At 43.0% G+C, this 72089-nt stretch overlaps 1 protein-coding gene across 3 annotated transcripts; it reads left to right on the forward strand.

The window, feature by feature from the left end:
* Positions 1 to 3901: 3901 nt before the first annotated feature.
* On the forward strand, positions 3902 to 30718 carry TFAP2B (transcription factor AP-2 beta; the record flags this gene model as incomplete). 3 transcript variants are annotated; one of them, XM_081246931.1, is made up of 8 exons in its annotated part: positions 3902 to 3982; positions 8316 to 8774; positions 13539 to 13599; positions 21063 to 21282; positions 22831 to 22949; positions 25077 to 25218; positions 28103 to 28362; positions 30696 to 30718. In XM_081246931.1, 8 exons carry the CDS (start codon positions 3902 to 3904, stop codon positions 30716 to 30718), a joined length of 1365 nt encoding a protein of 454 aa, XP_081103057.1. The 3 variants fall into 3 exon arrangements, with proteins under 3 accessions (XP_081103057.1, XP_081103055.1, XP_081103056.1); XM_081246929.1 differs by lacking the exon at positions 30696 to 30718 and adding an exon at positions 7112 to 7138 and having other exon boundaries at positions 28103 to 28964; XM_081246930.1 differs by lacking the exon at positions 30696 to 30718 and having other exon boundaries at positions 28103 to 28964.
* Positions 30719 to 72089: the final 41371 nt, after the last annotated feature.

Consider the following 72089-nt stretch of genomic DNA (forward strand, 5'->3'; position numbering starts at 1 on the left):
TGAGTTGATGAGGGGAAATTAAATTGTTTTACAAAGTGACAGTATGGAATAGATTCCTTTCATACTGTGTTGTCGTAACGAATTCTCACATATATTCCCATCGTATAGCTCAGTACCCTGGCTGTTAAATAGCTTACACGACCGCCCATAATGAGAGGGGTCGGGGTCCTGACTTATCACAATAATTCTAAGTCTTGGTGTTTACCATTTTATTATTTGTGTGTCTTGGGAAGATGGAAAAGGGAAACCCAGGCGCACCGTGTATTGTGTAAAAGAAAAGGCAGTCCATCAGGCAGCCGCAGAGGGAGAGAGCTTATGAAGCCTTAAATCACAGGTGCCAAGGTGAGGAATAGGGGGAGGAAGGAAGGAAGTCTGAGAACTTTAGACAATTCTTAATTAGATTTTTAGAAGAAAGAAGAAGTGAGACAGAGAGTGCCAACAGCTGACTTTGATTTAATATAATGATATTTTTCGGTGAAATTAAAAAAAAAAATTTAGAAACTTACTCGGAAAACCGCCAGCAGAGGGCTCCATGCTAGGTGCATTCACCTCCATTAGTGGCTCCTACATTTATCGGAAAATAGTCCCTCTATCCGAGGCTGAGAAAAGTGGGGGGGGGGTATTACTAACTCGCCTCTCTGCTACTATAAGTGAAATAATATATATAAATATAAGTGAAATAAATATAAGTGAGAGGGGAAAATACGAATATAACTACTTGGGATGTCTCCAGTGCGCTTCTATTTAGGCAAGCGTGTGCCACCCCTGAAAAAACAAAAACAAAACAAAAAAATGGGCATAGGGCAAGACGAAATGGAAAATGAAATGATGATGAAAATACATATTTTGCTCGTTTATCTTCCCTTCAAAACCAAAGGGGTTTTTGCCTTTGCCTTTATTTTGTTTTGCATTTATTGAGTCCTTGCGGAAATCTTTCCTTACCTCACGTTGATTGGAAGGTTAAAGCGAAATGCAACAGAAAGTTAAGAGCGAGAGAAGCTGGCTCAAGTTAGGAAATTTTTCTTAGTAGAGAATGAGATTTTATTTGTACATTTTTTGAGGCACTTGAACTTTATAGATGCTTAAACAATCATTTCAAAAATTAGTAGATATGATAAAAATTGAGCTTTTAAAATTCTCTTAAGCAATGAAAGGTTTTCAAGAACCGGAAGATATCGCTGGAGAAAAAAAAAAAAAAATCTAGCGGCCGTGCAGGATTTGCTTACACAAAATCCCGACAGAGGGCGCTGTTGCCCGTTCAATGACTTACGGAAGGTTCCCTAAGAAAAATTTCCCTTGCAATTTCTAGGATTTTTTGAATAAGGCCCACGTTGAAAAATTGACTCGGACTTTAATTGTACTTATGTATTTTTTTGGGTATCTCTTTATATGTATGTATATTTTTAAATTTATGCTTCATTCTTAATAAACCAGATTTCAGTTTTTCTGAAGAGTTTACATAAATGTTAACCAAATATTTCCAGACGTTTCTAATTTTAAAAATATCTATTTTACCATAAAATAAAATTACATATGAAAATTTGAAATTATATCTATGTATATATGGCTATATAAATAGTTACACTAAAACATATATATTTTTAAGTAGTTTTTTAATATAAAATATCCCTCTGAGGTTTTCTTTTAGTTTCAAGTTTTAGAGTTTATTTATTATAGACTAAGCAATGATATACCAAAAAGAGATAAAAAAGGTGTTAAAAGCATTCAGAGGAAAAAAATTAAGATTTTCTCCAAGTGCTTTTTATTTGGGTTGGAATGATCTTTAGGTAAAAAAGATAAAGGGGTTATTGGTTTGAAAAGGAAAAGACAGTTATTCCCATTAACAAATTTCTGTCTAGAGAATCTGAATTTCCAAGTCTATAATATTTATCTTGCAAAATATTGATCTGGGACTGATTTTAGTTCTGGAAAGGGAGGGTAAAAGCCATTTCAAATCCCACCACACAACAAAATTAGGAAGAATGCCTCCCCATGTCCAGACTAGCTCTGGGGGCAAAGAAGGAAATCTTCGCTCAAGCTCCTCGTGGAAAATCTGTACAGATTTTGTATACTTTAAGCTGTTAATGTTTAACATAGAGGAAAGGAGAAAGGAAGGAAAAAGGAAGAAAGGAAGGGAGTCAGGGAGGGAGGGAGGGAGGAAGGAAAACGGAATGGAGGAAAAAGGAAGGAGGGGGAGGGAGGGAGGGAAAGGCAAAACATAAAAATTAAACAGGAAATGAAGAAAGGGTTTATTTCTGAAGTTCCTTCTGAAGCACCTTCTTCGAGTTCCTTTCATTTGGCTTATCTTTGAAAACCTTAAATTAAAAATCTGCAGAATTTTTCATTCTGCACGATATGAAGCATCTTCCTGGTTTTTATCGAATCGATATCCACCGTGGTTGGCCGGAGCCCTCTCTTCCGAGCGCACAGCAGCGCTCAGCAGTCCTGAGATTTACAGACAATCGCCCTTTGCAGATTCACTCTTATCAGGTTTAATAACTTCCACCCCAAATTGCCCTGGTCCCTCCTCATTCCCTCCTGTCATTTATTTTCTGCCCCAGGGGCAGAGAGCCTTCACTGGACTTCCCTTCTGGCTGTGGGAATCCTTCCGCACCCTGGAAGGAAGTAGAAAAAAAGGGGGGTGGGTGGGAAAAGGGGCCAGTGAGGTGAGTATTCACTTTGTGATGAAATTCGGAAACACTGTGCCTTAAAGGGTGCCCATTTTCGAAGTTTGGTTAACTTTGTTCTTGTTGATGTTTATGTTTTCCTTTTCTTGGGGGGGGGAAGCTATACAAATCACCTTACCAAGAAAAAATACACTCAAAACAAACAAAAAGCCCGCACACCGTATAGTATTTTTCAATATCTCCTTGAAAAACATTCTGCTTAAACCTTCCAGAGGTTCAGGTGACCATTTCTTGACTGTCCATGATTAAAACCACTTAAAAGTTATAGACAGCAGATGCAGATATAAAATGTCCCATGCCTCTGCAAAGAAGGCTTGAAATTAACATTGTGTGATTGTGCACGTATGTTGCTCCCTACATCTGAAAAAAGAAAGAAAAGAAAAAAACCTTCATAAAATGGAGACTTCAGCCAAGAAAAGAATGGCACATGGAATCCACTGAAAATACAGACAAACAACCCTTAAACAATAAGCAGTACAAACTGAGGTGCTTCATACAGTATTTAAGGTTTCAAATTTGTTGGGCAGAATGGCAGGAAAATATGAGAAATGGTCACTGTGGTGAGCCGGGTTTTTTGTTCTACAGTGACTAAAATACAGTGAAAAAAAAGAAAAAGTTGTGTAGCCATCAACACAGAGAGATCACCCTTAAAATTCCCAAATCCAGCTTTCAAAACCCTCCTGCTGAACAAACAAGAAGAGGAGCTTTTGTGTTTAAAAATCTCAGTAATCTTCCCCCTTTAAAAATCTGCATAGAAAATGGGGGACTGTTGGCATCCTGGTTTCTCCTTATGAACTGTAAAGACTTTAGTCGGTGGCTACAATGATTCATCATTTTCAATATAGAGGTTTTTAAATGTCTGTATTTATATTAATCACACTGACCGACTCTCTCTCCTTTAAATGCATGTTTAGAGTCTGTAGGCTCTGTGTGACCCAGGGGTGCTTATATAACTAAATGTGGGTGTCTGGGTATAAGTACGTGTTTATGATTTTTATAAATATATGTCTGTGGGTTGCATCTAACTCCTGTGTGTGTAATAATGTTTTTCTCTCAGCTGAGGCTTACTTCTCCAGCCTATTGTTTGAGACAACAGATATAAGTTGAGATGGGAGAGGAGCGTCGGATTTGGTGTGTATCCCCCATTTCCAATTATAGATGGATCATTACAGACAGCGGAGTCCTGAGAAGCCAGACATCTGCTCCTCACATGAATGCACTCACCTCCTAGAGACCCGGCTGCCATCATGCTCTGGAAGCTCGTGGAGAATGTCAAGTACGAAGATATCTATGAGGTGAGCCGACACCCCCGGTTGCACCTTAGAGCTTTGCAGATAGAGAATTTGAGCTTCTTGACAGCCCCAACTCATCTATATTTTTAAGCTATTTGCTCGTAGATTTCCGGTCGGTTTTCTCAGCTTTCTCCAACTTTTAGAAAAGCTGGCTTGGGGAAACTTCGCTATTCTGAAAAAGGACTTTAAGGTGGAAATCTGACGACTTTAACTTAGGGGATTTCTCTTTTTTTTGTTATTTTATTTTTCTTTCTTCGTCGCCCCCCCCCTTTAGTATCTGATGGGGAGCAGTGTGCTAGTGAATGTGGGCAGAGAAAATAGAGACTGATAAAGGCAGAGGCTCTCCACGTTTTGAGTGTGGGAGAGAATTAGGTTTTCAAGACTACTTCGTAACAGATTCGAGCTTTTAATTTTTATTTTCAATAACATTTTTGAAATCGATAACCAACGGATCCCAGTAGAGGACGAACATATAGAAGGAGGGAGGTCGACGGATAGACGGACAGATGGATAGATGGATGTAGAGAGAGCACAAGCCAAGGAGCCGTAACAGACAATTTTTTAATTTTCTTTTTTTCTCGTGTTTTGCTTCTTTGAGAGTCGGGGCGTCCAAACCACCCCATGTCTTAGCATTTTTAACGAAAATTTCTGCCCGGGTCGAGTGCGCACCATTCTTTACCGCTGAGGACAGGGAGACGCGGGTGGAGATGCTGCCCGAAGCCAGGCGGGAGCCTGCCTCCACGCGGGCGGGGCGCGCCGGCCGTGCGCTCGGGTCTCGGGCGCCGACGGAGCGGCGGGGCTGCGGGGCTGCGCGTGGGCCGGGCTGCCGGGCGGAGAGGGGACGGCGGCCCAGGACCGCGGAACTTCGCTCCGAGCTCACCAGCCTGGGAGTCCCCGAATTAGGCGTGAGGGGAAGCGGGGAAGCGAAGACTCCGAGGAGACGTCGGGGGAGGGAAGCGGGAAAGAAAAACTTGGCGGAAGGCGAAGAGAAAGGGGCAGAGGAGTAAGGGACGGGGAAGGTAGAAGCTGGCGAGCGGGCAGCGGTCGGAGGTCGGAAGGAGGGGAAGTCGGAGAGGGGAGGGAACACGAGAAGCCAAGTCTCGAGCGATCGGCGCGGGAAGCGCTCGGTCGGGCGAAGCGGTCGCGATGGGACGCCAAGAGGATCCCCACCCCGCGGGGGACACGCCATCCCGCCGGCTCCGGGACGACTCCTGAAAGCCGGGCAGGGAGCCGCCGTGCGTACGCTAGGAACGGGCTCCTCCCGACGCCGCCGGCCCAGCCCCGCGACCCAGACTGCGGCTCCGCGGAGCCCACGCGCGCCCCGCCGCTGCCCGGCTGAGTTTCGCAAGCAGCGCCCGGCGCCCGCGCCTGGAGCCTCGCAGCTCTGCCCAGCCCCGAATCTTGATTTTGGGGGGTGTGTGCGTGTGTGTGCGTGTGTGTATGAGAGAGAGAGAGAGAGAGAGAGAGAGAGAGGTGAGAGGGAGAGAGGAGATTCGTCTTTCTGCGGAATGATGATTGGGGCTTTCCTCTCCTCTTTGTGGTTGTGTATTGACTGTAACGAAGAGCCGCGCCTCCGCCTGGTGGGGTTTGTTTCTGTTCGGCCTCCTCTTCCTTCTTTAACAGGCGGGATAATGGTCTACTCGAAGGAGCTAGAACTGTCCTAAAGAATGTGAGCGCCCGAAGTGGGCTTGGCACGGGTGGGGAAGGGGCCACGGTGTAAATAGCTCAGGGTATACAGAGAGGGACTTCACTGGGTTCCGAAAAGTAAGCAGGGTAAAACTCGTTCTAAGAGTCTGGAAGGTAGACTGGCTAAATGGGAAAGGAGGGAGGGAGAGAAGAAAGCAGGGAGGGAGGGAGGGAGGGAGGAAGAGGGAGGGGTGGAGTGGAAGAGGGAAAGAGGGGAGAATAAAGGGGGAGGGAGAGAGAAGAGACACAGAGAGAGACAGAGAGAGAGAGAGAGGAGAGAGAGAGAGAGAAAAGCCTGCAGGTATTCCTATCTGCCTAATTTTTCTGCTCAAAAAATATAGGAGAACCCGCAGCCCGGTGGAAGGAGCCTATTTAAGTCGGGAGAAAGGTTGAACTTTAACAGAAATGGCAGTTAGGCCAGTTGAACGGGTTCCTGAAACATCCAAAAAGGTTTTCTGTTGCCCCTGGCTTTGCCTGGAAAGGATAAGTTTAGTGTACTTGAAGATTGATTGCATATATTTTAAATTGAAGTAAAAAAAATCACAGACTGCAGAAGCACTAAAGAGGGAAAGGCTGCACGAGGGATGGAAAGCCCCCATCTCGCCTCTCTCCTTTAATAAATAAGCATAATCTCCAGTATGCGTGAAAGTCTGCAAACGTCACTGTAAACAACCGGGCCCACCGGTTTACTTTGCTCTCCCCTCCAAAGGAGGAGGCAACGCCTTTTTATTTTGTTTTTTAATCTGCACAGGAAGCACCTAGGGCGATCCATTCTTCCCAGTAGGAAAGTCCCTCTCCAGAAACCAGGACACCTACGTTCTGCACAAGCCCCCAGCGATGCTGTCTCCCTCACCGCCTGGTCCAGGGGAGCAGGGGCTGCTTTACGCGCGTCCCCGGCTCAGTTAATTGAAGTTCTGCCTCTTTCCTGCTAAACTTTTTCCCCGGTCTGCCTTCGCCAGCCCCCTCGTCTGATTACATCTAGTAATTCTCCACTGAATGAACGTCATTTACAATAGTAGGGAGCTCTGCGCCCGCTGCTGCTTCACGCTCCATTTGTCCTCCATTCTCCCTTTAAAGTACTCGTGTAATATTAATAGTCATGAATATCAATTATTATGAGGAGGTGTAGGCAAGCGGAGGGAGGAAGGGGCGGCCGAGCAGTCTGAGCCCAGCTTCGGGCGGAAGAGGACTGCTTCTGGAGCCCCGAAGAACCGCAGAAGAAAAAAGCCAAAAAAACAGCAAGAGACCGATGAACAGCTCTGTGTGTGTGTGACAGGCGACGCCAATCTCGTTTGGGGGGGGTAAATTTTTTTTTTTTTTTTGATGGCTTGTCCTGGAAACACCTCAAGCTCGGCTCCTGTGTCCAGCTCGTTTCTCTGCTGGACTCCTTGATTTTTTTTTTAATCATTGTTTGATTTTGAGAAGTAACCAGGCTTTTTTTTCCAGATGTTAGTCCACACCTATTCATCCATGGTGAGTCTGGATTCACGTTGTACCAGAATTGCATGCTCCCTTCTCTTACTGTCTCTCTGTCTCTGTCTCTTGTGTGTGCAGTCTCACTCTCTCGTCTCTGTCTTCCTTCGAGCGCCTTTGGCTTGGTAATTTAGCACCATAATTGGACGAGGCTGCAGCTGCTTCTCTGCATTGTGTGTTCGTCTGAGCTCCATGAGTCAACTGGGGAGCGGGGGGGAGGCCGAACAGAAAAACTTTTTATTTGCCATTGCAGTTTGGAAATTTAGGTGACTATTTCTCCAAAAAGAACCATGGGGACTTTACCATGGCATTTCCACAGAGGAGAGGGAGAAACTCACACACACACACACACACACACACACACACACACACCTCCCCCCCTCCCTTTTCACTGAGTTTAGCACTCCACTTAGGACCAGCGCTAAGTTGTCTGGGCCTTTTTTTGTTCGTTTTTTTTTCCCCCTCCCAACCCCAGGTCCTTCATCTTCATTCCCTGGAGTAGGACAGCAATAGATATATTTAGAAAAGCAACCTTAGAAAAACTCCTGCGAACCACAGTTCAACTTTAACAGCGACTCAGGATATGATTTCGAATGAGATCCATTTCAATCAAACACTACATAAATTATTTAATTCCTCTTGGGTAGGGAGGGGGACTGGAAACTCAGATCAGGCAGATTCCTGGGTCTCCTGGAATGACCAAGTCGTGTGGGGAGCTCCTGGTCAGCCGGCTGGGTTAGGAAGAGGAACAGCACAGCTAATAGTATGAAGTTTTATTTGTCATGCTTTGGGGCCTCTGGAAGAGTTAGGAAAATATAGTTTAAAACACCCAGAAGAGCAAATACCCTATGTCAGACTCCTGTATTTTTCATTAGGGAATTGAGAATCTCCCCCCATACACACTGTTACTTTACCCTCACCCCTTTTGCCGGCTTTGCACCCCAACAGAGGGCTTAGATGTTGGTTAAGTGGGTGATTCTCCCCCTTTTCCCCCCAAAGCCTCACATTTGGAATTGCTGAAATCATGTACCCTCTGAGTCAGCTTGGGAGTCTAAGTTTCAGACTCTTGCGTCCCCTATCCCGGGAAAAAGAAGATGCCAAAGGCGGGCTTCTCCATTTGTCGATTGTATTTTTTCCTCCCCTTCTCTCTCTCTCTCTTTCTTCTCTCTGCTCCCAGGACCGGCACGATGGCGTCCCGAGTCACAGCTCACGGCTCTCCCAGCTGGGCTCGGTGTCCCAAGGACCTTACTCCAGCGCCCCGCCGCTGTCCCACACGCCGTCGTCAGATTTCCAGCCACCCTACTTCCCGCCCCCCTACCAGCCGCTCCCCTACCACCAGAGCCAGGACCCCTACTCCCACGTCAACGACCCCTACTCCCTGAACCCCCTGCACCAGCCCCAGCAGCACCCCTGGGGACAGCGACAGCGGCAAGAAGTGGGTTCAGAAGCCGGCTCTCTCCTGCCCCAGCCTCGGGCCGCCCTGCCCCAGCTCTCGGGCCTCGACCCCCGGAGGGACTACCACTCGGTCCGCCGGCCGGACGTGCTCCTGCACTCAGCACACCACGGCCTGGACGCGGGCATGGGTGACAGCCTCTCGCTGCACGGTCTCGGCCACCCCGGGATGGAAGACGTCCAGGTAACGGCACACAAACAAACACACAGTAAACAAATAACAAATGCCCCGGGAGGGGGGACACGCAGGGAGGGACAGCTGTGTCTCCTTTGGGGGAGGTAGTTTGCATCTTTAGAACAGCACCAGCTGGACACCACGTACGGAACTGTGTGTATACGTGTATGGCTCTCTAGTGGCGATTTCTGGAGGTCCGATGATGAAGGCTAGAAGCACTAGAAATGAAAGAATGAAGGCGAAAAATATATGTGTGTTTTGCTAGTTTAGGATCATCAGAATCAAGGCTAGATGTTTTTGTCTTGCCTTAGCTATGAGACTCCTTCCTGTTTTCTTGCGCTTCGTGCGAGCAAGCTGGGTGCCCTCCCCAACCCACCCGCTCTGCATGCCCAGCAGTGGGCCTGGGCCCCCTGACATGGCAGGTGGAGCCCTGACTGCCTGAAGCTACAGCGTGGAGGTGCAGGGACCTCTATAGAGGTTCTTGCTGGATTTGCAAAGACTTTGTTAAGCATGACAATGCACAGTGGAAGAAAAACATGTGCTATTTTGTCCAAGCCAGGTCTTACTTTGAATGTCCCATAAGCTGTTGAACCCTTTTCCAAGATAATTGAGTTCCAGGGTCATCATGTGAGAAATGGAAGATCTGTGAGGAGAGACCCAGAAAGTCATAATTCTGTTTGGGAATTCATGAGGACACATGTGATTTTGGAGATTCTTTTCCCCCTTTGGACCATTAAACGACTGTGGAGCAATGTTCTCCAGTCCTCCTGTCCACTAATACCCTCTCCCCAGTGTCACCACCCCAGTTGAAGAGGCATCATATGTTTGTTTCTTAAAAGGCTCCAAACACTCCCCCACCCACTCACTATCCCATCTGCAACCTACACAATGGAGCCTGATTTGGTGGAGAATACTTGGTTAAACTAAACAAAGAAACATCAAAGAAATGATTTATAAAAACTCTCTGGGTGATTCTGAGCAGGTCTCCTTTTCCTCCCTAATTTAAATAGTCTCCAGAAAAGATAAATATGGTTGAAAGGTATTCAATGGATCTTTCGGTCTCATTGGCATGGTTGTATATATTATGCATCATTATGGACATACCTCTGAAGAAAAGGAAAACAATATGGGAAAGCGAAAGGGTGCATGAGTCCTTCCTCTTTACCTTGCTGAAGAAAATGTATTTTGAACAGTTAAAATGTGGGGACAGAATTAAATGCTGTCTGTGTGTAGTCTATGATGGTTTACTGCTTTCAAGGAAATCAGTTATTTAATATTTCCAAAAATGACAGAATCACCTGAGTTGTGGCTGGATTTACCCATAGTCATAAGAATGGTAGTTTTGTTGATTTAGCCGAGCTTAACTGTCCCTGTCTGGAGATAATGCTCATTTCAGAATATCATATGAGAAAGGAAATATTTAATCGTTTTTTTTTAATGCATTGGGGTAATATATGTCTGGGGGGAAAAGTTTTTAAATTAACCTTTCTGGGTACGGTTCAAAGTGCTAGATAATGAAAGTGGATCAACTCATCAGCGTTGCTGTTGGCAATGCTGCACTGGCCGTGTCACCACACTCGGCAGGCCTAGTGGTTTAGGCGACCGAACCCAGGGATTGCGCCCAAAGAGGGAACAGATTTCTTTGGTTTTAGTTTTTTGTTTTTTGAAAGAGAGAATCGTGAGCGGTTTGGAGTGTTTTGGTCAAATGCAAGGGGCCAGAGAAAAACAGGGCCAGGTCGATGTGCATTTGGGAGAGCACCCTTGTCGGAGTTGTGGCCGGAGCTCAGACCCGGGAGGTGGACAGAGCCCAGAGCAGAGACAGCGCAGGCCCAGGGCCCTCGCTGCTCCCCGCCCACCCCACCTTTCCCCGTTCCTCCCCGGATGCATCCCAGCAGGTCGCCTGGCGAGGTGGGGAGGCCCGCGGGACTTTCTCGGGTCGACCCTCACTGCAAGGGGTCTCGGGGGATACACTCCGCGCCTGTCCCAGGAGGGGAACGACAGGGGCTGGGGCGATCTCTGTCTCCGCCGCGATGACAGGCGTCCTGAGGCTGGGGTGTGGTTGACGTGACACGGGGCAGGTGACAAAGAAAGACAGGGGAAGAGATGGACCTAGGACCAGACCCTCGAATCCAGAGGCTCTGCCTCCTCCGTCCAGTCCCGGAGGATCCACTTCTGACTTAGGGATCTGGAACGCGGTGGGGGGCGGCGGCTAAAGTTGCAGGAGCTGATGGCGGTTTCAGCGTTTCGCGTTTCCTGCAGCTACGGGATGCGTGGGCTGCGCCCCACCTGTCTGTAAAAGGGACCAGGGGTGCCTCAGCCTGGACCCCAGTCACTCGTTCCATCTCAAGGGCCTGTTGTGTGTGCTGGATCCCCCTACCCAATTCAGCCGCGGATCAGGCAGATCCCAGGGCGCTGCCAGGCCGGGGGGCCCTCACACCCAGCGGTGCTCACCTGGCCTAGGGCTGGGGGGAGATGTTGTGTGACCCAGACACACACGCGGGGCCACCGCCCCGACCGTGAGAGAAGCAAATGAGGAGAGCTAATTAACCAAATGCTTCTAATAATTTTTTTAATGAAACTATAAAACCCTGTCAATTTCTCTTTCAATTTACTCACAGGGGCTATTAAACCAGCAAATCGCTGTTTGGGTTCTGGGTATGCTACATTCTACCCATTGTGTGTGTGTGTGTGTGCGTGTGTGTGTGTGTGTGTGTGTGTGAGCGCGCACGTGGGGAGGGGGGCGGTGTTTAAAACTCAGAAAAACAGCATCAGAAAGAAGAGAGCGTGAGGTGACACCTAGTTTGGAGCTTGTTTAGTTGCTGTGAACACCTCTTTCCTTCTTCCGATCTTTGCTCCTAACCTCTCATCACCTTTACTACCTAAGAGTGTAAACATATAAGGATGTTAAGTCAAAGCCCTACACACGCACACACACACACACTCAAACACACCCTAGTGTCTTAAAGCAACCCCTGGTATCACTTTTAACTAAAGAAGTCTAGTAATTACGAGTCTGAGTCGTTTTCTGGGCTTCCGCATGCAGTCCTAATTAAATCTTTACGATCCTCCCTGTGACGATTAAGCGCCAGCATGCTGCGTGAATATCCTGTACAAAAACCCAGCAGGCGTCCGTAATTAGATCGAAAATCAGACAAGAGCCTTCTCATTAACTACCACAACTACCCCACGTCGCTGATGAGGCGTATATACATATTCACGTACCGACGTGAGGGTGAGGTGTGGGCGCTCACGGTCCGGAGCCTGTTGAGATCGCGGGTCTGCCCGCCCACAGATACAGGCGGATATTTCTGTTCTGCGTGGACACGTCGCCACTGTAGACACGTGAGCACAAAAGGCGTGAATCTTGTGTGTGCGCGCCCGCGTGCATGGTGGGGTCTGCTGGGAGTTCCGAACAAGTTACATGAAGCCTTTTTCTTTTTTTTTTTAAGCTTTGTACTATTTCTTAAGTTGGAGATGGCATGCATGGAAAATGGTCCTTACGGAGAATAACAATTTTCCCCATCTTTCTGAGAACAGAAGAGTGGCTATGAAAAACGGAAAGAAACAAATGAACATGACCCCTCCATGATTAGATCATCTCGTTTCTAATGTGCTGCTTGTTTGGGGTACACAGTCTCTTTCTGTAATGAACACACCCCCTGTCTGGGGACGCAGCTTGAGTGGGTGGGAAGTGCTGTCTAAACACAACCCCCCTTACAAGCCCTTTGCTTTTTACTCCTCTGTAGAGTGGGTGACAGATTAGTCCAAACATAGGTGTCTAAGGATCAAGGAAAGCAGCTGTACATGGCAGAAAGGCCTAGCATTGATTTTCTCTTGGGAGTAGGGGGAGGGAATCCACTGCCTTTGGATGCCCTGGGATACACGGCTAGAACCCTGTTCTGGTGCATCCTGACAGTAAGAATATCATTCTAACAGCTATTTCCCCTCTGAGATGCAGCCAACATCTAGGGTCGAAACTTTCCTTCTCTGGGATGAAAATGGCAAGGAAGGTGAATGCTCTTTGCCATTACCCAGGTGCTGACTGGGAGATCCTCCGTGTGTGTGTGTGTGTGTGTGTGTGTGTGTGTATGTTGGTGTGTCTGTAGTTACTGCCTTCCTAACAGGTGTGCTTCTTGCTGGGTAGCAGAGGTGGCAGGGTTGGGAGGGGAGTAGATTGTGCAGGTCCCCCGCAAGCGATTGTCCTGCAGCAGGAAGCTCACCCAGCACAGGGATGTGTGTGAACTGCAGTGGGTGTGTGGTCCTGACAGCCTGCAGACGTGTTCCTATGTGTTGCTGTTTGCATTCCATTCCAAATTGCTCAGACTTTAATTAAAATCCTATAATGTAAACTATTATGTATTTGTAAAATGACTCTGGGGTTAAGATGCACTGGAATAGCATAGAAAACAGAAATTGCTCTAATATTGGTGAAAATCCTTCAGTGCCGCCAGATTTTCACAACTCATAAGAGCAAATAATATAAAAGTTTATGTGTCTATGTAATATCTATGTTTAATGTAATAACTAAACCAATCCTGCATCCCAGATGTCTCTCACAGTTTCCTTTTTCCTCTTCTTCCATTGGAAGAATTTATAATTTGGGTGAATTTCATTTCTGTGTCCATTTGGAGGTAATAATGATAATAATAAAACCTCCCTTTGTGAATTAATATAAATGGAAATAACAGCAACTCCAGTTTGGAATGACATGATTTATGAGTGTGATTCTTTAATATCCAGTCGATTTGAATAGTGATGTTTTTATATTCACAGTCAGTTGAAGATGCCAATAACAGCGGCATGAATCTATTGGACCAGTCTGTCATAAAAAAAGGTATGGATTCTTCCCCCCACAAAGTAAGAAAAGTTTCCTCCACGTTCATGTCTTTATGATGAGTTTTCACTTTGAAGGGTTTCATTATTTTATAAGACACAAATGTGTGTTCACAATCATAGCACAGCGACTATCTGGATGAAAATGCCTGTTGGGAAGAAGGAATGGGGGTGGGGGACTGCAGGGAGAAACCCGGATGAGAGAGACAGAGGAACAGAAACTATTGCCATTTTTCTCACGGTACCTTCGCTAGCAATTCTAGATACATTGTAAATAATTGAACTACCATCACGTATGGAACTGGCTGGGAAACACTGCTTTCAAAAATATGCTATAGTTATTTCATTGATAACTGGAGTTTGTGGAGCTAAACCTTATGCCATTGGGGTAGCTCCTTCTCTCTTGGCCTTTGTATTTTTGGCGTGGTCATTTTGTTCCCAGTTCTCTGTGTTTTATGAGTTGTTTCTTCTGATTTTTTAAAATTGTGCCAAATGTGTTGCTAAATATGCTTTTCCTGAGAAGCTGAGCCCGGCTCTGCACATTTCTCAATCTTCCTACATATGCATTCATGATTTAGTGTGACTGTGGAATCACCCCATACTGTTAAAGGGCATGTGATATTAACAAATGTTTGCAGTCTCTTGTACAGCTGTAAGCAAAATAATTAACTAATTAAACTAATTAAATGTAATTACAATAACTCATTTCGGGCGTATTGCAGCTGCTTAGTTTTCCCGCCCCCTCTTCTCTGACAGTCACTGAGAGAATGCCTGGCGATTAGGATGGCTGCCTGCCGAAAGGCCCGAATGTCACTCACACGCCACAAATTTAGGAGTTTGAATGTGTAAACAGTGCAATCTTTAATTATCACAAGAACTGGTATTTGGAGCTACAATTTTAACTACTATAACCCTTTCTTATCGATGCCGGAGAAGGCCTGTCCTTCTGTCTGGTGTCAACAGTCCCTAGCTGCAGTCACTTCTGATTCATTTGAGCCAGAGGACATTCACAAAAACAAGTAAAAGAGAAAAAGATGCTTCAGAAAGTAATGCAGAATCAAGCTGGTAGAATAGGAGGGTTGTGAAGGAAGGATTCCAAACAGGGTGAGGTGTTCTCAATTTTCTTCTCTCACAAAAGCAGAAAAAGTCGCTTTGAGAGGTGGGAGGTGGGAGGCGGAAGCTGTACCTGAAATGACGCCATTTGGCTTTGGAACGTAATATCCCCAAGAAGACTAGTAGGGTTTGGGGCAAAACTATTTTAAGTGTTGCTCCAAACATCTCTCCTGCTCTTCTTTAGATAGTATCGTTACGGTTTTTAATGCCAGGGTTTGGTTTTGCTGGGACACTCAGGCTCGTGCTTTGATTTGACAGCTCACTTTCACCATTTCCTCCTGGGTCTTCTCTTCTGGTTAATTGCTGGTTGATGGGAGGTGGGTATGGGGAGGAGGAGAGGCGCTTCTTCATTGGCTTTCTTGGTTTCTTTTCTGTTTTAGTTTCCGTCCCTTTTCATGGAAAGCTAGAACCCCTTAGCTCAGGGTTCTGTATCCTAGAAACAGCGTTGGGGCTGGCTGTAGGGCATGCCCAACTGATGACCAATCAGAAATGTTCTTAACAGCCAGGCCAATAAAAATATTTGGAACGTAGCTTACCTAACAAAATGGAGCTGAAAATATTCTTAGATGTGGGATGCTTTGGTTTCAGGGCTTGTATATGTTTGTCAGTGAAATGTGAATATGTATGTATATGGGTATCTCCAGGAATAAGAAGAGGAGAATGCTGACTAATGTCACTGGTTCTGTTCTGGAAACGCAGAGTACTTCTTATGGCCTCCAGAATCTCTTTTTAAAAATGTGCAGCTTAAAGTATCTAAGTGGCACCCCAGTCATTTTATTGATTTAGGGAGTGTGGTATGAATATAAAGTGTGAGGTCAATTCTATTATTTAATATTTCAGGTATTTGCTTTATTACATGATGAAAATATACTAATATATTTTTATCTTTGGAGAGCCATGGGCAAAAGAGGAATAAGTGGTTGATTTACTTTTCTAGATCACTGTGAATCACTTAAAATAAGGTTATGGGTTCATTAGCTCCTTCCCTGCCCTCTGGTCTCCCGTCTCTGCCCCTCCGCCACCTTTATGAGGGATGACTCCCAGAGATTAATTTCATAAAAGAGGAGGTGAGAACGTTTCCTGAACTAAATATTCTAAATTTCAACAACTGGCAAGGGACTAGGTTGCTTTGTGTGTTTTCTAATGGGCTTTTAGAGAGATTTAAAAAATTCTACCTCATTAATAAAAAAGGCAGCGACTGGCCCAGGTTTAGGTGTCTCTGCTTCTGTGTGATGTATTGAAGGCGGAAGACTTAAGACATAAAGGATATATGTCTCTGTGTGTGTGTCTCTCTCTAATTATTATGGAAGGTCTCCCCCCTAAAATTTAACCAGTCCAATTTTCACCCGTGTTGCTATCACCCCATAGATGGTAGGTGAGCTCTCTTGTTATGTCTGCTATCTGGGCTTAGCTGACATTTCTGAAGTAATTTAGTTAAGAGGAAATGAGTTGTTCCCAGTAGAGAGAGCAAACGAGAGGAGTGAAGGTAGCCAGCGTGATAAATGGCTCTTTCATTTGAAGATCTCCAGAGCTCATTTACGGCTAATTTTCTGTATTGGCCCCCTTTGAGCTATTAATGCAATCGTCAGGGATGGGGGCCCCTCTCCTCTTAGCTGCCCCATTAGAGCTCCCATTAAGCCAGCGAGTCTCAACTCCATGGCAGGAGTTGGGGGAGTAATGAAAGGTGCTTTTTAAACTCTCCTAATCTAAACCGGCAGAGGGTGGTTAATACGATTTGAAGGGGGCTGGTCCATGAGCAATCAATAAAGTAATAATGAGAAGGATTCGGTGCATTAACAGTCTAAAAATCCAACGAGACATTAAAAAATCATTGTTAACTCTCAGTTCCATTAAGATTAGGAATCTGGGCTGGGAGGGGGCAGGGTGGTGCCCAGCTCATGTAAATGATCACTGCCACCAGCCTACAGCCTAACCTAAAGGAGGCTCACCTAGGCTTTCAGAAAAAGTTTTTGGTGCAATTAGAGGCCAATATGCAATCGGCTTGACGCCTTAGGTAGCAGAAAAGATGCTGGGATTTCTTGGAAAGGCCAGAGTGGCTGGAGTCCAAGGTCCAAATGTTGTGACTGTGGGGCATTTTCATTGGTCTTAGGGATATCCTGTTTGGTTAGTTTCAGTTCAACCTCCTGTTCTCTCCCACTTTTTTCCCCGTTAGTTCTGGCCCCTTCCCCACAAAAACACTTAGATTGGTGTGGATTTTCTCTGGGTGGGGGGAGATATAGAAATTGCCAATTTCAATTACAAGGGGTTCTGTTGGGATTCCTCCTTCTGAATCTATTGGAGCCTTTGAGAAAGGTATGAGTTTCCTCTCAAATGGAGAGGTTCACATTTCCAGAGCTGACTTGGATCCCAATTGGTATTTATTCAACTAGAGACTCTCAGCTACGTTTCCAGCCACCCAGGGAGAAATCAGAGTTCATAGAATTTCAAAGCTGGAAAGGTTAGACACTCTTCTCCAACTCCCATCCCCACCCCCCAGTGTGGAAACTGAGACAGAGAGAAGACAAATGATTTTCTCAAGGTCCCACACACCGAGTAAGTGATGGGACCTAACTCAGCCTCTTAGGCTTTGCCCCTAAAGGATGCCAACACTGGACGTTTGTATTTTTTTTTTTTTTATGTTCCAGCTTTCTCTGTGGGAACCCTTTTATTTTTCTTTCCAGGATTTCAGTGCTCACATTTATACACATGCTCTTATATACATGTGGAATAACATTTAGCCTGCAGGTAGATGAGAAACAATGCAAGTATGAGGAAAGCAGTGATCTGCTGGTGAGAAATAATTATTTCAAGCAATGCTCTACCTCTTGTGGCTTCCTGGTGTAGTTTCCATATTTAAGTCCAGGTGCATTACAGAGGGACTTATGCTTCAATCTATTAGATGGGTTCATTTCTTCCTTCTCTCCCACCAGCAGGTCAGACCCACAGAGGACCTGCCTCCAGTCAGACACAAAGATCTCAAAGCTGTGATTTCATACTTAAGTTTAAAGAATAAAGATGAAGAGCTAACTTATTAACACTTGGGCTCTATAGAGTCCACTAATGAATAAGATTTTCTCCAGTTTTCCCTCCTCTCTCTTAAATAAAACTCCAGTCCTTGTAATGAAATATTGATCGGTTTTTAAACCTTTTTTTCTTCTCCTCCCATATAATGCAAGTTTAAAGAGAGGGGAGCAAATTTGGAAGGTGTTACGTCCAGAAGTTGGCCATGCTATCCAACTGAGAACTGAAGAGGAAGAAAAAAAAAAAAAACCTCCCAGTTTTAATGTATGCACAGAAAATTGTAAACATGTAAAGAACTGAAAGCTTCACGCTGAGTTTTGCTATGCTCCATTTCCTTACCATTTCCTGCTGTCGCTTTAAACCTATCTTAGTCATCTCTGGGTTCCGTGAGCAGGGGCAGTGCACTCATAATTACTAACAAATCAACCGGGCCCTGTTGCTCCCTGGGTTATTGATAAGCTGGAGGAAAACAGAAGGGAAAAGACAAAGAGAATAAAATATGGGGTTAATCAGGTGAGGAAAGCATGTGTGAGAGTGGTGGGGAAGGTAGAATGGACTTAGAAAAGCGTAGGGACAAGAAATATGTAGAGTCTAGTTTAGGGGACCAATACAAAGGCCCGGGTGGGAGAGAGGTTTAGAACCTGAGGACGGGAGAGTAGAGGGTGCAAACAAGATTGATACTTAAATTAGAAAATAGAAATGTAACCTGAAGCACCTCTGCTCAAATAGTCTTGGTCTTTGAGGGGAAAAAACAACGCCACCCTCCTCTTCCTCCTCCCCTTAGACAGCAGAGTGCTGAGGGGAGCTGACTGGGTGGGTGATATTTAGGTGATAATGTATATGCAGAAAGGTACAGCCCTTGGGAGGGAGTGATATACATTCCCCAAAGGAAATTGCTCTTGTTTTGGTAAATCAGGCAATTAACAATAGTGAAATTAGAGGGCAGGTTATAAAATGTCTCTATAGACCTAGGTTTTCAAGAGATTTGGCGCCTGGGACTGTGAAAAGCAGGTAAAATTCCAGTTCTCAGGAGATACTCAGTTATCCAGTCTGGGAAACAGGAACTGAACTTACTGTTTTCAGCTTAGTGCTAAGGTGTAGGGCAAGCCATTAATATATTCTTTCTAAATAGTATTTAAATTTTAAAATGTTGCTGAATATCAAAGATGAGATTTTTTATACATTTTATTTCTGTAGTTCATACCATGTTAAAACTACAAAGGGCCGTCTATATTTTGGGGAAAAGTTTTCCCAGGGTTACCATGATTATATATTATTTGCTTATAGTGCTTGAATATGAATCTGAAATATAGAAATCAGGACTGCAGTGAAAAAAAGACATATTAAAATAGATGTGGATATTGTGCAAGATAATTAAATGACAGGGTGTTCCCACCCCAATCACTGTTTTTTTAAGTAAGTCACTTAAATCCATATCTTACTCAAATTTATTTAATACACTTCAAATTTGCATTGGTTCACTCTCAAATGAGAAGCACTTCACTGATGAGACTATGATGAGGAGAATCAGAAAGAAGAAAGCTCCCTCCATAACTCCCCACCACCTCCTTGACGGGGCAGAAGATTCACTCTGGTACCTAACGTCATTCATCTGCCCTGAGACAGACTCTGTAGACAGATCCAGAAATCCCAGAATGTCTACTAAGAAGTAGAAAAAGGGAATGCTTCAGTCTTCCCATCCACTTTCCTCAGAAAGCCCTTTCTACAGGTGTTTGTAAGGGGCCAAATGCAATTCATAGGGAATAAAAGATCTGGGACCTACCTGGCTTTTAGGAGTCTCTAAATAATCATGGAGGTCTGAGTGCTAGGATCTGTGGTAGAGAGAATAAGCTGTTTCAAGAACCCTCAGGGTGGTTAGTCTGTTCTAGACAAGGGAGGTTATGTAACTTATCTGGTGTGTGGGGTTCTAGGCTCCAGATGGTAGAAAGAGCATATCTTTCTCTTACTAGAATTACAGAATGAGACAGAGTCTTTATGAAAGAGGGGGAATGGAAGCATCCTTTTTCATGCCAGAAACATTGCATAAATCCCCTGGACTGGTGATCACCAAATAGTGCTTGAGGGGCTTCAGATCCCAATGGAAGTAGCTAAGGTGTAGGGCAAGCCAGGAGGGGATGTTGCCTGCCCAGTGGCTTCTAGAGCCTGCAGAAGAAAAATGGGCATCAGCAGTGTAGAAGTCCAAGGGAGCGAGACTGTCAGGGAACTGGGAGGCTGACCTTTCACTGTTCCTCATTCCCAGCTCATTCCCAGCCTCTGGTTCTATCAAGCTCCGCCTCTTCCTGAGGTGCAGATGACACTGAAACACAATTAAACAGAAATACAGGCTGAAGAGACTGAATGCGCCTGGGTAGCAGTGGCAACCAGCTGTCAGCTCTTATTAACTTCCGCATAAAACATACCTTGAGTGCGGTTTGTTATCAATTACTTGCCGAAATGAAACAACTGGGGCAAGGCAAGACCGCTGCTCACATGAATTAGAGTGATTGGTTGATTGATCAGGGCACCTGTTGTAAATCATAACTGCTCCAAACAATCACCAGCCGGTGCTTTACATTAATTTGTAAACAAAATTCATGTCACCGCAGAATTGCTTTCACTGGAGAGGAGCATTTGGGTTCATTTCTAAATGAATCTGTTGTTAGGATGTTGGAAAGAATGGGATCCACTGTAGAGAGATGAGCAGCTCTTTTGGGCCCAACTCCCCTGTTTAATGGTATTATTACTTGGCTGTTCTTGGGCAGGGTGACAGATGGTGCCCACCCTCCTGATCCTTGCCAGTGATGACCATAGATTTGTGTCCAATGGGAGAGGAGGAAAGGGTTCCCATAAAGACCATTGGTATTACTATTTTATATCATTGATAGGGATGATCACCTCCAGGCTTTAGCACCAAATGTGATTATCAGGAGACAGATGAGGACACTAAGATTCAGAGAAGTTTAGTGAGATGTTTAAGGTCACACAGCCAGCACGTGATGGAATCGAATCTGCCAGGTTTCACAGCACAATCCAAACTCTGGGCTGCTTGTTTTTCTTGATTTGTGTAGTGAGCGGGACAGCGGCAAGCGACTCTCACATGTCCACACGCATGGGGTAGGTTTCCAGAGGAGTGATGGCTTTTGCATTTGTTTGTACACAGTGCTCTGAACGCACCGCAGAACCACGGGAACAAACACTACCTCCTGCAGCTTTCCGCTTGGATCCTGCCCTGTGGCCTCGCCCGCTGCGCACTCAGCGACACATTCTATCGGCCGGTCACCAGAATCGAAACCCGGTCACCTTTATGGCATTTTTTTTCTCCCTCTCTAGTTCCGGTTCCTCCCAAATCTGTGACTTCGCTGATGATGAATAAGGATGGCTTCCTGGGAGGCATGTCTGTCAACACCGGTGAGGTGTTTTGCTCTGTCCCCGGCCGTTTGTCTCTGCTCAGTTCAACTTCAAAATACAAAGTAACTGTGGGGGAAGTTCAGAGACGGCTGTCGCCCCCCGAATGCCTCAATGCGTCTCTCCTCGGCGGCGTCCTCAGAAGGTAACCCCCCGTATCAACCACTTTTTATACTGCGCGGTTGCCTAGCAACCGGATCCCTAAGTGCGTGCAGCGGCCGCCAAGTGTTCGGCGCGCCCGCGCACGCGCCGCCTCGCCCTTCCGCTCACCTTGCGGGCCTGGGAACCTTCCACTTTCACTGCCCGGCACCTGGCGCCCCTCTCCCCATCCCCAGGACCCTTCGAGGCATTCTCTACCTTGAATGGGACCCACAACCTAAACTTACTTAAAACAGGAGTTTCATGGAGCAACCCCTTTCGTACCTGCAATGTACTCTGATCTCTACTTTGTTTGAAAGTGCACTTGGCGGCCGACTAAGTTGGTCCAGTCCCACTAATGCATTGTGCCCCGCAGTTTGAAAAGCTCTGTTCTAGACTTGTGTGACTTCCTTTCTTCAGTACCACCACCAGTAATAACAATGACACCACTTTAGAAGTATTGACAGTTATTCCTTGGGGCTATTCATATGCTCCCCGATATTGGAGAAAGACAATCTTATAGACTCCTTGTGGAAACTGGGGAAGGAGGTGGCTTTTATCTTAAGATTCAAAGCCTCCCCAAAAGTCCCTGCTAACGCCTGAACGCTTTGGTGAGTGTCCCTGATATGAAGGTGACATTGCATGAGATGAATTTTTCAAGTTAGCCTACCTTGGGGGTTGAAAGTCCCTTTCTTTCCTAAAAGTGGCTGGGTGAACAGTACAGCAAGAGAGGTCAGAGTAACTGTTTATTTCTTGTAGTTTTGCTCAGACCTTAGCACATAAAGGGGGTTCGTTGGGAAGCAGTAAGGGTGTGACCCACAGAGTTTTCTCACTTTGAGTCCTTTTGCTCTGGTCTACTTTGTAGTTCAGTTTTCAACTGAGTCCTTTGAGCCCCACGATGTGGAAGTTTCTTTCAGTCACCCCTGGGCATTGATGGTGGGTGTATGAAACTTACTATGCGATTAAGTGAGATAATCCATATAAAGTGCTTATCACATAACTAAACTCCCTCTAATGCTAGTTTTAGTGTTATTATGATTACCATCGTCATTAGTTTCATGTTTCAGTCTTCCTTCCCCTTTTAACCCAATTCCATTTTATAGCAACTCTTGACCTCTTCCTCTCAAAGCCCATCTGTTTAGGCCAAGCCTTCTCCTTCTGAACCACACAGCTCTTTCCCCTTTTCTGGCAAGGTTGTACTTGCCCGGTTTCTGCTCACCTCACTGGCTCCATGACAAGGAAAGAGCTGGGCTTGTGAATGTGCAACTTCTACCTTCTCTGGACCGACAACCTACACCCTAATTATTCCCATCTGGTATCTTTTTTTTTTCTCACCAGATAAAAAAGTAAACGACTCAATGTTTTTTATGCTCTGTATTGCAGAAATTAAGCAAACCTCAGCAAACTATCAGCAAATAACCAAAAGGAAGAAAAAAAAAGTGCTAACCTCAAGTTAAAACCTCTTCAAGCTCCACTGGGCTTTAGATTGCTAAGTCTAAACTTTGTTTCAGGAACACTCTGAGGTTAATCAGAATGTTAATTCTTGCAATTTCAGAGCCAAATCGAAAAATGGGGGGAGATCTTTGCGAGAAAGGCTAGAAAAAATCGGTTTGAATTTACCCGCGGGCAGGCGCAAGGCAGCAAATGTCACGTTACTCACCTCCCTGGTGGAAGGTAAGCAAGACGTTTGGCCATTTCACGAAGTGGTGGAGCTTAACTGTCGGCTGAAGCCTGACATTTTACATGTTTTATGATTAACTGGAAATCATTGCAATTGTTGTGCCCTTTTGAGTTGGATGTCAAGTGATTGCTGGAGAGAAGTTCAAAGGTCCTTTTACTTAGAGGGAGCGGCAATTGTCCAGAGGCCAAGGGACAATGCAAGGGTCCCTGAGCTCTGGAGAGTGCTCAGGCCTAGTCTCCAAGCCAGAGTAGGGGGCCGTCTCTGCCGCCAGGTGCAGGACATGGTGCCTGAAACACCCTCTGTATGAACTCCTGCAAGAGTAACTCTGTAAGAAGCAATGCATTCAATACACCTTCTCCTTCCCAGATTTTACCTCTGAGTCGTCAGTAGTAGAAAACACAGTCGATTTTTGAAACTATTATTGCATTCATGACCTCTAATGGTTATTTTAAAACTCGTTTCACTCTCAGGGCCCCTATCTCCTGCTGATTACCTGGGACTTATTGTTATTGAAATACAGCTTTATAAGACCAGTGACCTAGGAAAAATATGGGGTGGGGAGTGAGGAAACATGGAGGGGAGTCGTGTATGATCTTCAGCTGTGAATTTAAAGGCCCATACTTATAACAAGCACACTCTAATTTGCTCATCATTTTGGGATTGCGGATGATATTTATGATATGTAATAAACAGGATCTTCTCCACAGTCTAGAACAAGAGGATCTGCATTTGAATCTGTGGGATGTGGAAGGGATAGGAAATAGAGGCAGATGGACCTAATGGAGGGAGTTGTAGAATTTTCTCTAGAGTCTAACATGTAGGTCTTGGTTTTTTCTTCTATTTTTATGGATGTGATATAATGACACTCCTGTGGGGAGTTAGTTTTTAGAGGAGGGGATCTTAGAATATTTAGGCAGCAACAATAAAGCCATCACATTTACAGGCATTGCACTTTGCTATCTTTAAGGCAAAGTTGCCTGGCCCAAACTTACCCCCAGGGACAGCGGTCACTAAATTTCTCGACCACATTTATTAGTGGTTGACTCTTAGCCTGGGGGTTTTACTTTTTGCCCTTTAAGGTATTGCTGATATCACAATCTTCATTTTGAAAAGCAGTCAAAGTAATTTCAGCCCAAGACGGATTTAGGTGGAAAAGGAAGGAAACTGGAAAACACTGAAATGCCAATATTCATTTGGTAGTTTTCAGTGTTATGAGTTGTTGTAAGCACTGTACCTGAAGTCTTTGGTTACTATGCTAATGATGATTAAAAGTAAGTCATGCTCCTTAAAAATAACGTTGGTATGGGATAATTCAACATATCTCTTTTTCATGTCGGGATCTTCCCTTGAACCCCGAAGGCTATGCTTTAAAGGGCAATAATGCTTTATTCGAAAGGGGCTTCCACATAAGTTAAGGAATCTTTCAGCTGTCCAGGTTTTCTATAGCTGCTGTGTCACCTTTGTGCAGTAGAAAGTCCTTAAGTAAGAGAATAATGTCAGGAACCTCTGAAGAGGAGAAACCTGAAACCTAACTGGCAGGAAACTGACAAGAAGAATAAATATTTCATTGCTGGATAGGGATGGATCCATATACGATTTACATATTCTTTAATATATGTGGACATAGACACACAGGGATCTATATTTGTATATATTAGTTATTATAGGAAGATACAAAAGATAGGAAGACTTTTACATTTTATTTAAAGCAGGTGTAACATGCTTTTAAAAAGAAAGGGGGAATCTGGCTTGACTATCCAGCTCACTGTCTATCTAGGTGCAATTGTAAGGTGGCTCCTGAGTGCCTGCCCTCCTTTCCCTTAAGACAAAGCATGGGGTGTGGGAGACCTGAAGCTGTTCAGGGGATGTCTAGCTAGGACTTGGCTGGAAGGACGATCAGGGAGAGGCTGGAAAGAGCGGCAGGAACAAAGTTTGTTCCATCAACGTTAATTACGGTCTGTGAACCACGTTTAGTTTGGGCATCTGTCTCATCTTTGCTATTAACCCTTAACAGTTGGCCTCTTTTGTAAATAATAACAGAATTGACCAGGGAACGCCTCCTGCCCTTGGGATGGTCAGGGACTGGGTGCTGATTATTTCCACTGCGGTTGTCTTTTCAGGAGAGGCTGTTCACTTAGCTCGGGATTTTGGGTACATTTGCGAAACGGAGTTTCCCGCCAAAGCTGTTTCTGAGTATTTGAACCGGCAGCACACGGACCCCAGTGACCTGCACTCCCGGAAGAATATGCTGCTGGCCACCAAGTGAGTGTCCTGGACTCGTGGTCCTCATCCCAGACTCCCAACCTGCGGAGCCGCCTCGCTTGGGAGGAGGCGGTGGGAGCGGCAGCGCAGACTTCCTCCGTGGGGCAGGGAAGCAGCTCAGTGGTGGAAAGCCCGTGGCTGGCTGGCTAGGGAACCCTCCCAGCTCCGCCCCCCTCCGCACCCACCCCTCAGCGTCGATTATGGGCTTCGTATTTGTGTGTTTTCTCTATTTCCTAGTTCCTGAGAGGGATGGCTTTATTAATCCGAATCCAGGCTTTTTACAATTCACATCCCCAACCCCGGGGATGGCAGGCAGACCTTTTCCGGTTGGGTCCCTGTTCCAGTTCTTTCCTGCATCCCTGGATGCATATTTCTCCGGGGGATCCACATCTCCCTGTCTTATCCACACAGCCACGCGTGCTCGCTCAGGGTGTCTATATGTCACCCACGTTCACCCGTCTCTACCCGCAGCTCTAATTACTCTCTTTCCAACGTTGCTGTTTGGCATCTTCCACAGACGTAAAATTTACTACAACTCCAGAGGGGAAAATAGTAAATCTCTGGCTAAATTTAGGTCTAAGAGCTCATTTGAACTTTTACAGTGGGTTTTCTATTTATTTGATTTACTCCTGTCTTTGGCTTCGATGTCATATTGCTGGTGTTTTATGGCCGGCTCAAGCCTGCAGTGGGCGGCGCTGCGTGCGCCCGCACGTTTCTCTCGCAGGCGCGGCCCAAACAGCGGCGCTCATTTATTTAGTGCTGGAGGACGCGGTTTGTTACGTTGACAGCGTAATTTAAAGAAATATATGGAAGGCTGAAAAATCATTTGCTCAAATTTGTCCAGATGTTTTTGAGACGTGATTGGAATTTGATTGCCCCTTTCCGCAGGGTCAAAAAATATTAATGTCCCAGAACTTTAATTGCTTACAGACCCTGGTTTGGGCTTTGAAGATTTAAAATGTTTGACTCTAAGCATTTGTTCTCCTCAGTTCAGCATTTCCTTTTTGGCACTTTGGTAATGAGTACAAACTTCAGGAAAGCCTTTAACCATCTCTTCCAACGATCAAAACCTGGCACCCACCGTCTTTTTAGAAGGCTTTCCTCTGATGTACCAACTAGCAATATAATAGATCTTTATCAGTAGATTGCCCTCTTACCCCTTGCCCTGGTGGCTAGTGGCAGGGGAACTGTTGGTGCTTTATAAAAGAGTAAAGGTACTTTGGGGAAAAAATAAAACTAAAGTGGCTAAATTAGATGACAGGATTCCACAAACAACTCTGTGGTTTCCCTAAGGGGTGCTTGTGGCTTCTCTTAAGGCCAGCACTTCTTAACCTGGGGGGAGTATCAGAATCAGCTGGGGAGCATTTTCAAGATAATTATTTGTGGACCTAGCCGCAGGCTCCCTGAGTGGGAATCAGTGAGGGTGGAGGCCTGGATGTGTGTATTTGATCCCCACAGATGATTCTGAGGTATCTCTGGCTTAAGAACTGCCCTATTTAGGTCAGAACTGTTACCCGTTTCTTCCTGGTTGGGAGGATGTATGTATGCATTTCGAACAGAGGAAAGAGTAGTGAGAGGATTCCTGGTAGTGTCCTCTACCCATCAGCCTTAAAACCAAACACCTTTTCTGGCTGCTGCAGGTTGGGGAGGAGGTATTCCCCATCTAATTTGGCCATTTCTCCTCCTGGGAGTAATCCCCTGGGAAGAGGTGCCCCAGGGTCACTGACATGGGCCTCCAGGTATCTGCCCTATTCACCTGTTGGCCAGGCCAGGTGTCACCAAGTGTCAGACTATCCCAGGGAGGCCTGTGATTGGCGTTCTGTGGTTTTTCTTTTCTCACCACCCTGGAGACCAGGTGGAGGCAGGCTGGCAGAAGTCTGCCAGCCTGTGAAAGGCTATGACCTTTGGGATGCCATACCTCTGACCACAAGGTGAACCAAGCCACTGGACCTTCAGGGCTAAAATCCTTTTTTCCACCTCCTATATATCAAAAATTTCTCAAATAAGTTTAGTCCATAGTTAGGCATGCAGGGTTTCTAAGGCTGGGAGATTCCTCTAAATTGTCAGTGCCTTGAAATAAAAACCTTCAACAATAAAATTCTACCCTCCCTGGAGTCTTAACCATCTACCTTTAGGTTTTATTTAAACAATGTGGGAATCCTTTTATATGGACAACAATATTGTTGTACAAAGATCTTCGGTAGCCTATACTTTAAAAGAAAGGGAAAACGGGGGGTGGTGGTGGTGGGAATACTTCCCTTCTCAAATGCTGCAGGTAAACAGCTTTTTGCTGTGAATGGAATCAGCATTCTCTCCTGGAATAAACAGTTGCTTGCCCTGGGCCACGCAAGGCTCCAGCAATCTGCTTCTGTGCCAGGGACAGGCTTGTGGCCCAGGGCCCTAACTCTTTCCCGGCTTTTTGAGTCTGATCGCCAAGAGGTTGGAGAGGCAGGGGAGAGGAGGGGGAAAGGGCTTTTAGAGGAACTGTCAGGTAAGAGCTAAAAATTACTGAAGATTGCAAATCAAACGCTAAAGCTTAGCACATTTCCCAAAACGGGGGTTTATGCAGTCCTGGAATGAAGGGGGGAAAGACGGGCAGGGGGTGGGGGGAAAGGCCAGGCTTTGGGATGGAAGGGGTGCCTAAATCCCCACCCCCGCTTTCCTTCCAGTCCCAGCTGCTCTAGAAGGGAGAACGCTGGGAAAGGAAACAGAGCGGAATCGCCCGCATTAGCCTCGCTCTCCGGCTCTCCCGTGACCGGGCGCCCCTGGGCTCGTGTGAGCGTCTCCTTTCGAATGTCAATGACAACGACGCTGAGGGTGTTTTTTTTTTGTTGTTGTTGTTTTGCTTTCTTATTGTTGTTGCTCCTCTCCCGCCCCTTTGCAGGCAACTTTGTAAAGAATTTACGGATCTGCTGGCTCAGGACCGGACGCCGATCGGAAACAGCCGGCCCAGCCCCATTCTGGAGCCGGGGATCCAGAGCTGCCTCACGCACTTCAGCCTCATCACGCACGGCTTCGGCGCCCCGGCCATTTGCGCCGCGCTCACGGCCCTGCAGAACTATCTCACCGAGGCGCTCAAAGGCATGGACAAGATGTTCTTGAACAACACCACCACTAACAGGCACACGTCTGGGGAAGGCCCAGGTAGTAAAACTGGCGACAAGGAGGAGAAACACAGGAAATGAAAACTTAAAAAAAAAAGGAAAAATGTTTTAAATACAAAAGGAAAACAGAAAAAAAATTAATTTTAGCTTTAAAAATATTGGATTGGCTTTGGAAGAATTATATTAGGTAGAATACACATACAATCAAAGTTAAAAAAAAAACAAAGCTAAATAACTTAAAAAAAAAAAACTTGAGGCGTACCACGGAGCAACAGTATCGGTTCTCAGTGTCTATTTCAAGATACACTTGGAGACAACCGTCCGGATTTTCCACTTCGGTTCTTTCGAGCTTAGTAATACTGATAATAAAAAGAAAACCATGATTTTTTTCCCTTTGGAAAATAAACATAAGACTAAACGTGAGAAAACTCTAACTTATTGGAAGAAAATCGGAGAAACCGTGTCGGTGTCAGTGCTTTGAGAGCTGGTTGACTGAGACGCACGAACTTTTTAAATTTTTAATATATTTTTAGGAAACTCTCTGGCAGTCCCCGCCCTTCCACCTCACCTCGCCCCTCTCCCAGCCACCCTTTTTCTACGTTGCCCTCCCTCCCTCCGGCTGTCACGGGAATCTTCCGGGATGAAAAGGCGTGTGGTTAGCCCTCTGGTGCGCTGTTGTGGTCCCCTCGGTGACCCCGCCCCCGCCCCGCCCTGTGTCCATAACTCAAGGGGGCCCAACTCCGGGCCTTTTGCTTAATTAGGGAGGGCGAGGGCGGGCGGGGCGGGAGGCCCGCGGGGACGCAGGCGGTGGCTGCAGCTCTCGGGCCGGCTAGCCGAGGAGAGGCTCCCGTGGCCGAGGAAAATCCGGACCAATAAGTTGATTCAGACTCCTCATCAGTTCTTTTCCGAAACGTTACTAGTTCCCAGCCTTGCCAGCATCTGCCTACAGAGCATCTTGCATTTGTTATCATATGTGTCATCTACCAATTTTAAGAACAATAGTAAAACCCAAACACAATATGAATACGTTGATTAGTATGTAATTCCTTCGGAGGGGTATGTACCATTTCATTCTCTTCTGTTTTCCAAAGCTTTGCCCGCATGGTTTATGAGCTTCTTCAAAGAGGACTTGGGCTTCCTACACAATCTATAAGGTACAGAGAAAAAAAAATTCCGATCCCTTTTTAATCACAGCCTGTGTGTCAGAATTCTGCAGGTGCACTTCTTTAAAGAAGCTCAAAGGGAATAATTTAGAAAGTGGCCAATAAGAGATTGAAGCAGCTTTGAGTCTAGTTGCTAACAGATACCTCAATACAGAATTCCGGGGAAGTGGGGAGCTGCTAAATGAATTTTAGGGGAGAGGAGTAAGTGTTCTTGGAGCCCAATATTTTAACATTATTGCCTTGCCTTTCAAACGGATTCCATTTCCTTGGGCTCTTTGGCGATTGTGGGGAAAGCAGCAGCTTTGCTAGTGGTCGAGTGGTCGCGGGGAGGGGGATGGTGCAAGCTCCCGTGTTTCAGCAACAACTGCTTTCTTACAAGATGCTTTATGAATGAGGCGTTTTTCCCCCTCCCAGACGTGCACTTGTTTTTCGCAATAATGGTAAAATAATGCAAAGTGAAAGGAGATGTATTTCAGCTTTGAATGTTACTGTCTGGATACACTGGGACTATTCCCAGTGGATAAAGTTTCATACATTTAATATCTCTCACTTCTGGCAGCCCTGCTCCTTTCTTGGGCTTCACCTGAGCATTATCTTGAAATAAGATCTGAAACCCATTGTTCCCACCATCCCCAAAGCAGTGGGAAATCCCCAGGGGCGAAGGAGTGGTTGATCTAGGTCTCTAAATAGAGTGTGCATGAACGCATCTCTTTAAACAAAGTAGGCATTAGGACCTTTGCAGCATCCCTTGAATATAAAGATCCAGAGGTTTGTTCTGCAGGGTTTACAGTTAGGACCCACGGGGACTATCGGGTCTGCTGCCCCATGGGCCTTGGCCTGGGGAGGGGGGAGGTTAGAGGGTCGGATTTAGGAACCTGCTGAGTTTTGCACTGACATTTTTATGGGGGGCTGAGTTAGGGAGCTGGTTTCAGACCACCAGGAGGGCCCAAGCAATGGCTGATGTCAGACCCCAGCCCATCCACGTCAGCTTCTTTGGGGGCCTCTGGGTGTGCAGGGCTCAGCCATAGATGAGTTGATAGGAGTGCAAAGGCCGGGAACTAGACCTCAGGGAGCGTGTAGACACTCCATCTCTTCCCAGCTCAGAAGCCTGCGCCTTTGTCCGAGGGCCTGGCCGCTTGCATTAGACGTATTCTGATTGCCAAAGGCCGGGAGAAACCGCACTGAAAACCATCGTCTCCTTTCCTTGCAGGGCAACGCGCCCCACGCGTGTGACGTGCGAGAGACGCGATGGACGCGCCTTGCTCTTACTGTGCAGGTCCCGAGAGCGTGGGGGCCACTCGCGCCCAGTCGTGTTGAGGACATAGAATCAGCCGCTGGAGGGGCCGCGGGCCGCGCGGGCCCTTCCCGCCCTCGGTCTCACCCTAAGGGCTAAGGCGACCGAGAAAGCCCGGTGCTCCAGTAGGTAATGGGGCGGCGCCCCGCGGGCTGCAGGCGGGAGGGGTCTCAGCGCTGCCCGAGCCCCTTTCTGCCAGCGGCCGCCCCGGGCGCCTGCTTCCCGAGGGCGAGTGGCCTAGAAATGTCCAGGGGATCGGAAGCTTCCCCCGCCTTTGCCGGTACGAAGTCTCTCCACCCTCAGGCTCCCAAAGGCGGGTGATGGGGTAGGAATTGTCTTACTGGGCTACGCAGGCTCCTTCCTCGCCCTTCGCCCTCCTCCGGGCCTTCCTTTGGCGCCCGGGCTGAGCAGAGCGCTTAGCATCTCTCACCCGCACCCCGCCTCCACGCAACGTGGAGAGAACCCACTGCCCCCTCTCCCTCCCTCACTTCTCCTTTCCTGTACGACCCCCGCCCCCTTGCTTTGGTTAGCCAGGCCTGCTACGTTTATCTGATAATTGAGTTATTAAAAGATTTGGTTTCCTTGGGCCCATAAATCAATAAACAGTGGGATTAACTCAAGAGTTTGCCTTTTAAGTCAAGGGAAACGTTTAAAGCAAGCCCCTTTGAGTCTTGTTTTCAAACTAAACAGGTGAGTTGCAGCTCTCCCCCCACCCCACCCCTGCACTCTTAAGACACTGTATCCAAGCCGCGTGCCCACTCCTAAGTGCCGGTCCCAAACCAAAAGGTAGAAAGCAAGAGTCAGGACGTGGCAGCGCTGCCCTCACACTTTCCCCTTTGCAAGTTCCTTTGGAGGTTCTAAAGGTCTCCTGACCATTCTCTGTCCAGTCCTGCCTCCTCTTGCACGTATTGTGGCTCTCCTGGAAGCAGAGAGAGAGAAAAAAAAGGGCTGTTCTGGGCGAGGATTCTCCCCTAGTTAGCTTGCTTTTTTTTTTTTTTTTCCTTCTCTCTGGCACCACATCCTTACCTTTCTCCACCCCTACATAAAGAACTGAAGAACCTTTCAAAGACCTGGCTGTTTTATTTTCTTTGGCCAAGGAAACCACTTTCTCTCAAGCAACTATTTTATATCCTATGAAAACTTCGGTCGAATGGAAAACCTGAAATACCCCAAACTTATCTACACACTGTTCCTCTGGTACAGAGCCTTACTTAAAAGGGCAACTCGTCCCTACTTAGAGTGTTTATAGGGAGTTTGTCCTCACATCTGATATCCTGTATGCGTAATACATTCTGTGGAAAGGAAATAACCTTAAACCATCTGATGTTGCCTCAAGAGCCCAAACAGTGTTCCCCCTCCTGTGCTGATGTATGTTAAATGATCAGGTTAAAAAAAATAACAAAATTCGTTTTGTTTTCTTTTAAAAAGTAGAATGAACACTGTTCTTCTTGAAATGCCGAAATCGACTCCTCTGTTGAGTTGGTCTCTAATTCACCAACATTGTTTTTGACACACAATCGAGAAATATCAATCTATTGACTCTTCAGGAGAAGAGCTCTGGAGGGTATCCATGTTAAGTTTGTACATATTTATTTATGCTTAATTTAATGGGAATGTGTAAATATGGCGAGCAGGTAGTTTGGGATTATTTATCTGTGAATCTATACCTCTGTGAATGGGTGGTTAAAAAAAAAACAAACCGCTTGACCCTAGGTAGAATCCTATCTGAATTTTTCTGTTCTTTATAGACAAGCTGTTATGGTAATGGGTAGAAATTGGTTTATTGTCCAGTGTTGACCTGATTTACATAAATAAAAAGATTGTTGTGTTTTTGTTGTGTTTTCATCTTCAGTTTCTTGAGTATAGATATTGTTTAATTCTACAGACAGAAAAAATTTATAGCCAAGAATTTTTTTTCTTTTTGTCCCCCCCATCATTGAAACACAGGTAGTGTTTTCCTTACAATAAATACAATAAATTTTGCCTCCCAGAAAAATGGACACTTTTGTTTTCACTAGAAGGTGTTTTTGATTTTTTAAAATTCCAAATTGACACTCTTCTCTCCTATTTCTAGCTGGATTTGCAATAAAAGCCCACGTTAACTGCATCTCTTGGTTTATATTGCCCTTTAAAAAAATGAGGTTGTCAAATTACTTACTTCCCAGGTTATTAAAAGACTCCGTGTCCCAGGAACGAAGGGCCTCTGGGTCCAAGTCAAAGATGATGCTCCCTTCATGTTGCTGGTGGGATGGCATTCTGCCATGATGTCTTTGACGGAGATGGTGCAGGAGAGAAGCCCACAGGGCCAGGTATGGGCTCCTGCACCCCACACCTTGGGATCTGGGGGAGTTAACTGGCTCATTTCAGGACTGAACCCAACCCTGACCTCACCAGAAGTGCAAGGCCTTCCATAAACAAATGAGGAAAAGCTCCCTTGACCAGAGGAGGAAAGAGGCTGTCTTAGGAGGTTTCCTACCTTAGGCTCAGAGGATGCCCAGGGAAGCCAGAGCTTTTCTCATTTGGGTTAATGGGCTGCAGCCCAGCCCTAATGGGCTGCAGTGATCAAACATCTTCTCAATCTGTATTTCATCCCAAGGCTTGGGTGTCTTCCCTGAGGCTAGGAAAGTAAATCCGTCCAAGCTGTTAAACGGTATGCACGAGTCACTGTTTCTCTTTGGACCTCAAAGTCTTTATCTGTAAAATGTGGGCCTCCTAAGGTCCTTTCCAACATTGTCTAGTTTAATTATAAAAAGCAGGAACAGCAACATGTATATACATTTAAGGATAACTGGCAAAGTTAAATCTCGATAACCCTGGATTAGGAGAGTGCTTAGCATATAGTTGGCACTCAGGTAATTAATAATATGCCTCCCATATCAATTTTCTGTTTTTCAGATGACTCATTCCCAGTTGGACTTCCCTATAGGGAAAGACAGAAAGGACAATGGAATCTGCTTTATGTGAGATTTTCCACTTCTTGGCTTCCCTATTAATTAAAAAAGGGGGGGTATCATGGCTAGAATTATAAATGAGTGAATCAAAAAGGGAAAGGAAGTAGAAGGAAGAAAAAAACACAAGGGAAGTGTGATTAAGAGGGCGTGCAATCCATTTATTTAGAAAGAAAACAGGTATATGCTTTTGTCTCTGGCTCAAATGTTTTACATTGAGTTTCCTTTTCATTTGCCTTTTGGAGAGTGAGGGGTTGGTTATCACTAGGATTATACAAAGGCGGTGATGAGTAATTTCCATATCCTATGGCAAGTTTTCCTACTGAAGGGTTAACACCAGCTCTGGAGAAGCAGACCTTCCATCTATTATTCCATAGGTAAATTCCAGACCACTTCCTTTCCACCACCATTTGACAAGGATCTGAGACAGTCACCCCAAACTCAAGGTCCCGAGGGGCCTGAATGTGGGGAAGAACTTGAAGAGAGGGAAGGAAAGACAGGAAGCCAGAGAGAGCCTTGCCTAACAAAATGGCCCTGGGCTGCTAGTTAGAGCTCCTCGCCGGCCCTTTTGTTACTGTCTTAACCAGGCTGCAGAAGGAGTAAGGAAAAAACAGCAGCTGGAACCGCTAGGCCGTGGACCCTGACCACAGGCCCAGCGCGGGGACGCTGGGTGACCTTGGAGGAGGTGACCTGGAGGCAGCCAGCCCAGGTGCGCGGCTTCCAGTGGCCAAGAAGCCCGCCTGCCTGCCCGCCCGCATTAGCGGCTTATGGGTCCTGATTAAAAATAATGGTAGGAGGAAGAAGAGCCGATTATTTTTTTATGAGGCCACATTCTTTCACTTCATTTGCAAAAACAGTCCCATGGGGTCCTTTCCCAGGGACCCCGGGCAGCCAGAGCTTAGAGCCTATACTGGCCCGATGGGACGTGTGTCTTCTTGGGGGCGCTCATGACTCCCGACACAGGCTGCCTTCCATGCGTGGACTTCGAAGGCGGTTGTCTGTCATGTCGAAGCCTCAGAAATTAAACGTGCAGCTCACAAGTCCATTAATTTTAGCTTCCCATTAATCTATTTATAAGTGAACCAGCAATGGCTCTATAAATACAGTCCTATAAAGTTGAACTTCCCATAAATCTTCTGAGTTGTTTATTTACATGTATTCCCTCGCCTTCTAACAAGCTTCGTTTCAACTTGGGGAAGACCCGAGCCGACCCGACCCGCCACGGGGTGGGCTCACCCCTCCCCAGCTTCCCCGCAGGAATCGTGGGCGCCTTGGAAAGGAGGAACTGCGCGGGGGCAGAACGGAGGGCGAAAACTCAATTTTCCTTCTTGACTTTGTTTCCTTGTATCTATCCCAAACTCATGCTCTCCGTTATTTCCCATCACAAGCTCCACACTGATTTATACCGTCATAAACAGCATTCTTACGACTATAACTTCTCTCATAGCTTGGGGTGAGCTCCTTCTTCACTTCCCTGGCAGCCACTACTTTTAAATCAGGCCTCATAAATAATCCCAGCGCTTCCTGAGGGCGAGTTCAGTCAAACGTCTCCTCGGGTCCACTTTCTTGGCACGGGTCCCTCCCCCAGATCACAGGTTGGTGCACTCCCACCGCCTTTTCTCACGTTTCCAGGACGCAGCCGCGGACAGCAACGCGGAGACTGGGCACCAGCGCTGAGACATTCACACCCCTGGCCCAGTCTGCGTGCGTACGTAACGCGCGTGAGCCGCCCCTGCCCGCGCGGTGCGCACGCACGCGGCGCCCCTGCCCGCGACTAGGCACGCTTTCCGGGTGGCAGGGCCGAGTGTCAACGAGCGCGCACGCGCGGACGCCTACGCACGCGCACGTACGCACGCGCCGCGGCGCCCCGGGGCGTAACTCCGGGCCTAGAGATTACCCAGGGCGCGGTCGGCGCGTCAGGCTTTTCGCTCCGCGCCCTTGAGGTCAAGATTGCAAACGGCTGCGGCGTGGGCATCCTTTTTCTTTTTCTTTTTTTTTCAAACTGTTTATGCTGAGATTGAGGGAGCCTTTTTGTCACACAAGTTCAACACGTTCTACGCTGCCACTGGTCTCAAACTAGCAAAGTCAAGCGGCGATTTTTGGCCCATTTGTTCGGAACCTATTTTTCTTGCCCACTCTGCTGCTTTTCGCTTTTTCCCTTCTCTCGGACGGGCTGCAGCCTTCTGGAGCTGACTCAGGCGAGAGGCGTCCAGACTCAAACAGGGGTCACACATGCTGCTGCGAGAGGCCTCTGCATAAAAATGCCCTTTAAAATTTTTAAAAAGCAGCATAATAGCCAATGGACTTAGCAAAGCGTGACCTGCCCAGGCCGCTCGGAGGGCAGCCCTGGCAGTCAGTCATCTGTGTCTGGACCACCAGTTAACGTCTGGGACGTACCTGTTCGCTGACGTATTAGCAAACGTTTCAAGGATGTGGCTGTCAGATGTCATTAGCCCACGCGTTTTACCGGGAGGAGGGCACGTCCAGGGCGTGTTTGCATAGAATATTCTGGGGAGGTCAGAATCTGACCTCTGGAACAGTCAAATGTTCCTTCTTGTACAGACATTTATCAAATGACTGGAGAAAAGAAGCTGGCACATGAGCACTGGGATACAGAGGCATGGAAGGGACGCTTGCAAGTCTTTGGGGAAACTCGGACCCAAATCGGACACAAGTCACCCCAATGAGTTCTAGCTCTCCCTGCGTGAACCATCAGGTCCTGAACGCTAGAACCTGGCGTCCGGATGCGCAAGTAGAGGCCGGGCAGCTCGGAAACACCTGATGACCTGGAAGAGCCGGTGGCTGTTCAAGTGGGCAAAGTGAGTGTGACCATCATCTGAGTTTCCAAGGAAACAGGATTTTAGATAGCTTCTACACAGCAGTGGATTTTACTGGGAAACTGTCCACCCTTATAGGTTTGGGAAGGGGTGGGGAGGGGTTGTACAAAATGGCTGGGAAAATGCCAGTCAATGCAGAGAAAACAAGTGTAAAACCAAACCAAATCTTAGTGCTCCATTAACCAATAACCCCCGCCACCACCTCCCCCCAGAAAAGGTGCTAGTGCTAACTTTGAGATCAAAGTATCAATCTTGGACCAGGTTGAATTTTGTGTATATGTTATCCTCATTGATAAATGATTCTACCAGAAACAAGGTATGAGACCTTTTTTGGGGGTTGTAGTTAGGGCTTTATCTCTCTCTCTCTGTCTCTCTCTGTCTCTCTCTGTCTCTCTCTCTCTCTCTCTCACACACACACACACACACACAAAATATGGGAATTCCCTAATAGCAGGACTACAAAAACATCCACAACAAAACATTTACCAGTGTGAATTTTCTTTTCCAAGGGAGTCCTATGTGTTAAGGAACCCAGGAAAGGTTTCTTTGTTGTTTGTTTGTTTTTTGTTTTTTAGGTTTTAGGGCTCTTGCATTCAAGAGAATTCTTTTGGCCAGAGATTCCTAAAGATAGGAAACTACCAAGATTTGAGGCAGAAACACAGTTGACTCGTTTATGGGTTGTTTCACGCACTTTCCCTTTTGCTGTTTTTAAGAAGGGGTTAGGGTTAGGGAAGGGGTGGGTACGGCACAGGCCTGAGCCCTACCAACAGAATGGGCCCACTGAATGATTTCATTCACTTTTATGTGCAATATAAATATTCTTTTCTTCTTCAAAGATAAGGGCCATTCTAGACAATGGGGTCAAATAGTCCAAAGAAGCATCAAGCTGATCTGGGTCCCTGTGACCTTTACCCTTCCTTTAATTCTCAATAGTGAACATCTGTGTTTGGTGGCTAGTGTCTGAAAGTAATAAAGACAATTAGAGCATTTTATTTTTTCTTGGGGGAGGGGTTTGGATGCTGGTGTGGAGAGGTAAAACCTTTATGATACTAGTCTGCAGGATGAAACTAGGGGAGTAGCAGCCGTTAGGCCTTGCTGCTTTGTAGGCCCTGAGGAGTGGAGTGTGGTAATCGTGTACACTGAAGCTGTAGGTAATTCATATTGCTCCTTTCTCGATGAGGCTGTGGGCAGTTTTTTCTTACAGTCCTATCATTTGTCACCTCTGCACCAGAAGAAGATAATGTCCACCTCTCCCCGGCACTGTTCTGAGTTTACTTCCAGCTGTGAGGACAGTTAATGAGGTTCCTGAATACATCCTCACTTTCCCCCTACTTTTGTGAAAGCCTTTCTCTCTCTTGCACCTAAGAACAAACTAAAGCCAAACCAAACCCAAACAACTTGACAAAACACAAACACCCACCACATGTTAATTTATTGAAAAGTATTTCAGCTTCCACTGTGTAAAACTTCAAAGTCCACCCATCTTGAGGCCATTTGAAAGGGGCTCAAGTTCTGAAAGAATAAGATATTCCACAGATAACCAATTAGAGAAATTTATTTCCAAAACAAATATCGAGTGAAATAACACGTTTTTTCTCAGTATGTGGTATCCCTGTGGCACTCTGCTGTGGGTTTTTGATGATTCAAAGCTTGTTTCTTGTAAAGGACATGTATCTGCTCATGAATGAGCAAACCTATTACTAATACATGCATAAACTTACATAACAGTTTAAGACTCTTGCGGGAAGTTAAAGTTGAAAAGTGACAAACTACACACACATGCACACACACAGATACAGAATCTCAGTTGCAGTGAAACATTTTTCCTAATGGAGGTTTTTGGAAGAGTCCTATTTTTAATATTCTAAAATTCGTACAAAGGGTATGTCTAAGAATCAGAGGATGAAGCCTTAAAATGAGGGTATTGTTTTCCTGTCAACTAGACACTGGATGGCTTCTCTGCATGTCCTCACTCGAACGCGTACACGGGAACATGCGTCTGCAGCACAGTCGTTCTGCGTTTAATCTCATATGTGCACGGGCACACACAGAAGACTGTTTTCATTCATCATTCCTCCTTGATGTTAAACATGTGTTGGGAATTTTAGAACTCAGACTTCTCCAGATCATATTTGTGACTTTGTTCTCACACATGCAGTTTAGAAACCTACAAGGTGATAACTAGGTTATTCTTCCTCTCTCTCTCTCTCTCTCTCTCTTTTTGCTGTTAATAACTCTGTCCTTCCTCCTTTCCTCTCCCCCACTGGTTCCCCCCTCCCCAGCATTCTGTCAAGCAATAGGCTGTAAAATAGTTATCCAGACCAGCAGCCAGGCAAGTGCCTTTTGAGAGTAATTTCTGCCCCAAGCGTTTAGCCCAGGGCAAAGCAAGCGTGCTCTCTAACTGATCAACCTGGATATTTCATTATTCATTAATTTACTGTTTAACCAAATCCCACTCATTATCAGAGGCAACGCTTGGCAGAGCCCAGCGAACAGTAGCAGTTGGTGTCAGGCGTGGAGAATTGGCCCATTTGATCCTGGGCTGTTTTATTATTCAACACCACTGACTGGGAAAAAGGTCCATGAATAATAAAGAGCCAAAGCGTGTTTGAACTGAGAAGCATGACACAGCCTTACAAAACAGCAGTTAGGAAATTAAAGGCAAGGTGGCCCAGACTTTGCATTTTTTATCTTGGCTGTGGGCACAGACATTTATATCCCTACATTGTTTTCAATGATTTTTTTTTTTAAGTCCTGAAGACAGAGGCATTTGTTTCAGTCAGTCTCACCCTTTCAGAACAGACCATTGAAGAACTCAGGAGCAAACTCACACGGTAAGAAACAAACATGCCTCCAGATGGGAGCTTGAAAACATAATTTCTAACCTCATAATCAGTTAGGTCCTTTGTGGCCCTTCTCAGCTTTGGGGAAGATGTGGGTGATTTTAATTCTCCTTTGGACCTGCCGTCATTCATACCCTGGGTTGGTTTAATAAGATAATTCATGATGCTGATCAAATGCACGTTAAGTTCCCTTTCTGTCCAATGGGTTCCTTGACAAGTCTTTGGCTTTATCAGTACCTGGCCACAAAAATACATGTAGCAAGGGTTTTAGAGATCCTATAGGTAACATCTAAAATCTCATTAATATGAGAGAAGGGCCTATGAAATATATAGATGTGAAGGGAAAGTTTATGTTCCCCCAGAAGCACCTTTTTTTTTTGTTTACACAGGCAATGGAGGTCATAAATTCTTTCCAGCTCTGTTAGATCTGTAAATGCAGTTGTATTGAATACACCTGTTGGATCTACTGGTGGTGGGCCTGAAAGTAGGACTGTCTTTAGAACTGACCCGCCCTGTCATTCTACTCACGTATCCTTTTTATTCATTGCTTTATAGTCCCTGAATAAGTATGATGAGACAGAAAACAGTAATTATAACAGTACCTTTTGTATGGTGCCTTCTACTGCCTCGCAGCCCCTTCCTTTTATTCACATACAGCCTACCTTACACAGAGAAATAAAGCACATGAGCTGTAGCTCTTTCATTTAAATGAGCATAGTTGTGTAGGAACATAGTTGTGTTTCTAGGGACCAATAAAGTCCATATGGGCTGCCTATACTCATAAAAGTTATATAGATATAATCTTCCAGGATTCTTCAGACTTGGTCAGGGTAGAACTGCCTTGGTGCTAATATACTTAGTGAGACAAAAAAAGGCCCTGTTCAAAGGTGGTGGTGGTGAGATCAAACCTCAAATGATTTTTACTATAGAAATCTGTAAACCAGTGTTGAAAGCACTAGGGGGAGGCTTGGCGTTTTCTTACCTCAGGATGGTCTCTTGTTTGCCTTGGATGCATTTGGAAACTGTTGTCAATGTGTTGAATTTAAAGTAGGACAGAATGTTAACATGGAAAAGTTTCTTTTAACGACATCAGCCTGACCACTTCATTTTACAGATGCTTAGAGAATGGCTTGTCCAGTTTCATGCATGTAGCTCCTGGCAGATTGCCATTAGAACTTTAGTTTCAAAGTGCTCTTCTACAAAAGGTCTTAGGACTTTGGTTTTTATTCTAAATAAGTGTCAAACTGTTTTTCTACATATCTTTCAGTAGTTTTGAAGAAGAGGCCTTAAAAAATTCTGATCCCATGGGACTGAAGTACAGTATTTTAAAGACAGATCCTTTACGACAGATACTCTCTTGGCATTACAATTTTTTGTATTAGTTACAAAAAGAAGGTGAAAATTGTTCCTCCAACTTAGTTGGGATTGGAGGGTCAGGTTCATAAGATAAAGAACTCCCTTGTTTTTCCCTCCTAATGTGGTGGGCCAGGTTCTTCACTTATTTTAAATAAAAGTGAGTGTATGTTAACATAACTCAGTGTGAACATGATTGAAACTTGTGGCAGATAAAGATAATGCTTTGACTTCTCAGATCATGCCAGTCATGATTAAATCTGAAACCACACACCTTTAATATGATCACACGTGAAGAACTCCCAAAGTGAAGAAAAGTGGACACTATTAGCCAATTCATCCATTTGAGAATCACAAGGTCTCTGTTCTGCCTTTTATTCCAGTCTTGCTCCAGATTGAGGTATTGAATCTTACCCTCCAGGGAGGTGTGACTTTAGGACTCTGAAGCCTCACGGATGCCCCTTTCAGTCCTTGAGATTTATAACTTGGAAGAGTCTATAGGAGCAGTGTGGGAGAAACAGGTCTTCATACTCCCTAGAGAAGAGACACTGTGTTGGAAATTTGGAAGGGGAAGAAATTTTAGCATTTTTCTGGGCTCGATGGATCATAGGGACAAACAGACCCAACATAAATATCACCTCATCTGAGAAACACTTCTTTCCTAACTCCTTTACCTCCTGTTATAATTACTTGTTTTAACTTCTTGTCCCAGGGTTCTCAACCTTGGCTGCACATTAAAATCACCTAGAGAGAGTTTAAAAAAAAATACTGATGTCCAAGTCCCATCCTCTGATTTATTTGATCTGAGACACTGGTATTGCTTCAAAAGATCCTCAGGTGATTCTAAGGTACAACTGAGATAACAAATCAATGCATTATGTTCTCAGAGCACTAACTTCATAACAGGACACTTCCCCAGTGTCCTATTATGAAAGTCTCTCCCTGGCCACCTCATATGATAAACTCCAAGTGTAAAGACCACGTCTTAGTCAACTTACATGAAACATGTAGACCTTGCTCATTCATTCAGCAAACTCTTGCTGAGCAATTTCTAAATTGCAGAATTTGGGGACACATCAGTAACAAGACAGACACGGACTTTTACCTGTGAAATGTACAGTCTTTAGTCCTTGAAGGCAAGTATGTTGACCCTGCCTTTGTGGATCTATCTAGGGTTATCTGATAGTTGGCCAAGAGGCATCTTAGTATGACAGATAATTGTCAGAGTGCCTTCTCTGTGCCAGCCATTGTGCTAGTTCCTGGCTAGGTTAGGGCAGATGCACAAGGCTGTAAGGGCTCTCTGTTTGGACATGGTTTTATCTGTGCTTTGCGTTGGCCCATCCTGTGTTTCCTAAACCCTGTACATTTGTGACATTTTTGTTTAACCCTTACCTACACAATGTATCTCAGATTTTTAAAATCTAAAAGTTCTTGACAGATTGCTAAAATTCCTGGTGGTTTCAACTCCTAATTATGCACTTTAGATGGTAAATAGAATGAGTATGTATTGATATCTATAGATTGTTTCCATTTCTTTTACTCTAGTTCCACCCCAAGCTAGGACATAGTATATTTTTCAGGTAATAATGAATTTGAAGTTTATATCTGCCTATCTTAATATGGTATGCCTCATCAACATTTCCTTCTAAATCAAAGTATCCATTATATAGATAAAGTAGTTGTAACATTTGCATTCCACTTTATGAAGTATTTTCATTGACTTAAGTAACATCATGTAATTTGGTCCTCGCAACAAGCTGGAGATGTAAAGTGGGTGCAAAAGCACCTCTCTTGATTTTATTGGCTGAGAAACCTAGGCTCAGGTTGAGACTCAAGCTCAAGTTGCAGGTAGTCGGAGAGCAGATAAGGTCCACGCTCTTTCTATCATTCCATGCTGCCATACTTAACAGGAGGCTGTATCTACAGGAACCACAGAAATTCATAAATACTGTACGAAGTTTTGTTACAGAACTTGATATGCAAAAACGACAGTGCTAGTGTTTTATTGTATAATAGCATGATATATATTTTAACACATACTAATTTATATCAACTGGACAAAAAGGTGTATACATTTGTGAGAAGTTGGAACTATAGAATATTTTAAAAGGATGCAGCTTTACCTCTTTCAAGTATACAGAAGAAGCATACTTGAAATAATTAAAGAATCCTTTCAGAAATTCTTAAGAGTACTCTGGTTAATAATAAGATTGCTTTGTAAGCATACTCTCAGTTATTTGTATGTAAATGAGTGCTCCTCAAGTGCTCAAGAATACTAAAGGCAGTGTATTCTCTTAAACAGTTTATGTACTCTCCCTGTAATCTGTATTTACACTGGCCAATTGTTCAGCAAGTCTTTTCTCCATGGATATGGTAAAGAAAACTTCTGCTCAGCCAGACCTTTGTCAGGTCAGAAATTCTGATTTAAGTGAGTCTGAATTAATGAGGTTTTACTTTATTTGCAACTAACAGATTTTGAACCATATATATGCTTTTATATACACTTATAACTTTACTAATATATGTGTTTTTATACATGTAAAAATATTCTGCAGAGCTACCGACTTGATTTACCAATGAACCTGAGACGTTTCAAATTATTTTATAGCTTCTTAGCATAGATTTGCCTTAGTCCATCTGTAGGAGTGGAGGAAAAATTCTGTTTCCTTAAGTCCTTTTATGAGGGTGCCAAAAGGTATAAAAATATGAAGCCATTTAATAGCCAGGCTCTTTGAAAATACCGAGCATACACAGTGTGCATGCTAAGTTTAATCACACTGATGGATTTACATGTAATGTCTCAATTCCAGGCTCCCTCATTAGTGCAGTCAATCTTGAAGTTCTCCCTGGTGAGTGAAGGGTGAAGGTGACTTCGACACCCGTGAAAGAACGGCTGGATATTGGCAACACCCAGAAAAAGACAGTGGGAAAAAAGCTCTACCATGTGAAGCTATAATCCTAGCTGTGGTCAATGTGCTGAAAGCTTTATATTTCCTGACCACAGGATCTTTCTATAAAATGAACAGGGAGAAGGGATATTCCCAGGATTAGCCAGCTGGCTATTTCTATATGCTTATTAAAATTTCTGGAAGAAATGGTGGGGCCTTTAAACCCTTTTAAAATATATCCACTTGAGAAATCATAAATTTCCCTCTCACCTGAATTTAGTGCAAGAGGGCTGGATAAAATATTTTCAGACTTAACTTTTGACAGTTGCAGCAAAGAAATGGGAATACAGAAAATGATGGTAAGAACAGCGGTAGTAGCAGAAGCAAGGAGAGAATCCAGATGTCACCTTCATAGGAAATCTTTTTCTGTTCTAAGGACCCGCAGGTCAGGCTTTTTAATTTTGGACAAAACACAGTTTCATTCCATCCCATGCAGGGTGCAGGGACGATCTTGTCCTTTGGAGGCTGCATTTGGAAACGACTGTCTCTTTGTATTCAATATCCACATGCTATTCCCCTAGCTTGCTGAGTGAATCCCTGCACAATAGTGGCGTTAAGGAAACCACAGCGCAGGCAATGCATTTGACTCTTTGTTTAGGGAAGAAAAAGCAACTTAACAATTAATGTTCATCAGTAGACACTGGTCATCAGGTATCCTGTAGAAGTAGCATTAGAATCAGGTCCACTCATGAGACATCCTCAGAGTATTTAGTCAGGCCTGCCAGGCCCGGGGATATTCTGTTTCATGGTGTTCCTCCTCCTCCTCTTTTTTTTTTTTAGAAAGAGATTTAATAAGTGAAGCCAAGATGTGCACTTTTTCTCTCTTTTAATCTCCCTCTTTCTCTTTTCCTCTCTTGCTCTTTCTCTCTTCGTCTCTCACAGGTAGATAGACAAATAGACGTAAAAGATAGATGTAGAAAATGATCTTCATCCTTTCCTCCTTCCTCTTTGCCTTTGAATAGATCACTGAGCCCACCAAATCTTCATGTTTAGATGTAGGACTCCCAGGATATACCTAGGGGAAATCTAATGTACTTTTCTGTCTTGAAGTTTTATCATTCCAGTTGAGAGACTATGTCTTTTTCTTCTAATTGGTATCTTCAGAACCAGTGCATAAGCACGCGTATCGGACTGGTGCCTTGAGCAAATTCGAAGGATAATCTTTTGTCTAAAAGAGTAATGAAAGCGGTAATTTATATTTGTTCAGCTTTATTACAGTTTATAGTGTGCCTTCACCTATTTTGTTTCATTTAACCCCCACCACAAGTTGTCTGGAATATTATGAACTGCACAGAGTTGGCTGAGTAAAGGGAAGTCAGGGAAGGTTAATAGGCTTTGTCCCGTGACAAGCAAGGAAGAGATTTTCAGCTCATTCTCTGGAAGCCTTCTAATTGGCAGTGGACATCCTGTCACACCAGAATCTTCTAAACTACAACAGAAAACCACACTTATCAATCCGACTATGATAATTTAGGTAAATAATGAAAGAATGAATTAGATGAATTTTAAATGTGTGCTTCCAATCATCTAGCACCTGAGGAGAGGTGTATGTCCAGGTCAAGGGCAGTGGGACAGGAGAAAGAGAGGGCACTGATTTTTGAGAAATATCTCTGCTTTCTGGCATCTAGCCGTCAGTACTTAGGGCACAGGAAGACAAAAAGTAGCTTATATGATTATCCACAGAAGGAAGGAATGAAGGGAATATAAGGACAGAAAGGAAAGCAAGATAGAAAGACAGAAATAAGAAATAAAGAATGAATTAAGGAATGGGCAAGTGAGATCATAGTAATACCACCGTTCTTTATCACAGAATACCTGATATTTAGGGCCCTAAAATATTATGTTTAAATTAGAGTCGGCCAGACATTTAATAAGGCTTTGAGACAAAAAAAGCCTTCCTCCCCTCTAAGGTCTCTTCTACTTGATTTTTAAAAAAATTTATTTTATTTTTGGCTGCATTGGGTCTTCGTTGCTGTGCGCAAGCTTTCTCTAGTTGCTGTGAGTGGGGGCCACTCCTCCTCACGATGCACGGGCTTCTCATTGCAGTGGCTTCTCTTGTTGTGGAGCACGGGCTCTAGGCGCACAGGCTCAGTAGTTGTGGCTCGCGGGCTCTAGAGCACAGGCTCAGTAGTTGTGGAGCATGGGCTTAGTTGCTCCGCGGCATGTGGGATCTTCCCGGACCAGGGCTTGAACCCGTGTCCCCTGCATTGGCAGGCAGATTCTTAACCACTGCACCACCAGGGAAGTCCCTCTACTTGATTTTTGATGCCAGAAATTTCCCTGACATGAGGCAAAGCTTTTCAATTCTCTACTACAAATTAAAAAAATTTAAGTGCAAATATACAGGTAAAAGAGTATGTGGCATGGATGACTTTCAATCAAAGTATAAATGATGATTTCAGCTTATTTCCTGTTTGGATGTAGGGGAAGTATTTATAATTAAATATTCTTTGTGCCTTTGACAATGTGATGGAGTTGCTGTTGAACTGAAAATGAGTGGAGGAAGTCAGCGGAGCCTCGTAACATATCAGTGGAGAAACCTGGCCTCCACTGCCTTAATGTGGGCCATGCGCCTCCTGTTGGGATACTGTGAGAAGAAGAAAATGTCACTTGCATTGTCACGATGGACTTTGATATCTTGCAAAAAATGCATAATCTGAATTTGATCACAGGGAAACATTAGACAAACCCAAATCTAAGGATAATAACACATGACAAGTGGTCTGTTTCAAAAGTGGTCTGTTTCAAACTGCCCTGGTTCAAGTCTGGCCACTTGCTTTTTCTGTTATCACCTGGTATCACGTTGATCCATGGCCTATGCTGATGCATTCCATCTTACAGTGGCCCATGTAGGCTTGGTCACTTATTTGTGTCAGGACTGATATATGAATTATGGAGAATTCTTAGTCCCTCTACTACAAATTTTAGCATTTGAAGTGCAAACTCCTTATCTACTGATTTTCATGGCTTTAGCTATTTGTTTCATATTTCCTACTATATGGATTCATGTTAATGCTGGATATATGATTAGCCTCTCATTTGGTACTTGTTTAGTTATTCTGTAGCTGCCTGGAAATAAATGTCTTTTCTTTGCAGTGGTAATGGAAAGGTTTTGAAGATTCTCTCAGATTTAAGGGTGGGAAATAGAACAAACTTCAAGCTGAGCACTAGTTAAAAAAAAGTCTCCCCCACTACTCAGAAGTCATTTACTTTATTGTTACTTCCTGTGTTTTGCTATCAACGACCCCCCATGACATCAGCAGCCCTTGGTTAAAAGCTGTTCACTGGCTGCCTCGACAGACTTTTACTGTTTAACTGTTTCATGCCCAGTTGAATATGTCATATACCCATGCTTCCAAGTGTTCTCAGTGAGTTTTACCATAACACATGTTCTAGGTCCAAATCATAATCTTTAAAGACATGTCTGTTTTTTAAAACTATCAGGTTTAGAATTGAGCTATAGGAAATAAAGGGTGGCAAATGCACAGAATCCGTGGGGCTTTCCTGAAAACTTTTACTGTCAAATTTCCGTCATAACACAGGGCCCATCTGGATAGTACAATGACAGTGGGAATTTTGGGGTTGGAAAGGGGGAATGTGGGATGTTTCTGCCTCTGTATAAACATTCTGAGCCCTGCCTTGCTCCCAGAGAGCTAAAGGCTGTACAGCTATCCAAGCCTCCACCTGAGTGATTTCTGCTGTATCTGAGTTCGTTCTGTGCCAGCATCAGTCAGAACACAGCCGTTAGCAGGAACTATCACGAATGTGGGGAGCAGCAACACAGTAAGAGTGATTCTCCCTTCAGCAGCAGCGGGTCCTTGGGGTCTCTGTAAACATAGCCTCCTATCAGGCTGGCTTACAGATTGTCATAGTGTTTACAGATTGTCCTGAAAATGAGATGTCATGTGAGGGGTTCCCGGGGTGCAGCTCTCGAAATGAATTCCGTATGAAAAATTAAAGTGATGTGGGATCTTAGTACAAGTCAAAAACCTATGCAGAATTGTAGATGAAAGGAGTTAGTACTGTAAATTATGTTATCATGGACGGGGAACATTTATATCAATCATTAGGGCTGGAGGATGAATTTATATATGGGTAATTGATGAGTCACATTAAAAAAAGGCTAATGTAGATAATAGGTGACTAGAAAATAATACCCCTGATGTTTGGGCCTGAAGCTGTCCTCTGAGTCACAGTAGCTAACAGTCAGGAAGTTATTTTTAACTGTGTGTGTAAGAAAATGCTGAGTACCTTTTCCTTTAGACATCCCTGAACAGCCTAAGTCATTACAGGTGCTAAAGCCATGTAAGGATTTTAAAGCACTCCTTACAGATTCCAGAAGAGAAGGCTTCTGTGTGGTCTGTTTTACTGCAAGCACAGTAAAAATTAGTGGGCTCTATTTATTCATTACTAATCTGGTGGCAGAGATGTATCTTAATTCCTCATGTGCTTTAACTGCTGCTGCTATCATTTGTTGAGAAATTTTCCCTTTTTCCCCCCTATTAAATCTTCATTCCAGGAGTTGTGTTTATTTGGCATTAAGTTAAAAGGAGAGGATGTTGTTAAAAGAAGGGACCACTTTACTGTTCCTATTAACACAGTATCTTGGTACCTACTGCTGCTAAAACCCAATTGATTCAATCTCTGAAGTCTGTCATCAAAGGGTAATTAGGAAACTGTTGGAGTTCACAGATATAATTTTTTTAATCTAAAAATACGTCATGATCAAATGGTTGAAATTGTGTGCAACGTTATTTCCCTTCTCTAGGTTTTGGTAATAGCCATATCATATTTTAATTTTATTATTTTTCCATGATATTTATAAAATATGTTAGCTTCTGTCCTAGAGGTACAAATGTATTTAAAAAAAAGAAAGGAAAAGTTCTTTTGATAAAGAGTTCCATCTACATTGACATGTACAAGTAAGAGCATTTAAAATTGGAGCAGATGATGGGAAACATCTGAGTATTAGCCACAAGATTGAAGTGGTTAATAAGGATGTATCTGGCCATGTTTTAAAACTGAGGTGCAGAGCATAAACAGAAATTTAATGAAACCCAAAGAAATACTAAATAGTGCATTCTTTTCCTTAAGAGTGATGACCTAATTCCTGAGATTTCCCTTTTTCCCCAAAGAATTCAAGTGACTAATAAGGTGAAGTTCTTTGAAGTATCTTACATTTTGTATTGTATTATGCATAACTGAGTGAACATTCCCTCTTATGGACTGAATGTTTGTGTACCCCCACTTCCCAAATTCATATATTGGAACTCTATCCCCACCCCCAGTGATATTATTAGGAGGTGAAGTCTATGGCAGGTATTAGGATTAAATGAGATCATGAGGGTGGAGCCCTTATGAATGGGATTAGTGCCTTTATAAGTGTGATGAGAGAGAGCTTGCTTCCGCCCTTTGCTGTCTACCATGTGAGGATATAAGAAGTCAGCAGCCTGCAACCCAGAAGAGAGTCTCACCAGAACCTGACCATGCTGGCAGCTGACCTTGGACTTCCAGCCTCTAGAACTAAATTTCTGTTGTTCATAAAGCCATACAGTCCATGATATTTTTGTTGTAGCTGGCTGAGCTAAGACACTCCCTGAGAAAACCCCCTTAGCTTTTAAACCTGGGGCCCAAATCAGTGTTTCTTTGTAATATGGGTAAATTTGTACCTCGGACATTGTATCTCACCAGCTCCTACCTAGCTCCCTGGCTCATGTATGGGGCTCAGAAAGACCACCCCTGGTTATTGGCTTATTTTGATCTCAACCCAAGTTTCAGATGTCCTAGGAGTACCAGGGTTTAAAGCTGGTACTTTTTTGAGGGTACCTGAGAGAGTCAGGTGAATACTGTGGTTTGTTGGTTTCCCCCTCTTGTCTCAGGCATTCTGGAAGTAGAGAGTTACGGCCACTCAGTGTGCCCTGGGCAACTCCAGATAGAGGACCATTTTACGACTACCTAGGGTAAAAGGCACTAAAAGCACCCTGAATCAGATGAGTGGAAAACCATCCCAATAACATATTTTGGATAAAAATGAAAAAGAGGAAATGGGACCAACATTTATATTTTAGTGACGTTACAGTTGTTTCAGTGGACAGCTGAAAGAACAATGATATGTGATTACTAGGTATAATTAAGCTTTTGAGAAAAACAAAACAAATTGCTATGTTATCTCTCTAAGCTATGAAAATAGTTAAATAGCACATTAGAGATTATTTTTATCAGTATGAGAAGAACACTAGATCAGTGGTCAAGATACTTACTTGGGCATCATTGCTGGCTCTGTCACTAAGTAGCCACATGACCTTGTAAAACTCTTCTAACTTCCTCAAGCCTCAGTTTCTTCACCTGTAAAATGAGAGAGCTGGGGTAGACCAGTTGGACTGTGGACCCTGCCTCTCCATGCCTTACAAAGGCATTTTAAGAAATAATAATCATCTGACCTTCTTTATTTTATTTAATGTTTTAATTCTTCTGTTGGGGTATGTACCCAGGTGACAGCTGGGGGCTCTGTTCTGTCAACGTATTAATGAAAATATTACTGGGTTTGTTCAGAACATCTACAGATATGCTAATTGGCAGTGGCTCCATTCTTCTCAGGGAGCGATTCCAAGTGAAATATTTGGAATTGGTTTGAAATACTTCTTCCTAATCCCTGCCTGGGGAATTTATGTAAAAGAATAAAAAATTTACCCTAAGTCAGAAGATTCTCTGGTCTGATCCACCTCTTCGAGGACTTTAAGAGCAGGAGGGAAGGTTATAGCAGTTTTTCATTTTCTACAAGAATGTCAGCACTTGGAACAATAATGGAGTCTGGAATTGCTCTTCATAAAAGTGTATAAAATCATCAGCAGAATGGAAGGGAAATGCAGCAGGTGAGATCAGAGATATAAAAATAATTTTCCTATTACAAAGTAGTTTTCTTTCTTTAAATGGCATGCAGGGCTAATCCACCCTGATATCCATGTTGGGTATTTATCTGGTAATATATTTCTTTGCAAATAACTTCATACTATATTACTATTGTGATAAATTCTCCTTTATCTGGAGCTTTCCCAAGTGGTGCAACACCTTAAGTAAAGCAGCTTCTGTCAATGATGCAGGTGACTGTGCATACTGTTTAGAGCTCTAGACCATGGATGAGGCATTCCATGAAACATGACATCCCAAAGGATAGTAAAAATGACCTTTAAAATCTTGACTAAGTTTGCAAAAGAAATGGGGATAAGGCAACTCGAGTATCCCAGGACAAGCCAACGACAATGCCTGCAAGGAACTGGCATTCATGTAACCCTAAGAATGTAAATTGAATAATAATTTTGTAGACTTTAAAGCCACAGAAGATGCCTGGGGTCAATGTTAAATGCAGAAAAAAAGATACTGTGCTTAAAATTCTGTTATAGAAGCTTGAAGACTTTGTCAGATTTCCAAGGGTTTCTCTAGGCAGAAAAAACCCCGTTTTTTGTTCAACACATGCATGATATATTATACATGCACACATTCTAGGGGTTTATGGGTGGTGGTAGAGGGAGCAATTATGGACTGCTGTTCAGAGAAAAGGCAAGAGAAAAGACAATTGCATTTTGATGTCACAGATATTTCAAAGACAAGCTGAGACATTTTTAGAAAGGTAAGATGGTGAGCAGGAAGATGCAGAGCTGTCTCCAAAGAGGTTTGCCCAGAGCCCTCCAGATCATCCTCTGGAGAGTGGTCTTAGAGTCAGAAAGAATCATTGCAGACCTGGCAGTTAAACTTCCTTCCCTTCAGTCTCTGTCTGGAAATGGCGCTTCTCTTTTCTGTGTTTGCTTTTTCTCTTTTCAAGGAAAGTTATCAGCCCTGGCTATTCATTCCACTTCAAAGAGCTTCTTTAATTTACAAAACTAAAAATTTTAATTATTTAATTCCAAATTCCTCACATTCAAAAGTCAGTAAATCAGGCCTATTCTAGTCAATTTCTATGTAATTCAATTCAATTCAGTGCAATTCAGAAACACAGCCTAGATTTCTAAACATAGGGGTCAATATTGGAACCTACAAGAACTGTTCTTCTTGTTCCTAAGCTAGCTAGATGCTACAAAGAACACTTCTGGCATCTTGTAGAGAAAACTCTTTACTTCTCCGGAAATGAAAACTGTAGATTAAAAGTTTGGCAATAATTTGTCCTGACTCAAACAAAAAGAAAGATGGGCAGCCTTGGGCAGTGAAAAAGAACAGTGACCCTGCAGCCAGAGAGGCATGTCTGGCTCTACCACTTACTGATTGTTTGGTCTTGGGGAAAGGTGCCTAAAACCCACGCTTCAGCTTTCTCATCTGCAAAATGGGTTTATAATATTTATAGGAATATTCTGAACAGTTAAATGAGCAGGCAGCATAAATCACTTGGCACAATGCCTGGCAAATCACAGAATTCAAATCAATGCTAGTTTAGCAAGTTCCCCCTACTTCATTGCAGTCACATTAATGGAAATGTGTTCCGTCTACAATTGTTGACTCAAGTAGTGTATAAGCAATGCAGCTCAGTTTGGCTCTGAAATGTGGCACTCCCATCTTGGTGGGCAGAGCCGCTAATGTTTCCCACCTTTTTTGTTTCTTATCAGCACCTGCCTCTTCTACTTTTCCTCCTCAGGCCACAGATCTCTGTTCTGAGGAGTGTAAACTAATTCAACTCTCATTGGTTATACAGCAAGATTACTCTTTGCTAGTGGCCTTCAATGAATGGTTCAGAGGGATAACATAGAACCCACTACCTGCTAAACTATATCCCTTTTTGTACTTTTTCTGTATTTAAACTTCAATATTACTGTTCCACTCTATTATCTAACTTGTTCAATTAAAGATTTTATTAGTCCTTTGTACACTTTTGATATGAATAATTATAAATATATGAAACTATATACACACTGTACTACCTATGGAATTACATTGGTACCCTTTCTTTTTAAATTTTATGTTTCTTGTTTCCTCCTTTTAAACACAGGTCCCTGGGTAGGGGTTTGATTGGTGATTGGTGGGAGGGATAACACCTCACTGAGGCTGATGTCTTCCAAACTAATGCCACTTATGATGAGACTTTTTTACTTTGGTCAACAGATTGCCTCTGACATAGCTGAAGACTAGAGGCCTTCAATATAAATCCAGCTGATATAATTCAATTATAAACTGTTTGAGTATGGTACCCATGATGTGCTTGAAATGGAAGTGTGATTTTTGCTATATGTGGCCTTTCGCTATATGTTTTAAAGAGATAATGACACTTCATGGGTCTGTCCATTTAGGGCTCCAACCAACCCACAGGCCAACCCCCTGGGACAGCCTGAGGCCACAACTTGCTCCCAGGGTGTGTTTGCTGTACTCTGATTTGCTGACAGACATTTCCTTAGCCTAGATCTCCATTAAAGAGGCTGAAAAGGGGCTTGACTGGGGTCATTTATCTTGGGAAGTGAACGCAAGAAAAGGAGTGGGGGACTGGGAGGTGAGAAATCAGGAAGAAGGAAAAGCCAATCGAAAAGTGCATTATGGAGCCGATCATGATCGCAGCTGTGTGCAGTCGGGAGGAGGGAAAGGAGCGTGTGCCCTCCAACTCCAGACCGCACGGGTCCCGAGTTGCCAGGGGTGCACATGCATGGGAGAGGCTGCGTGTTTTCCGCCCACCCCTCGTGGGGAGGGGCTTGGGAAGAGAATGCAGCATGGTACAGCAGAGGTTCTTCCTGTCCCCTAGGGAATATCTGGAGGAAACCAAATGTCCTGAAAGGCGTAAGAAGTCTCTAATCCAGAAGTGCACGTTCCCTTCCAGCCAGTTGAAGAAGGACCTAGTTTCCCTGGGGAACTGTCTGGTTTGGTGAGAAACCGGAAACTTCTGACTTTACGGTTAAGGTCCTTAAGCTTCAGTTACCTTAGGGTACTGTCCTGGGTTACCCCGAGAGCAGAGCCTGCTACAGAAGTTGGGTGGAGGTCTTTTATTTAGGCATTTTCATCTCAGGGAGCCAGAGTTCAGGAGAGGGGTTGATACAGGGAATGGGGAGAGTGAACTCAAAGATGCAGTAGGATGCGTTATTGTTTGGTCACCCAGGGGCGACGGGGGCTTCATCCTGCCGGGACTTTTTTTTTTTTTTTTTTTTTTTGTGGTACGCGGGCCTCTCACTGTTGTGGCCTCTCCCGTTGCGGAGCACAGGCTCCGGACGCGCAGGCTTAGCGGCCATGGCTCACAGGCCTAGCCGCTCCGCGGCATGTGGGATCCTCCCGGAGCGGGGCACGAACCCGTGTCCCCTGCATCGGCAGGCGGACTCTCAACCACTGCGCCACCAGGTAAGCCCCCTGCCGGGACTTTTGAAGGGCCTTGTGAAATGCATCTCTTTCATTATCCTCCAGGTTTAGGGAAGTTCAGTACATCTCCTTAGGTCACAGGGCTATTAGAGACAGAAAACAGATTTTAATCCAGATCTGGTTGAATCCCAAGGTCTCTTCCTCTTAACTATAATATCAGGCTACAGTGCTCACTTATATTGCATATTTTCCATATGATAACTGCATACCTATCCAAAACCCACCTATCTAGGAGATAGTTAGATGGTACGTAAGAGCAGAATTATCACACATTTTTAGTTATTAGGCATAGTTTTGATCTCCAGTGGAATCTTTTGTAAAGACTCTCATGTCATTACGTCCTGCCAGGGCTAATTCCCAGACTACTAAACATAATGTAACAGTTAAGGTCTCTTGGAGGAAAGCATTACTTGTTAGGTGCATTGTCATTGTTTTAGTTTGTTTGTTTACATGGAAAACAATTAGGGAATCTAATTTCTAGAGAGATATGTGTCATTATAAAGACTTAAGAGCATATGAGATGTTATACACCTTGGACATTTTTTTTCTGTAATGAGAATGAATACAGCCATCAAAATAATGTTTTGATTAATCATAACATTGGTGATATTTTTGAGACTGTCTGAGTCTGTTCCTAGCTTAGTTGTTTATGTCGTAGGCAAGCTTAACCATCTGTGGATGGTGTTTTTTGATGTTAGTGGGGAAGTTGTTTATCTGTCTCTACAACTGCTTAGGGTCTGCCTAACCAAAATTCCAAAGGAGCAATGTTTGTCTTTAATGTCTTAAGCTTCTTTTTGGTATCGGTTTTCCCTTTCTCCACACTCTCAGATGCCAAGTCCATCTATTCAATCAAGAAAGTCTTTGTTATCCATCATATGTATAGTTCGGTATGGATTTAAATCATTGTATTGGTATTTATTGCATTTATTACCCTTTGCCCCTTCTGGTCTCACTCCTTAGGCTCCGACAACCCTGAGTTATCTGTAGTAACCTAAATCCAGCATGCTGGCTCTGCTCTTTGCTGTACTCAGGAGGTCCCCTTTGTAAGGCTCTCCTCCCTCCTTTCTGCTTGGTTATCTCAGCACATCTTTCGAGACTCAGCTCAGGGGTAACCACGTTAGGAAGTCACCCCTGATACTCCTGTCCTTTCCAGGGGGTTAGGAGACACTCTCTTCTGGTCCTATAATGCTCTGTATAGATCTCTATTATTGTACTTATCACATTGTTTCATAGCTGTTGTTGGCATTACACGGTGGTCGTTTTGAGGGCAACAACTATGTTTTATTCACATTTGTCAGCTCAGCACCTGGTAAATAGTAGACACTTCATATATGTTTACTAAATTGAATTTGAACCAAAATTTAATATTTGAGGGGCAGGAGTTCTTTCTCTAGCTCCTAAAATAATCAAATAAAAGACTGCTTCTTCTGCTTTCCCTGGTGGAATATCAATATTTCTATTCTACAACATCTTGCATTCAGGGTTTATGACTTGGTAAAAAGTTAAGCTTGATATATATAGTTTCACTTGATTAAAATAATTTTAAATAATAGTGGTGCTGTAGAATGATGTTGGCATGGAGTAGCAAATGTGTTTCTGAATTTTAACTGACACAAGAAACCAGTTTTCGAACCAAAAGCATATCCTTTGGTTTTAGTGACAGTGTGTGCCAATTCTGAGTCATTGCATGGCCAACTGTAAGCTTTAGAATATTTAAAAAATGTCCATGCTCTGTAGATGGTGCAATATCCGGAAAGTTGTAACCTTGAACTTCTGTACTCACTGTTCCTTTCCCTGCTCCTTGCAATTCCTTCATTTTGGGGACCTTTACCATATATATGTAATCACTTATATTTGAATGTTTGAATTTAGCGCTTAGGCAACCTACATAATTCTAAACTTTAAAGACTGCATAAATACATGCTTATGGATATTAAGGGAATTTTCAATTCCCACTTCATACATAATCATGTCATGCATTCTAAAAGCACAGTGTAGGGGGGAAAATCACAAATCAAAGTCATTTATATCTAGTATTGTTAGTGAGAAAACTTTACTATTAAAATGGTAAACGTCAGTTATTGCCATCACAATGACAGCTTGGTAGAATGAACTAAAAAACTGGGAGCCTAGACGTGTTTAAATAAAATACGTGTTTTGTTGCATTTTAATTATTTAGAATTCTGTTCAAATAAATATGTGGATATACATACGGTTCACTGTTTGCTTGTACTGCCACTGTTTCAGAAGCAGTTTTCTCATTTTGTTCTCTACTGTTATCACTACCAGCCTATATTAAAAACTTACTCAGTGACTTCATTTCAAAAATTTTTCTTTCCACAGGGTCCGCGATATACTGGCTTACTCTTATAATTTTTTTCGATTACTCAGCTTTTGTTTATCCAGTTTATTCTGTGTATTTCTCTGTGCATATGATACTTTGTCTCAACTTTAATGTCTTAGGTTTATTCAGTGGTATCGACTAGGTTCCCAAATGGGAGTTTATGTGTATGTGTGTTTGTATGTTATGTATGGGGGCAGTTTAAAAAAGAAGAGATGGTTCTTTCCACTTACTGTGTGTATCAGTCAGTGTTCAACCAGAGAAATAGAATTGGTAGGATGGGTGTGTGTGTGTGTGTGTGTGTGTGTTTATGTACATGTGTAAAACAAAGAATTGGCCGACATGATTGTGAGAGTTGGCTTAAGCAAGTTCAAAATCTGTAGGGCAGGCAGGCAGGAAGGGAAGATTATGGTCAGGATGGTACTCAGTGGGCATAGGCCAGAGCTGTTGTCCACAGGCAGAATCAATCACTCTCTCTCTGTATCTTTAACTCTTATTTTAAGGCCTCGCAATCAGGCCTGTCTAGATTATCCAGCATACTTTACTTAAACTCAGTTGATTAGGGACACCCTTTAAAAACATCTGCAAAATCCCTTTACAGCAACACGTAGATTAGCATTTGATTGAATAACTGGGGGCTGTAGCGTAGCAAAGTTGACCCATCAAAAAAGCAATCACACTACACTTACACTCTGTTTGGGAGGAGGGGGAGATAAGGTATACTTTAATGAAGCAACTGAGCAAGAGGATAATCCACAACTAGCAAGTGCCGTTGGAATGCAAAGGATATGAAAAGTTATTGTTTACTGAAGTTAGTCTGGGAAGGCTTCAAGCTAGGTCTTGAGCTAGATTTGAGTATGGTAGTTGATCTAGAAGAGAGGCTATGGAGAATGTGGCAGATTGAGAAGGATGAGTATAGGCAGATGGGTAAAGGATGAGGATCAGGGACAGGAATGAGATTAGGTTGATTGGCCGGAGTTACAGACCCAAAAGTCTCTATGAACTAGGTAGGTAATGTAAATTAATTCAGTGGGCAGCCATGTGAGGCAGTTAGGAATGGTGAGACTGTGCTGACCTGAAAAGTCGTACCCAGTTTAAAGTCGTTCAGATGAAAACAAACAGACAAAAAACGCTGTTTGAGCCAAACAAATATACTGGGGGTGTTGCTGTAGAATGAAAATGTTCCCCACCTCCACCTGTATTTGGAGGTGGCACCTTTGAGAGGTGATTAGGTCATGAGGGTGGAGTCCTCATGAATCAGATTAGTGCCCTTATAAAAGAGATCCCAGAGAACTCCCTTGTCCCCGCTGCCATGTGAGGGCACAGCCAGAAGATGGCCATCTACAAACCAGGAATTGGACCTTCACCATACACTGAATCTGCCAGTGCCTTGATCTTGGGCTTCCAGCTTTCAGAACTGTGAGAAATAAATTTCTGTTGTTCATAAACTACCCAGTCTATGGTTCCAGTATTGTAATTTATAAGAAATATATATTTGGTATTTAGATGACCAAATATATATTTCTCATATATATAGTAGTTCCCCCTTATCCATATGGGATACATTCCAAGACCACTAGTGGGTGCCTGAAGCATACACTATGTTTTTTCCTATACATAAATACCTCTGATGAAGTTTAATTTATATTAGGCACAGTAAGAGATTATACATATATATTAAGACCAATAACAACACATACTCAATAATTACCATGAGCCATAATAATTACTACTAAGCATTTTCATGTACTAATTTTTTTTAACCTATCCAGTGGGTACTATTGCTATTCCTAGTTTACAAGTGAGAAAAGTTTGGAACAGAGAAATAAATAATTTACCCATGGTCTCACAGCTAGTAAGTCACATTCTCTACATAGATGCCTCTGGTTGATGCCTGCCTTAGTCAGCTCAGGCTACTACAACAGAATACCATTAAGTGGGTTCTAAGACCAATTTCAATGTGGGGAGAGGGGTTCCCCAACACCAAAAAAAATTTTCAGACACCAGCAGGGTGTTGGAGAATTCAACTCGATTCAACTCAATTCTGACACTACCTGGAGATAGCATCAGATTCCACAGGTTAAGGGCTCAGTCCTACAAGACTGCCTCCCAATTCAGGGCTGATCCACAAGTCTGCAGACCAGAAATTGAGTTTTCTTCTACAGTTGCTGCACGTTATTTATCCATTTCTCTTTCACCATTCCGTAATCTGCTTCTGACTTCTGCGGAGCTGAAAGAAGGGATGATAGGAGAGGGGCACATGCCACAGGAGGGGCACCTGTCCTGTGGATATAGATTCTCTTGGCTGCTGGACACCCTCTGTCACTTCAAGAGTCTGATGCTGTCATTCTCATACAGGGGCCCATGGGTTCTTTGAAGAGTCCCCTTTGGGAATACACTCTAGGTGCCATTTTAAGACTGACCTCTTGTCCTCTAGCTAGATGCCTCTGCAGTCTGCCAGGTAGCCTTCTTGGGCAGAGTCCTTTCAAGATGTTTCAGGTCTTTGGCTTTCAGCAGCATCAAAGACTCTGAGAAGAACAGGAAATCTTGTTAGCTCCAACCTCCAAATATATTTAGAATCTAACCCTTCTTACCAACACTACTGATGTCACTTTGGTCCAAGGCACTGCCCTCTTTTACCTGAATTCCTGCAGTGGCCTCCTCTGGCTATCTGCATCTGCTCTTGCCCCTCTGGGACCTATTTTCAGTATAGCAGTCAGAGTGGCCCTTTTAAAATATAAGTCAGATAGTGATCCTTCTCTGTTCTAAGCCCTGCAGTGGTTCTCTATTTCACAGTAAAATACAACATTTTTACAATGGCTTGCAAACCATTACATGATTGGCCCCTTCCCCTTGCCCCTTTGACTTCATCTCCTACTTCTATAAGGCTTCAGCCCTGAGATCCAGTCCCAGCCACCTCCTCGCTGTTCTTCAATCATGACAGGCAAGTAGCCTCCTTAGGACCTTTGCATGAGCTGTTTTCTCTGCCTGGGGTGATCTTCCCTCCAATTATCCATAGGTTAATTCTTTTATTCATCAGGCATTTTTCTCAGAGGCCATCTTGCCAATGAAGATCCCTTTAAAAATCCCCTCTCTTATCATCCCTTTAAAATTATAAACCCACAGACCAGTCACTCCTATTAGTCTTAATGCTACTCTCATTTTCTTTTATTTTTTCTTAACGCTCTTATCCTGTTTAATATGTTAGGCAGTTTTCCAATTTGTCATGTTTATTTTTATTGTCTGTCTTCTTCTTATGAACGGAAGCTCTACAAGGGCTGTGGTCTTTGCTTGGTTCACATATGTGTCCCAGGTGTTGAATAGTGCTTCACAGGAAAGAGAGTAGATGTAGATTTTGTAGATATATATTTGAATGAGTGATTCATGGTCAGTTAGGTCATCCCTTGTCTTCAGCTTTGAGCCTCAGGAGAAATTTCCAAATTCCTAGAGAACAGAAAACGTCTCATTTAATAAATATCCTGATGTATAGAGTTTTTGTAGTGTTTTTGTAGACATTGTCTCATTTGGTCCTTATAACAACCCTGTGAAGAGAAAAGGTCAGTTTTCCTTTCCCTTGGCTACCGTTCCCTTCCTTGCTCCTTGCGCTTTCTTCCCCACTCTCTTTCCTTTTCTTACCCTGTCTTTTTCTGTCCTCTACCTGTATTTTTTTGAGTGCTTAGCCATGCCAAGTCCATAGGAGTTTTCAGAAGAGGGAGGAGATGGACTTTTAGTACAGGGAATACTGCAGTGGGGATATGTAGGAGGTACAGTCAGCCAATATCAGGGCACAGGGATGCTTTCCTGGGTGAATGATGTCTAATCTGAGACACGGATCATAAGTAGGCATTAGCTAAGTGGCTGAGGAGGAGCAGAAAGGGTACGGAGAGCATTTCTGGCAATGGGGATAGTAGATGCAAAAACAAAAAGTGGAGCATGGTGCTTTCTGGGAACTACAGAGTAGTTCACTGGCTAGAAGAAAAGGGAAGACAGTTGAAGGAGAGGGATGGAGGAAAATGGGGCAGGACGCATACTTTGAAAATAAAAAAATGGGGGGTCAAAGAGTTTACATCACTTTCCTGTGGTCACGTGATAGCAGAGCGAGAACAAGGTCCTTCTCTGCCTTTTTGCCGCTTCATTGAGCTCACATCATGCCACATGTCTGAGCCCTCCTCTTTACCAATACCAATGAGAGAGTAAGGCAGACAAAGAGTCCGATTGCATTCATCTCTTTACCCAGAGACTCCATGGGGAAAGAGCATGTTCTCAAGTAATAGCCTTCTGAGGGAATATTCTGTAGACAAAGGACATTCAGAGGGGAATATTTGGGCTGCATGGACATAATCCACATCTTTTTATGTCTTCCCTGGCTTTTTATATTATTTAACATTTTTGATCATTGGATTCTTTTGTTTCTTTGTACATTCATGAACTTTGCTTCTTAGGCCTCCAGCATAGTGAAAACTGGCCTCGCTGGGGAAATTCTTGCTTCTGGCTGGGTCTTCACCAGTGGACTGTAGTGTAGGCAGCTTTTCAGGAGTTGTTTTGGAACCTGATGGATGCATGATGGCACATGGTGATCTTGCTGCATTTGCATTTCAGCTTCTGCAGCGTAGTACCAATGGTTTGTTAATAACTTGTTCACTGTATTGTATTTTATATGCTGCTGAGATATTTTGTTGAAGGATTAAAATACATGATAACAACTAATAATGAAATAATGATGAGTTCCAAAAGCTATTTTTATATACTAAAGAAAGAAATGTTCTAGTCATAATACAAAATTTTCAGTTGATACAAGAAGCCAGTTCCTTGTAATACAAATGTAGTTTTAGCTGTATATTTTATATTGCTGAAAAGTTGACTTCAGCAGCCTTGGAGAGCTTTCATATTTGCAAAAGGCCTTTAAATCATAGACTGTCCTATGATTTGTCTTGTGCTGTTTTACTCATAAGTGAAAATTGGAGGCAGTTTCAGAGAAACTGGAGACAAAATTAGGAAAAATGGAGTTTTAAGCAATTTATTTAGATTATTGTAATTTAAAAAATCACAACTCTGCCAATCATGATCACAAATATATTAAAATATTTAAAATATTATTAGGAGCTTCCCTGGTGGCGTAGTGGTTGAGAGCCCGCCTGCCGATGCAGGGGACACGGGTTCGTGCCCCAATCTGGGAAGATCCCACATGCCGCGGAGCAGCTAGGCCCGTGAGCCATGGCCGCTGAGCCTGCGCGTCCGGAGCCTGTGCTCCGCAACAGGAGAGGCCACAACAGTGAGAGGCCCGCGTACAGCAAATATATATATATATATATATATATTATTAGTATGTTAAAATGTATAGGAAGAAATTCTAGAATGAAATGTATCAAAAAGTGGAATGATGGACTATTAAAAAAGAAAGCTTTTCTATATTTTCTACCATGAACATGAATTACTTTTATAAACAAAGAAAAATAAAATGAGCATTTCATTTTAAGAGCAGAGAGCAGATACCTGTGCTGTTGAACTGAAAGCATTTTTCTGGAATGGAAGAGCTCCAGGTAGACTGTGCATTTATGAGCTCACTGCCCCATTCATAGTATCACTGCTCAGTTAGCTAATTTGCCTCTTTAATACAAGTAGTATAATAATGGACAGACATTTCAGTGCAAACTGTTTGTAAGAAGGGCTCCTGCTGGCTGTTTGGACCACTCTGTTTAGAAGACTAATTAGGAAAATCTCAGGGGACTTCTACTTTTTCAGACATTAGAGATGGAAGGAGTCTGAAATTTTGATTAGTGAGTTTTGGTGGTGAAAAGTTAAAAAAATGTTAATAGACTTTATTTTTTAGAGAACTTTTAAATTTAGAGAAAAACAGCAGAAAGCACAGAGTTCCTATATACCCATTCACCCCTGTACACACACACACACACACACACACACACACACACACACACTATCCCTTATTAAAATCTTGCATTAGTGTGGTACATTCGTTACAATCAATGAGCCAATATTAACATTAGGGTTCACTCCTTGAGTTGTACATTCTATGGATTTTGACACATGTATGATGACATGGATCCACCATTACAGTATCATAAAGAATAATTCCACTGCCCTAAAAAATCCCTTTTAAAAATCTTAAAAGCATATGGAGTCTGTATTGGCTTCCCATTCTGGTACTCCCCCTCTCCTTTTTCCTTTTTCCTTTTTTAAAATACCCTCACCCTAATTAGATTTTGAGTCCGTGGAGAGTGCCATGGATATTCCACTTATGACCCATTAGGAGAAGAAAACCACTGAAACAATCAGCTCACTCTAATGGGAAGTTCTAGGGCTTGAAATATGGCTGGATCCAGGGACCCAAATGAGACTGTCCATTGAAATGTAGCCTCCCAAACATCCTGATTTCAACCGTGTTGTTTTTCTTGTTTTCTTGTGTTAGTTTCCCTTCTACATACCTTCATTCTATCCATACAGGTATTAAACTCAAGTCCACTTGATTCTCTAAAGCCTTCTCAGAAGCTCCAGACCTTACCCATTTCACTCTTTCTGTATTTATGTGACATTTGACAGTCTGTAGCCTTCAATGTAGTATTTAATTATATGCTGTTACTATTTGTTAATGTTTAAAGTAATTTGATCTTGTCTCCATAAATGGAATGTAAGTTTCCAGAGGGTACTGATCAGAGGGGTTGGGGCCATCTATGTTTATATTTCTTTGGTAACTCCTATATATAGTACAGTCTATAAAAAGCCTTCTTTTTTTTTGATTTGCAAATTTTTTTTAAAAATTATTTTATTTATTTATTTTATACAGCAGGTTCTTATTAGTTATCTATTTTATACATATTAGTGTATATATATCAATCCCAATCTCCCAGTTCATCCCACCACCACCCTCCCACCACCCCCGCTTTCCCCCCTTGGTGTCCATACCTAAAAGCAGTCTTAATGTGTTAAGATCTCAGACCAAGTGGTAAGTAGAGGCATTCCCTGCACTATTCAGATCGACTGTTTGCATCTTCATGTTCACTCACGAATTGTTAACTCTTTTATCAGTGAGAATCTTTCAGACCTAGGAATTTAAAATCTATAGAATGAACATTTTTTAGGGTTCAGCAAAATTAATTATTCATTAAATTTTGGCTAAATTGAATTTATTTGAATTCAGAAGTGATGATAGGAGCCAGTAGTTCCATGTTTAGAAAGAAACAGGGAAAATAGTTATGAAATGTAGAACAAAAAGTAGGTTGACAAAAATTATGCCTGAACAATTTTAACTTTTATAAGTTTCTGGTAAGTACAAATATGAAAAATGTTCATAGTACCAATAAAAGAAAATGAGTATATTTACTTATAAATGTCCTAGCGATTTATAAACTGGGACAAGCCCCATTCTTTTTGAGCCTCAGAACCTCTTCTGTAAGATAGGACTAATAATTATAATTATTATAGATACTTTCTTGTGACCTCTCTTGGCTCTAACATGTTAGAGTTTTGGATATTTTTATGTTTTCCTCTGCATTGAATAGATAATCAAAGATCGTGTGTGTGTGGTGTTTTTCTGTTAAAATCTTCTTAACTTAAAGTGAGATTGTACAACCAAAGTATAATTATCCAAGGAATCTGTGAAAATACTGACAGATTTAGCAGAAGGAATACATTCTGGGGGGTTCATTTTGGAGTTCAGATGAAGACATTGGAAACCTTAGGCCAACTCTGAGAGAGATTATATTATTAAAGAAATTTGGATAGAATATAAAGGGTTGCAAAGTAGCATCACTTTATGAGGAGCAACTGTTAGTGATAATGTAATGAGGACTGTTCAGCTGTGGGTGTGCCACTGGGAAGTGCACTTTGAGACCTCTGAGTGAGGGAGACTTTGGATGGGGCCAGTGTTGAATCATGGGCTAGGCAGAGCAGGTGTGCAATGGTCCTTAATTATGTAACTCTTGCATTTTTAAAAACTTTATCTGTCTGAGTCTTATCTTCAAAGTGGAATTTAGCCTTTTGTTTGTGGCACCGTTGTACTATTCTTCTACGTACGAGGTGCCCAGTAGCTGCTTGTGGAGTGATGATATGAGTGACTGCTGGGAATCCACCAAGGGAGCCGTATCTTTTGACTTGCAGCAGTCAGAAATAAGAGGGAAGTGGAAAGCCAGTGAGGTGAAGGACTGAGCTCTTAATAGTGTTAGGCTCTGTGAACAGACACATGTGGCTGGAAACATTAGAATTCACAGCCTGAGAAGAATTCAAGTGTCTCTGTTCCACACAGGTAGCTGATGCGGGCAGCAGCTGCTTCCTACTTCAGGGGCAAATCAGAGAGCTAGAAGAAACAGCTCTCAAGTCTGAGGTCATTTGCTTTCTTCTCCTTTATGCGGCTGAAAGTTCATTAATAATTGTATTAGAAACTCAAGTAATAAGCCTGGATCATTTTTAAAAGGTGATAAATATTCTTGAGTTTTTAGCAAAATAGACCCAACCTGAAAGGCACTGCCTTAATGCCAGTGATCAGACTGGACAGTGTGTGTTACAAAGGGGTTTAGCAGTGGTTGATGTTAATCTCTAGGGACAGCTTACCTGGAATGACCGGGGATGGAAAGGCATTGAGTCGTCATTGGCCTGTTATTTCTCAATGCTTTGTAGCTGTTACTTAAGACCAAGTGTTATGCCTCTTTTGAGCTGTGTGGCTACTCAGAAAGGAGTTTCCTACAAAGTCCAGGGATAAACAAAGTAATCATAGCATACTCAAACTAAATATATGAACTAAATAGTGTGTTCCTTCAAAGAACCAGCAATTAGAGTTGGAGGAATCATCCATTTACACACTTGTTTCTAATAAAATTAGAAACTTTGAAACAAATACCCATGGGACTTTTCAACCATCTGGAATTCCAACCTATTATATTTGAAATAATAATCGTGCCTGGAACATAGTAGGTGTTTGAAAATATTTACTGAATAATTGAATGATTATTTTCTTCAACTGCATCTTTCAAAGCTTTATAATTCTCCCTCGAGTGTTTACACAGAAAGCCCTAATTTCTACAATGAGGTGAGAGAGTTTGAGTATCTATGCAGGGCTTATTATTGCCGGGAAGTTTGCTAAGCACTTGACATATTATTTCATTTAGTCTATACTACAACACTGTGAGGTAGGTATTTTAACCATATTTTACAAAATAAAAATTGAAGCTCAGCATGATCAAATAGTGCAGAGTTCCAGAATGGTGGAATTAGGATTTGGTTTGTTTGCTGTGCCAGAGCTCTTTCAATTCATGTTGGTCTCTTGTTTTTACATATTGCAACCATGTGAATTGAGAGGATAAATAGCTCCTCCATTTCCTCTTCCTAGAAAATCATCTTCTCACATTATTCTCTGGTTTCAAAAATAAATCTGGCAAAAGTTGCATGAGTACTTATTTTGGAGAAAGACTGTGAAACAATTTTGGAGAAACAATAGGGCTTTTCTCCAAATATTCTCTCAAACATTTGAAAAAGTATCATGAGAAAGCATGGCTCCAGGGCTGATGGCATCAGGTTCAGTAAATTGTGATGCTTCCAGTTTTCATTGGAAATGAAATGCTTCCAGTTTTTATATTCTTATTGATATTTAAATCATCTTGTTGAGAGTTAAGAATATATACTCTGGAGCCACATTGCCTGAGTTTGAATCCGAGCTTCTCCACGTATTGGTTAGTTGACCTTCAGAAAGTTACTTAACCTCTGTTTCTTAGTCTCCTTCTCTGTAAGGTGGGGATAGTCATAGAACCACATGGGGTTATTATGAGGATGAAATACATTAAATTTTACAAAGCACTTAGAATAGTATCCAGCACATAGTAAGCTCTATATAATATTTGTTAAGTAATTACATAGATTTTTCTGTTCCTAAAAGTGAGAACTTGTTTTATAAAACATCCCTTCAATATAAGCAAACCTCAAAATTCCAGTTGTTTTCTGTTCAGGGAATGACAATAGAATTATGCTTCGAATGAAGACCCCATATATTATCAACATAAAAGAATTAATGTGTTTGATACCCTGTATGTCTTATTTTTTTTGTTTGCCTTAGAAAAATTGGAATGGAGAGAGTTTATTCTTTTGAATTTATTGCTTGACTGTCTCTACTTACAGAGAAACATCACAGTGACCAGTACCAAGCTTTAATCTTAGTACAGATTAGGAGGTGGGGATTTGGCAAGATCAAAAGCACAGGACAGCATCACAAAAGATAAAATAGTCTCTGAGGTTTGAACTAGTTACAAAATGGTTACATTTGACATAAATGACATGATAATTGCCACTGAAAATACGTTTTAAATAATTGAATTTCTAAATGCTAGGCTGTCACTTTTTCTAGATGACTGAATTCTAACTCAGGGAGAAAGTGACTATGAAAGGACTGAGTTGATATCTGAGCAGAATATCAAGAAATATATTGTTTTTTAAAAAATAAATAAATTTATTTATTTATCTTTTTATTTTTGGCTGTGTTGGGTCTTCATTGCTGTGCACAGGCTTTCTCTAGTTGTGGCGAGCGGGGGCTACTCTTCGTTGCGGTGTGTGGTCTTCTCATTGCAGTGGCTTCTCTTGTTGCGGAGCACGGGCTCTAGGCGCGTGGGCTTCAGTAGTTGTGGTGCGCGTGCTGAGTAGCTGTGGCTCCTGGGCTCTAGAGTGCAGGCTCACTAGTTGTGACACACAGGCTTAGTTGCTCCGCGGCATGTGGGATCTTCCTGGACCAGGGCTCGAACCTGTGTGTGTCCCCTGCATTGGTAGGCAGATTCTTAACCACTGCGCCACCAGGGAAGTCCCAAGAAATATATTGTATCTAACCCTCATTTCCTACACACAAGCTTTTACAGCATTTATCAGAAATCTGTTCCTGGTGCAGATTTTAACTGATTGTAACTTTGAAAATGAGCAGAAAACAGGATGGAAGCAAGGGATACAGAAACTGCCAAATTACCTGTGTTGCCTCTTTGGAATCTAAGATCCTGGAGCTTTAGATTCTGTCGTCATCAAGTCGTGACATTTCAAGTAATTCTGACCTTTCCCAGTGTTCCACTGAGGGCTAGGGACCCACCAAGTTAAGTATATACTTATTCATCTTTAGGAAGATATGTTGTTTCTTTGCCAACCAGTTCAGGGAAACTTCCAAGCATGAAGACACATAGGTGATGTCTATACAGCATGCAGAGGGGAAGAGAGAGGAGCTAATAGAGAATACCTTTGGCTCGGCTTTCCTGCCTGCCAGTGGTGACTGTTACCTTCAAATATAGACACTGGAGCTTTAATCTGTGCCTTTTGTGTAGTCCATTTGGCTCTCTAATGAGCATCTAATTCCTTTAACTATGCATTTTGGCCAATAAAGTGACTTTATCTGTCAGAGGGACAAATATAGTTAGTGTTTTACTTAGTCATAGTGAGGGTCAGATAATTAACTGAATCAGAGGAAATTATGAAAAGATTAAATTTCTTTTTCCTATGGAATATTTTGTTTTCTTATTTAAAATTTGAGAGGATAGGGATTTGATTCTATATTCCTCTGCTGAATCAGTATATATTCTTAGAAAAATCACTTAATCTCTTTGGATTTCAGGACTTTTATTTCAGAAATGTAGAGTGTATGCTATTTCTCAGCCATTTGCATATGTTAGAATGATATATGAGGTCCTATCTAAAAATTTTCTTTAAGGACTTTGGATAGATGAAGGGTTTTAACATTAAAAGAACAAAAAGTTCATCTAGTTTATTTAAAATTTCATTTATAGGATATTGGCATTGACATTAATGTTATGGCATCTCCTAGTCCGTGCCTGCTTCATCTAGAAATGAGGGAATTGTGTTCCAGAGGGGACTCATGCTTGCCTTGGATCTGTAGCAGAAGTGCAGCTAGAACCCAGGGCTCCTGACTGAGCCACACACAGACTGAATTCTGCTCACAAAGGGTACTTTTAAAAATACTCGATTCTCCATGGAATCTGGAAGCAAGCCAGTTGCTCTGTGATTTTTATCCTTTTTGTTTTTTTTTTAGAAGATGTTGGGGGTAGGAGTTTATTAATTAATTAATTTATTTTTGCTGTGTTGGGTCTTCGTTTCTGTGCAAGGGCTTTCTCTAGTTGTGGCAAGCGGGGGCCACTCTTCATCGTGGTGTGCGGGCCTCTCACTATCGCGGCCTCTCTTGTTGTGGAGCACAGGCTCCAGACGCACAGGCTCAGTAGTTGTGGCTCACGGGCCTAGTTGCTCCGCGGCATGTGGGATCCTCCCAGACCAGGGCTCGAACCCGTGTCCCCTGCATTAGCAGGCAGATTCTCAACCACTGCGCCACCAGGGAAGCCCTTTTATGCTTTTTGGTATGAATTTTTAGCTCTAATTTTGCACAGGTCGTAGTGTTACAGAAGGGGGCTCTTGGAAGACAGCAAGATTCATGGGTGTTTAGCCCTTGTGCCGCAATAAAACGATGCAAGAAGAGGAGGGGCCTTTGTGGGCACGTGATGACAAATGTAATACATCACAACACAAACTTCTACCGGCCCCAGCAGCAAAATGTGTGATGACCAAAGCCTCTGAAAGCATAAGAGGGAGAGTGTCTGCTGTGAAGCTTTCTCTAGAGAACAGCTCGCCAGCTCCCAATTTACTTGCAATATTGAGCTCTAAGTGGCTAAGACAGGAATAAACTATATGATTATTGGTGAAACAGCAACAACGGCAGCCTTCATGTAAGCAAGACAGCAAAGCAATTTGCACATTTGGTAACATAAGTTGAAAACCTCTTCTAAAAATTATTAAATTTTATACTTCTCTTTTTTTGCAGTCTCTACTTTGCACCCCCATAGAACCAAGTGTTACTCCGTTTATTATAGCATGAACACAATGTATTGTAAATTGTCTATCCCCAGTACTAGCTTGAAGTTCAATGGAAACAGAGGCCTCAAACTTCATCTGGTGTCAGCACATAGCACGTGCCTCATAAATATTTGCTGAAATAATGAATGAATATATCACACTTCCCCCCTCCCCCAGTCCCTAGTTTAATAATGGCCAAGAGTAAGATTAAGATAGAAAATGATGATATATAAGATGAAAAGTCATCTGCTTCAATTAGTTAATCAAACAATCAGTATTTTTGAGCCGAAGATAAGACTGATGTCAGGTAATTTTTACGTTACTTTTTCTGATAGCATGTTTTGGAGGTTTCTCCTCCATTAACTTTGCTCTCCACAATTTATAGGTGTTTTGTAATACTACAGAGCAGATTGAAGCTGCTCCATAACCTTAATAGGGGGTTAATGTCTTCTAAACCTAAGTCATTGAATCATGACCTAAAACGAAATTTCTTCAAGGTGGGTTTGGTTGATTTCAGGAGCTCTGTGCACTAGGAGAGAACATTGTGGGGTGACAATAGAGAAGATGGAAATCATGGGAAAAAATGAAGGTGGCCAGCTTGTGGACCATCACGGGCCTCCAGTAAATCAGGAGGGCCAAGTCAGTGGTGGGGTGAGAGAGAGATCTTTGATCTGCAAAACGGAGGCTATGAACCCAAAGAAATAAAATTAAACACCCCAAAGTTAATTTCCATGAGAGCATCTAACCCATAATAGCTAACCATTCGAAGACTGAAGTTCTTATAGGCTAGGAAAGCATGCCATTCCTTGTCACCCTACCCCCCACCCCAAGGAGTAGGCCAATAAACTAAAAATCAATGGTTTGGAGCTTTCTTCCATTCTAAAGCATAATAGTATCTTCACAGTAATTTGAATAGGAATTAAACACTAAGAGAATAGGATAAAAGATAAGCTAAGTCATATCAAGTCTGTTATTTTCAGCATTGCACATACTCTTTCATATCATGCTGTGATATCACTTACAAGTTTTCCAGTTGTATTTTATTTTTACTACCCCCCTCCCTTTGGGTTACGTATATACCAAATGGATGATCTGAATATATATTTTCTAGTCTTTCTTTCTCTCTCTCTCTTTTTTTCTGTAATACTGCAGCTAATGAGGCAAAAGGCAGTCCTAACCATTTTAAACACGGCAGTTTGGCAACTTCTATTTCCCTAGTTCAGCCGACTTTGTTATTCTCCTACATGTTTATAATTGCTACTTTTCAGCTCTCAAGTGAACGCAGGTAGAAAGAAAGCTAGTTTGAATCCGAACCTGATGCTAGAGGTCCCAGGAAGATTATTTCACGGGACTGAGAAGCCTTGTGAAGTGTTTAAACAGCAGAGCATTTCTAGTGGAGTGCAAGGACATAAAAGTGAAACCACAAACCCAAAACATTTTGCAATTACTGGCAAAACTGTGCTTCGTCCGATAATGCTGGGGAATAGCTCAAGCAGAGGAGAGAGTTGCTAAAATGGCAATAAAGAGCATACATACATCCTGACTCTCTAACAGCTGATGGCTTGTGTCCGATTTCTTGTCTTAATGGTTTCCCTTGAAATTTGGTAGGAGAAGTACATAAGACAAAGGGGGAAAAAATTCTATTCTCTGTCTGAATGGGGTGATAGACATTATGGGTTATTTTGGGAAGCAAACTAAAAATTGTAGTTCAGAAGCTTAAATGTGGACCGAGGGACTGTGTCCTGTTTCTCCCTGCTGGGTTCATTTAGGATAAATCCCAGGCTGTCCTGCGTTTTAGTTGGAGACACTCACAGTGGGGGTGATTGGACTTTCTCTGCCCTAGGCACAACATATGCTACTTCCCATCCCTTTAATAGGCATTAGTTCTGCAGACAGCACTGGTCAAATGTACATTATTCACAATCACTTTAATGCAAATACGCAAGGCCGAGGGAGAAAATATGTCACAAAGAGGCAGTCATCCATTTCTGCTCTTTTCTGGTTCCCTTTTTTTACGGGCTCTCTCCTATATGTTTGATTTTAAAATAAATACAGTATAAAAATAATAAAAGAATATGTAGCATCTACTGTGAGAACTATAAAATAGCTCCCTAACAATTCCCCAGAAATGCCTTTTGTAAAATTCCAATAACTAGAACCCTATAAATTATTTTGTTTTTATTGTTCTCTTTTCTTTGCGCTTTCTCTCTCTCTCTCTTTTGGTGACTGTGTCTTTTTAATTAAGTTGAATCCCTGCATGTGCTCCAACACTGTCACGTTTGTAAGAAACAGAAGAGGAATCAAAGCCAAGGGTAGAACTATATTTAATCTGTTAAATGAAAATAAAACACACAATTAGTTTTGTACTGCAAAAATTAGCTTCTGCCTCATTTTCAACCTCTATTTAAAGAACTGTTTGATTTCTCAATAACAAAGCATCTGATCTGTAGCAGAACATTTCTAAGACAGATTTGCAAATGTGTATTACACAGGCATGCATTTTAAATCTGAGCAGAGATTATGTGGTATTTGTCTGTCTAAACCATGAAGATATAACTTACTTTGCTGGTAGTGAACCTGAGTCTTGCAAAATCATCTGCCAAATATGGGAAAGACTCCTGGATTTCTGGTACTCTATTTCTGAGAAGTTAAACAGTTCTGTTTTGTTTTAGAGTGTATCCAGTGAATTTATTTATATACAACTATTTGTCACACAAGACAACTTGACATGCTAAGCCTTGCTTTACATTAAGCACATGAAAGTTCTTATATGTGCAGAATGAAAAACTAAAATGTAACCATATGCACATGATATTTCGAGGTACATAAAATTGTGCCAGGGACCCTGAGAAGCCCATATGCGTGAACAGCAATACAGAACTAAAA

Source organism: Mesoplodon bidens (assembly GCF_964165515.1).
Source record: "Mesoplodon bidens genome assembly, chromosome: 10".
In the NCBI taxonomy this organism is placed as follows: Eukaryota; Metazoa; Chordata; class Mammalia; order Artiodactyla; family Ziphiidae; genus Mesoplodon; species Mesoplodon bidens.